Raw genomic sequence first — 72,089 nt, 5'->3', positions numbered from 1 at the left:
AAATAAAAAACCCACAAACATAAACCAAATACAACATAAAAAACATCTCAATCACACACTACAACTCAACAATAACTTCAATAAAATAGATCCTCCACAACAAAAAGAAAACACACACACACTCCCCCTCCCCCCACCTTAACACACTATACAACAAAATAAACCACCTACCCCACCCTGAACCACAGCCACCCACCCACCTACCCAGCCCACCCTAACTAACCACTTTTGGCCTATACATTTTACCCACAGCCCTTAAAAAAACCCGAACAATGCAATAGCCCTCTGGGACACTCTTCCGCCAACAGTACTCATCTAAATGAGACTGAAGGTTGGAAGAGCACCTCTTCCCCCTCCCAAGAACTGACTTAACTGCCCCCCACATCCCCTCAATTGTGTTAGTGCAAGCCCCTGTATCATAATTCTTAAACTCTAAACTGTGGTTCACTACTAAATGATTAAATCCCCTCTCACCCAACCCCCTATAAGAAGAAAAAGCATCGGAAACTACTGTGGACCCCGGCTCTACATACTCAATTAACCCCACTAATTCAGCCTTCGACCTCCCCTCCACAACCCTAAAAACACATTCGGAACCGCCACCCCCCAGAACAACAGCCCCCCACACCCAAAGACCAGCCACAGACTTCCCTGTCCCATACTTCCTTTTCCCAAACTGCAACTCGTCCACCTCCACAACCACCCCATGTCCCCCAACTTACCCCTGTACTTAATAAATTCCGAACACACTTCACGACAAAAGGAATGCCAGTTTAAAACAGTCCTCTCACTCACACCAGTCTCAAACGCGCAAAAACTCTGTGGGGATCTATAACAAAAATAATACGTAACAAGCACAATCTCACGCATGGCCAATCTAGACTTCTCGAACCAGGTACCGCGCCTTATGGAACGCCATACGCCATCTTTCCTGCAGCACCACATGTACCCGTCCCTCGTCCGAGAGGCCAGAACTTTAATCAATTTCATCGCCTCACGGCAAAGAGAGCACTTTACAACTTCGGCAATTAATCCGAATAGCTGTAGAAACTTGATCAGGTCTAATGGTGTCTCGCCCATCATCGCCCTCAACCAAACACTATTCATGCGGTCTTTCATATCCATTCCTGAACAAAAAACCACAACTGAATACACTCAATAACAAACTCACCCGACGTACAGCAATTACCATTACATTAACAATCACACAAAACCGTTAACTCACTAATACAAATTCCGCTTCAAAACCACTGAGCAACAGCAAACTGACCCCAACCACCCAAACAATCGTAAACCATGAACACACCACCAGCGGGCACGACAAACACCCCCACGACATCTACAAACACGCCACAATCACAAACCAAACTCCGCGCCGTAATGACGTCACCCACCACAACACGCTTACGTCACGGGTCAAAGCCGACGAGTAAGATCGGAGGTTTCAGCCTTTATGTGATGGTCCCCCTGTAGACTTTGACCTCCATATTTCCAAATGTTTCTGAAGAGTGAGCCAATTCGGGAAAGATGCCCTACATGGTGTATCATGTCCATCATGCATTGAGATCTTTAGCCCGCTTTCTTGTTGTAACATCTGTCTCTTGGGCGAGGATGCATTACTGGGTGCAGTTTCCACCATCCACTATGCTGTGTCGCTTTCCGCACCGACGACGACCGTGAACTTCCTTGCACCTCATAACCAGCACGGTAGCCAGCCCATTGTGGTAGGGTCGCCATGTACACCATTGGTTTTAGCCCCCTGGCCACACAGGGATTGCTCTGTTGATGACTGTGCCATTAACTCCCAACCTATGCCAAGGAGTAGATGCCCATCACCCTGGGGCTTCAGGATTCCTGGCAATGGCCATCCTGCCAGGTAGCCCTTGCTGTGTCTGGGTGGCACCCATGGGGAGGGCCCTTGGTTGGAGTGGATGACATGCAATGAAGTGTGGCACATCTTCTCTTGTTGGTGGCCAGCTCCAGGGCTCAATTTAATGCAAATGCATACTACCCCAACTAGTTTCCCTCTCTGCCCACACCATGGGAGGAACGAAAGGCTAAGTATGACAGCAAAGCTTATTCACCCACTACCTAGTATGTAAGTGTGCTGATGGGGAATCCTTTGCGTCAATGAAGCCTCAGTTCTTTGTAGAGAATTAGGACAAGTTTGGGGAGGTAGAGGGCTTGTCCAAAATGTGCTCTCAGTAAGTGCCTAGTCACAGGCATTACTCGCTTGTGACAAGTTGGGGGCTGTTTGTTACTGTCACACCCCATGAGTTTAAATATAGTCCAGGGTATTATATCCCTCAGGGACCTTCTTTTGTAGTCCGATTACGAGCTGCACACAAATTTAGAATGGCGAGGTGTTCATTTCGTCCCACGTGTTCATCGGAACCTGAGGGATAATCAGGTTGCCACCGGTGCCTTCATCTTGACCTTAGAGGGTGATGCATAGCCTGAGAAGGTCAAGGTAATTGTCAACTGCTGTGATGCCCCTATATCTCTCCTCTGATGCAGTGCTTTAAGTGCTGGAAGTTTGGCTGCATGTCTTCCCACTATACTTCCAGTCTCACATGTCGAGATTGTGGATGCCCAATACTTCATGGGACCCACCTCCAATCTGTGTCAATTGTGGAGAGCATTATTCACTTTGCTCGCTAGACTGCAGGATTTTACAGAAAGAGCGGAAAATCATGGACCAGCTGAAGTACACTGAGGCTAAGAGGAAGCATGAACAACTCCATCCTGTGTGAATGACTTCCTCTTAGGCTGCCAAAACAACAGTGATAGCCCCATCAGTTCAGCACATTCCAGTTGGCTACCTGATCCATAAGACTACACCTGCCCCTTGACCATGGGGGCAATACCCTCCCAGATGCTCTTGTCACCCATTATGGACGTCTGTCCCCACTTCTGAGCCAGAGAATGTTTCAACTTCACCTCCTCTTGCTCAGAAGGGGTCCCTTGTGTCCCTCCCTACCCAGGTTTCCACCTTGGGTAGGATGATGCCTGACAGTGGTGTAAGTGCCCACAAGCAGCTGGTCATAGGGTTTCACAATCCACAGTCCCAGAGACTGAATCAGTGAAGCCTTCCCAACCAGTGAAACCCAAGGAGCAGTGAAAAAAGTCCAAGGAGACCTCTAAGGTCAAGGAACTTGCGGTGGCGCCAACTCCACCACAACCTAAAAGCTCTGAGGATGGGGTGGAGATTCTGGCATCTGCTGAGGACCTAGATCTCGCCAGACCCTCACACTGTGGAAGTAGATTGCACAGGTACTTCAGTGGCAGCATGTGATCCAGCAATGTAATCTGCCTCCTTGGTCCCTTCACACCTTTTTCAGCTGTGGACAATGTCATCCTCCAGTGGAATTGCAGCAGTTTTTTCCAGCACCTTGCTGAGCTCTGATAGCATCTCAGCCTTCACCCTTTCTTCTGCATTGCTCTCCAGGAGACTTGGTTTCTGGAAAAGCAAACCCCCACCCTATGTGGCTATCGGGCTTATTATAAGAATTGGACAGCTTATGAGAGGGTACCTGGTGAAGTGTGTCTGTCTCTCTCTTTAAAGTGTGTCCCTCTTCAAACACCTTTAGACTGTCGCTGTTCGGGTGTGGAAGCCTTAGGCTGTTACTGTCTGCAGTCTCTATCTTCCACTGGATGTCCCACAGTATTGGCTGCACTGATAGCCCAGTTGCTGCCACCTTTTCTGTTATTGGGCGACTTTAACGCCCGCAATTCTTTATGGGGTGGATTGGTGGCAAACAGGCCGAATCACTGTCATTGAGGAAGTGTTGGCACAGCTTGACCTTTCTCTTTCAAATAATTGTGCCTCCACACATTTCAGTGTGGCACATGGCGCATACTCAGGCATTGACATTTAGGTCTACAGCCCTGGCCTTCTGATGTTTGTCTAATGGAGTGTGCATGATGCTTTGCGGTAGTGACCACTTTCCAATCTTTGTAACTGCCCCAGTGTCACACACCTGGGCGCTTCCCCAGATGGGATTTGAATAAGGCTTACTGGGACTTTTTCGCCTCCATTGCCACTCTTGAGCCTCTTTCTCATGTTGCCATTGATGTGATGGTTCACATGATCACCACTGACATCGTTTCTGCTGCTGAATCTGCAATTCCCTGCTTGTCCAGGTCCACTCAGTGGACGACTGTGCCTTGGTGGTCTCTGGAGATCACTGAGCCGATTAGAGATCGCAGACGGGTGCTCCAGTGTCATAAGTGGCACCCATCATTGGAACACCTCATTACCCTTAAATGTCAGTGTCCAAGCCCAACGTGTTATTTACTGACGGATGCAGGAGTGTTGGGAGTGGTATGTCTCCACCATTGGCACCTGTATTTCTCCATCGCAGGTTCACTGCAAGATTAGGCAACTATGGGTATCGGACACCTGTCACTGTACATGGGCTTTCCCTGAATGGAGTAGTCTGTACTGAACCAGGCACGATTCCAGAACTCTTAGCAGAGCATCATGCTCGGTTCTGCTGCTCCTTGAAATAGTGGTTGGAAAGTCGGAGCCTTTCACTACATACACACCATCACTAATTGTAGAATGTTCCATTCAGTGAGTGGGAGTTTCACAGTGCCCTAGCTGCGTGTCCTGATATGTCTCCCAGGCCAGATCGCATCCACTATCAGATGCTTAAACCCTGTCACTGCCAGCGACACCACCTTGACCTTTTCAACCATATCTGGGTTGAGGGTGAGTTCCCTCTCAATGGTGGGAAAGCATTATCATCCCAGTGTGGAAGCATGGAAAGAATCCCCTGGAGGTGGACAGCTACTGCCCCATTAGCCTCATCAATGTTATGTGCAAATTGCTCGAACGCATAGTGAGCTGGAGGTTGAGTTGGCTACTTGAGTCTTGGGGCCTTATGGCTCTGTCCCAGGGTGGGTTTTGTAAGGGCTGCTCTGCCACTGATAATCTGCTCTGCCCGGAGTATGCCATCCACACAGCATTTGCCTGCCGTCAATATCTGGTTGCTGTTGTTTCTGACATGCATAAGGCGTATGATACACTTGGCGGAGTCACATCCTCACCACGCTTCATGGGTGGTGTCTGAGGCCTGCTCCCTCTTTTTATTCAAAATTTTCTGTCACTTTGTTCCTTCTTGTGTGCAAGTTGTTTCCTCCCATAGTTCCTCTGGAGTTCAAGAGAATGGGGTTCCGCAAAGCTCTGTCTTGAGTGCCTGCCCCTTTTTAGTTGCTATTAATGGGCTAGCTGTAGCTGTGGTAATGTCCATATCAGCTTCTTTGTATGCTGATGACTTTTGCCTGCATTATAGCTCCACTGGCATTGTGGTTGAACTGTGGCTACAGCGCACACTTGGGCCATCACACACAGCTTCCAGTTCTCAGCTTCCAAGACCTGTGTCATGCATTTCTGCCGGCATCACTCTGTTCACCATGAGTCATGGCTTAATCTTGACGGTGAACCTCTTTCTGTTGTGGAGACACATCGGTTTTTGGGCTTGCTTTTTGATGCCTGGTTGACTTGGCTGCCTCATACTTGGCAGCTAAAGCAAACTTGTGGCGCCATCTTAACTCTTAGTTGCTTTAGTCACACCAGCGAGGGTGCCGATCTGTCTACCCTTGTAAGACTGTATCAGGCATTGATTCAGTCCTATCTAGATTATGGGATCCTGGCATCTGGTTCAGCATTGCCTTCTGTGTTGCGGTTGCTTGACCACATACTTCACTGCAGGATCCGACTCGCAACTGGAGCTTTCCGCACAAGCCCTGTAAAGAGCCTACTTGTGGAGGCTGGTGTCCCTCCATTGCGGATCTGCGCCAACGACTACTGGCTGCTTATGCTGCACATCGTTGTAGCTTGCCTGGGCATTCAAATTACTGTCTCCTGTTGTCCAACTCGATCGTCCATCTTCAGAATCGTGGCACCGTTCTTGGCTCATATACTCTGGCACCGTGCGCCACGGAATTTTAATTCCCGCAGAAATCATGGACGTCGAAGACCCCTAGAGGTCTCTGCACCATCGTGCCATAAGCTGTGGTCACGTGTGCGTCCTGGCCCGCATTTAGTGCGAAGGTGCCACAGTGGAACACGTGGTTCCAGCAACCAATAGCGGCGCTCTTGACAGAGTATTTAAGCGCCTGACTCACGCTCAGCCAGCGAGTCTAATCATTTGGTGAGTCTCGACACATCGCCTCGACAACACAGCATGTTTATCATTCTTAGTTTCATTACTAGTCGACGTCTTGGATTCGTTTGGTTGTCTGTCACTCCATTGCTTCTTGCATGTTGTCGTAAGGTCTCTCTCCATCGTATGTCTCGTGTCTGTCATTTCTGTTCGTTTGTTCGTGGGCCGCTCTCCGTTTGGTCCCGCCGCACTTTCTTGGCCACCCTGCAACCGTTCTGGTTGTGGTCACAACAGGTTACAACATATATGTATAGCCTCATGGTGTGCCCCACCCATGCCTTAAGCTGGATTTGTCACAGGGCCCGAAAGACTCGGTCCTTCCTGAGGCCCTCTGCCACCACTTTCTTTAAATTCTTGCCCCATTTCATGGCTCTGACGTGGTCCATACCGACGGTTCGATGGCTGCTGGTCGAGGTGGGAACATTCTGAAAAACACTTATTGCCTGCTGGCTGCAGTGGTTTCACTTCCGAGCTGATCGCCATGTCACGTGCCCTAGAGTATATCTGCTCCTGCTCAGGTGAGTCCTTCATTATCTGTAGTGACTCCCTGATTGGTTTACGAGCTATCGACCAGTGTTCCTCCCCTCTCGCCTGGTGATGACTATCCAGGAGTCCATCCATACTCTTGCCCATTGCGGCTGCTCCATTGTTTTTATGTGGACCCCAGCTCATGTCAGCATCCTGAATAATGAATGTGTTGACATGCTGGCCAAACAGGCTGTAGGTGCACTGGCTTTGGAGATTGGCCTTTCGGCGTGTGATCTCCATTCAGTTTTGCAGTAGGTCCTTCATACCTGGGGTGGTGAATGGTGTATCCTGCCTTCACCCAACAAACTTTGGATCGTCAACGAGACTACCGGTGTGTGGTGCTCCTCCTTGCGGGCCTCTCGCAAGGAATCTGCCGACTGTGGATTGGCCACACTTGCATGATGCACGGTTATTTAGTATGCTGCGAGGACCCACCTCCGTCGCTGTGGTTCAGCATTGACAGTGGTCCACATTTCGTTGGACTGTCTGCTTTTAACTGCATTCAGGTAGATGTTCGTGCTGCCTGATACACTCCCTGCACTTTTATTGGATGATGCTGCCATGGCAGGATTAGTTTGACTTTTATTCATGTGGCAGGATTAGTTTGACTTTTATTCATGTGGCAGGATTAGTTTGACTTTTATTCATACAGGGGGTTTTTATTGCTCGATCTGTTTCTTTTGTGTTGAGTCTGGCCTTTGGACTACGGTTTTAGATTGGGGTTTTTAGTGTCTCTCTTGGTGGATGGCTTTTCCTTTTTTTCCATGGTCGGCCAACCACTGTAACAGTTTTAATTCCTCTTTTCTGGTCTTTGTCTGCCTTTCTTGTTCTGTGTCATCACTTGTTATTTCTGTTGCTTGTTTTTGTTCCTTTTGGGTATTTAATGATCGTGGAAAAAGTGACTGATGGCCTTTGTAGTGTTGTCCCTTCAACCCCCACAAGCCAACCGAGCAACTCAGGTAACCCTTTAAGGAAATCATAAGTGACCCTATTTCTTGAGGATGTTCTTTATTTTGTCTTTAAAAGATTTAAATTGTCATTCCGTTAACCTTGGCAAGATCCTCATTTTTGAATGTGACCGTTTTGTCTGAGGTGCTCTTTGGCTACCTCATTGAAAACTTTCAAAATCAGTGAAGCATGTTGCATTATCTCCCAGTATGTATATTCTAAGTTTGCTATTTGATCGATTTTTGATCGAAAATAGGGAGGCAAAAATTACAGTATCTCAGAAGTAAATCTTTGCAATATTTCATAAATAGGTACATCTGGTTGTGATACCTTGTTTCAGTCGGTCATTTTTAAAATTTTCTTGCTTAAAGCAAAGGGTCCCTCATTAAAAAAAAATAATTATTTTGACTTCAATGATTTTCTGTATGGACTCAGGAGTTGTTGCACAGTGTCAAAGAACGTGCAAAGCATTGGATATGTGGAAGTTTGAGAACCATGGAAGTTAATGTCGTATGACTCACTGTTATTATGGAGGTGATTTTAAAATCGATATTACATTTTGCAATAAGATTTTACCCAGTTTGGGAGGTTTTCTTCAGTGTCTTTCAAATTGAACATTGTAAAAGGTAAGACTTTAGTTCACTCTTGTCATCTATGAAATCTGCAGCGAGAACATAAGAACTGTTATTTACTCAACCAAGCATGAGACGCAAGGTAGACTCCCTTTGCGGTTGCTAAATCATGTTTTATGTGAACAAAGTACTCCGAATACAAGCTGAGAATTAGTTTGACAACGTTTTTCGACTTGGTAAATTAAAATTTGGACAAAGCACATATTTTTCTTAAATTCTGTGTCTTCAACTATGGAGATAGGATGATAGCCTCTACAATTCATTTTTAAATGCTGTGCATCTAATGCCACACTTGTATTTAATGTGCGCTGCTTTATAGTATTAAAACATTTGATTGGTTCTTGTAAAAGAGAAGCTGTTGATGGTGAGGGCAACACAAAAGTAAACAAATCGGGACTTGGTGCAGAACCTGACAGCACTGATGGGCTGGATACAGCTCGACGCCAAGTTTGTCATTCTGAAGGATGCCTTCACCCAAGGTAGAAGCAGACGTCAGTGAGGACAGTTCGTGAGAAATTTTCTCATTTTTTTTCATAGATTGACGGCGATCTTGATTGGCTCGATGACCCACATCGTTCCAGAGGTACTGTAGGATCCTTAGATTTCAATGTCCCTACAGGTCTGGTGATCGCCTCCAGGAAGCCATGGAAATTATCTGCTGACAGTAATGGCATTTCCGTTTTTCTACCAATTTGGTAAAATAGTGCCGTACATCGCTCGAAATTCTTTTAATCGAAGGGAATGTGGTTGACATATTGTTGTGCAACACTGAAAAGTACGCTGGGATAATTAAAATATTTACTGTTAACATGGAGATTTCAAATGGTAGAAGCTTAAAGTGAAACAAATATACCTGCACATTCCACAATCAGAAGTTGGAGGATGTAGGACGTAATGATGTGCAAAACCTAGACCCACAATCTTGAATTTTGTATCATATACGAGAAGGTATGAAAATGTGATTGAGGAACCCGGGGAGACAAGTCTGACAATACGCGGGGATTCACTGCTGAAAGATAAAAATTTTGAATAATGACAAGATATCCGAACTTGAGTCACATGGCGTCTGAACAGGAGGTAGCACGATAATGGTGCGGACAGACTGGAAGAAAGAACTGCAAGGCCTGTCACTGGGGGAGCTGCGAGTCTACCAAATCGGCCACAGATTCTAGTAGTATGTATTGTTACTGTAGAACATGGTTTGCCATCACTTTCAACTAATTTTGAATAACTCCGCCATATACTTCAGAACATAGACGCCAATGTCTTTCTTCTAACGCAAGCGGACATCTGGATCAAGGCAAGCATGCTCTTCAGTCGCGTACGGTCTATCACACGTTCTACGCAACACGTTGCAGGAAATTCCTGCAGCTATGAGAACGTAGTTTCAGAGCAGCTTATTGAGCTCTGAAGGGCAAACATGGCCTGACTATTCACATTCAGTTACAGTTGCCTCTATTAACTTGAGTTTCACCATCCCTGACTGCTAGGCAAGTAAGCAAATTTCGTTTAACTTTATTTCCTTGCAGCAGTCTTCCTGCTCTTCCGATTCTGTAGGTGTGGTGTGCTGCAGAAGGCAAAATGCAGTGCTCGTGTTATCTGCGTTTGCTACTGGCCTGCCGGTTTCGCCGACACGGACATCTCCAAACGAGCAGGGGCACTCAGCACGCGCGTGTGCGGTGTGCAAAGTATCTTCTGTTCCCTGGTGGAGCAAAGCACTCCCTGCGTCTTGAGGTTCCTGAGGAAGGCGGGCTGGACACCAACGGGTCGAAAATGTTCGCCGCTGAACGGACTGGCCTTCTACACGCCCTGTAGCCGCGCGGCTGGCTGCAGTTCATCTGTAACCTGCTTATCTTTCGACATAAGTCTTCTGGGTTTGGTACCGCGTCATAATGTAAAAACTACTGCTGCTATAGAAAAACCGACGTTTCGGCCACGACTGCAGCGGCCTTCTTCTTGGTCTAGTTGTGAGCATCACGTGCTGTGCACGGATAGAGAATGGATGAGTGCTGGACAACAAAAACCAGTAGGTCTAGAAGGCCACTGTAACAGTTGCAGAAACGCTGGCTTCATCGGCGAAACAAACGTCAGAATATGATGCGGACCCACAACCACCAATCTTTCGTGTCAACTGAAGGGCGCGGGAGAAGCTACACGATCGTTTATTAACTAATGTACCTTCACCAAACTATGAACTTTATGCTGGTAACCAATTACCGTTTGTTACACAGGTACGAAAGCGCTGCCAGACAGGTACCGTTCGTTTCTGATTCAAAAGTTCTGAACTTGAACAAATTTAGGACTTGCAGCCGGTCGTCGTTAAATTCATCTCGCCATATTGCTACTGGGCTCTTGCTAGTTACCTTCAGGTGAGCCGTCGGATGCTGACGAAGGGCTGCTCTGTTCCGCGCTGCTAGTATTCAGCGTATGCGTTGAAATGATCACAAACGGACCATATTTCCTGGCGGAATCGCCCTCTGGTAGAATCGCGGAGTTTGTCCTGTTACCGCTTGCCGAGGCCGCTGGCGCACTGTGCCGTCTTATGTTGGAACTATTCGTGGAGGTGAGGGGTTCCACGCACTGCCCAGTGGGTAGCAACTACCACAGTTCAGCAGATTTTCCGCCAGGCGTATTTCCACGGATTCTTTAATAATTGAGATAGAAAAATATGTTGCTATGGTCAGAATCTTCGTTCTCCATTGAAATGGTGTTAGACAATAGTGGGCTGAGAAGTTTCAAACAGAACGAACAAGTCATCTTTCACTGATCCCGAAGGCCTACAGTCTTAACTGATGGACGAAAAATCACTTTCCACTTACATTTAGAGGAGTCCTGCTATTTTAAACGAAATGTTGGGCGCGAAAGGAATTCAAATTTAGCCGGCGTGTTCTTTGTCCACTTCATGGTTATTGGTCTGACAGTGCCCTGTTCAGCTGCTGGGTGGAATATCCATTTCTCCTGAACACTCATTAGGTGGGCGCGCTCTTTGGGCATACTATCACCATCAGAGACTGAGCTAGCTCGGTGTGTGTGTGTTTTAAGCACGCTCATAGTTTGCTACAGGTGATAACTCGACGTTTGTAAATGCGTCAGTATGAGTGGGCTTACAATAAGCTGAATGTCCCAGAGAGCCATCATTCTTTCGTCTAACAGACATCTACGAAAATCGGACAACCATCTTCCTTTACATCCATACTTAACCAAGTATTACGAATGAAGTTCCGATGGTGCTGAAAGTGCATAAATTTTCTGCATGAGGCCACCCTATGAAAGTATCGCCCACATATCTCCAAAATACAGTTGGTTTAAGGGCAACTGATTAAAGCCCTCTCCCTTCAAAATCCTCCATAGAAAGGTTGGCCACAAATGGAGACATAGGGCTGCTCATGGCGACTCCGTCAGTATGGTAAAAATATTCTGGGTCGAGGACAGAGCATGCTGAAACAGAAGTGATGTCCACCTAAAACGTTTCACCTCTTAGTGCCAAGGAACATGCGAGAGGGACCTCTGTAAAATAACAGCATCAAAACCAACCAAACTATGATAACTGCTTAAAGTGCCCCTAGTCTGTTGATAAAATCAGCTGAGTTGCGGATGTGATGTGACCATTCTCCCACAAAAGGTCTCAGCATATGAGATTATGGCTAAATATATTTAGCGGCTCCAATGTTGCTAACTATCAGATGTAATGGAACACTTCGCTTGTTAACTTTGGAGAGGCCATACAGTCTTGGTGGTACACAACCATGTGGCCTTAAGCTTCTGATGACTTGAGATAAGCAGCAATTCAGTAGTGCAGAAATTTACCATTGAACACGTCCTGTAGGATCATAATCAGTTCTATAGGTAGTTACTCAGCACGCCATACACACAAACAGCTGACAAAACGGTTGCATAACATTTACTAGGCTTCAGTACCTCATGAGTACCCCAAACATAGGGGACATCGGTCCCCTTCCCGCTGCCAGAAAAGAAACAGCCACCTCTTGCTCATCTTGTGTGGAATGGGTCCGTTGAGGCCCTCTCCCAAGGTCCCCACTAAAGCCATGGTGGACACTCGCTAGTGGCTCAAGGACCCAAAAGCTGCTGGACAAAGATCTTCAAGGTCTTCATCTATGGCTGAAGCTGCTTTCGAGAAATCTTCCCAGCAAGCCTCTAAAGAGAAGTGTGAGAGCAAGCCCAGTAAGTAGTGTGCTAAGAAACAGGACCTGCTGGTTGCCTCAACACTGCCACTCCCTATCACCCCCTGTGGGTATGGAGGTTACCAGAGGCCTGAGGTATTCCTGCCTTTGCTGCCGCTGGGTGGCGCTCGAAGGGGGGGCCCCTAGTCAGTCGGTGGCATCAGGGTGGATGACGCTCTATGAAGTGTAATGTCATCTCTTACTGGTGGTATGCTGCCAGACAGTCTAGCGTTAATGCTAAGACATATGACTCAGTCGTGTTTCAAATGCTGGAAGTTGGGCTGTGTCTCCCCACTGTATTCCAGCCCCACCTGTCGAGATTGTGGATGTCCACCGCATCCCAATACTCTATCGGTCCCACCTCCCATCTGTGTCAACTGCGGAGAGCATCATTCACCTTGCATGCTGGACTGTATGACTTTACAGAAAGAGTGAAATATTACCCTGGACCATCAGGCCTACACTGAGGCTAAGAGGAAATTTGAGCAACTACATCCAATAGCTATGATCTCCTCATATGCTGCCGCTATGAGAACAGTTATCACCCCATCAGTTCCTCGAATTTCTGTCGCCTCTCAGAATTGGGAGACTACACCTGCCCCCATCCATGGTGGGGCACTTCCTTCCCTGTTGCTTCCGTACCACCTACTTCATGAACAACATCCCCCAACCATTGGGGATTTCAGTCTTCACTTCCGACCAAGAGAAGTGTAAGGCTTGTTCAGCTCCTCTCACTAGGAAGGGGTGTCTTAGGTCACTTCCTTGCCAGGTTTCTGCAAGTGGGAAAGATGAAACCTGCCAGCAGCTGAAGAGCCCAAACGCAGCCAGTCATAGGGCTTCACCAGCATCCTCAGTCCAGGAGACTGTTTCAGTGAAATCCTCCGACCTGGAAACCCAGGGAACAGCGAGAGAAATCGAGAAAGGCCCCCAAGACCAAGGAAGTTGCGGTGGCACCCACACCACAGCCACCTACAAGCTCTGTCCGAGGATGGAGTGGAGATTTTGGCGTCTGCTGAGGACCTGGGTCTCACTGGACCCACAGACACAATGGATATAGACCGCTCAGGTAAAAAGTTGGTGGTAGCAGGTGGCCCTAAGGCATAAACTGCGTCATTGAATGACTGATGCCTTCTCAGTATCATGATTTTCATCCTCCAATGGAATAGCAGCGCTTTTTTTCCACTGTCTGGCTCAGTTACGGCAACTGTTAACCTTTATACTCGATTTCTGCATTGCCCTCCAGGAATTATGGTTCCCAGCAATGTGGACACATGCCCTCTGCGGCTATAAGGAATATTACAGGAACCATAGCGACTATCATAGTGTCAGGTGGAGTTTGTCCTGAACTTGGTCTGTAGCGAACATGTGCCCCTTCAAACCCCTGTGGCTGTCACAATAAGGACGATGTAGGAAATAACTGTCAGCAATGTATATATTCCTCCAGATGGTGCAGTACTCCTGAATGTATTAGCTGCACTAACTGGTAAATTCCCTAAACCTTCCCTACTTAGGGGTGATTTTAGGGCCCTTAACCCCTTGTGTGGTGGCACTGTGCTTACTGGCAGAGGCAGAGATGTCGAAAGTTTTTCAAAATTCGACCTCTGCCTCCTAAGTATTGGGGCAGCCACACATTTTAGTTACTCAGCGATTGGTTTATAAATTTGCAGCCCAGGGCTTACTCCATCCATCCACTGGAGAGCACATGACGACCTGTGGTAGTGACTACTTCCCCATCTTCCTCTCACTGCCCCAGTGTCAGGCCCATGAACACCTGCCCAGAGGAGCTTTAAACTAGGTGGAGTGGGAACTTTCACCCCAAGATGTCACTGTTGACTCTCCCCCACATGGTAACATCGATATGATGGGCGAGCAGGTGACTAACACAATCGTTTCTGCAGCAGAAATTCACCTGCAGGTCTGGGGGCTAGAATAGGCCCGAGGTATTCCCGCCTGTTGTACAAGGCGACTAAAAGGAGTTTCACATCTTCCGGCCTTTCTGTGTTGATCCTCTGTAGGGTTTGACCTCCATTCTTCAAAATTTTTCCGAAGATAGAGCCAATTTGGGAAGGACGCCTTAGAAGGTGCATCTTGTCCATCATGCATTGAGATCTTCTGCCCACTTTCTCATCACATTTTAGTCCTGCCAATTCTCCATCTATTGGGCGAGGACACCTTCCTACGTGTGTCTTCCACCATGCACTATGGCCTGACCTCAGGTAATGAGATCTTCGTTCATCCTGTGGCTGTCTCCAACGCCTTCGGCCGGTTTTTCGCGGAGGTTTCAAGCTCCGCCCATTACCACCCTGCCTTCCTTCCCAGGAAAGAGGCAGAAGAGGCTCGGCGACCTTCCTTCCACTCGCTGAATCTGGAAACTTATAATGCCCCCTTTACTATGTGGGAACTCGAACGTGCGCATGCACTGTCCCGGTCCTCTGCCCCCGGGGCCAGATGCCATTCACGTTCAGATGCTGGCACACCTTTCTCCGGCGGGCAAAAGCTTCCTTCTTCGTACCTACAATTGCGTCTGGACCGAAGGTCAGGTCCCCATGCGTAGGCGTGACGCAGTCGTTGTTCCTATACCCAAACCCAGGAAGGATAGACACCTTCCTTCTAGTTACCGCCCAATTTCTCTTACAAGCTGTATCTGTAAGGTGATGGAGCGCATGGTTAATGCTCGGTTAGTTTGGATTCTTGAATCTCGACGGCTACTTACCAATGTCCAATGCGGCTTTCGTCGCCGCCGCTCCGCTGTTGACCACCTTGTGACCTTGTCGACATCCATCATGAACAACTTTCTGCGAAGGCACCAAACGGTAGCTATGTTCTTCGATTTGGAGAAGGCTTATGATACCTGTTGGAGAGGAGGTATCCTCCGCACTATGCACAGGTGGGGCCTACGCGGTCACCTGCCCCTTTTTATTGATTCCTTTTTAACGGATCGAAAGTTCAGGGTACATGTGGGTTCCGTATTGTCTGTCTTCCTCCAGGAGAACGGAGTGCCTCAGGGCTCCGTCTTGAGAGTAGCCCTTTTTGCCATCGCGATCAATCCAATTATGGATTGCATTCCACCTAATGTCTCAGGCTCTTTGTCGATGACTTCGTGATCTACTGCAGTGCCCAGAGAACATGCCTCCTGGAGCGCTGCCTTCAGCGTTGTCTAGACAGCCTCTACTCATGGAGCGTGGCAAATGGCTTCCGGTTCTCTGAGGAGAGGACGGTTTGTATCAACTTTTGGCGATATAAAGCGTTCCTTCCGCCATCCTTACATCTCGGTCCCGTTGTTCTCCCATTCGTGGAAACAACTAAGTTTCTAGGGCTCACGTTGGACAGGAAACTGTGTTGGTCTCCGCATGTCTCTTATTTGGCGGCCCATTGTACACGTTCCCTTAATGTCCTCAGAGTTCTTAGTGGTTCATCTTGGGGAGCGGATCGCACTGTCCTGCTTCGCTTGTATCGGTCGATAGTCCAATCGAAGCTGGATTATGGGAGCTTTGTCTACTCGTCTGCTCGGCCATCCCTCTTACGCCATCTCAACTCCATCCACCGTCGGGGGTTACGTCTTGCGACTGGAGCCTTCTACACTAGTCCCATCGAGAGTCTTTATGCTGAAGCTGCGGAATTACCATTGACCTACCGGTGCGACGTATTGCTGTGTCGGTATGCCTGCCGGCTGTTGTCTATGGTCTATGCCCGACCACCCCTCTTACCAGTCCGTCTTCGCCAATTTTCTCGAACGTCAGTACGGGTTGTATGTGTCTGCCCTGTTGCCCCCCCCCCCCCCCCCCCCCCCCCCCCCCCCCCCCCCCGTGGAGTCCGCTTCCGTTGCCTGCTTCGACAATTGGATTTTGCCCTCCGTACCCACCTTCAGAGAGGGTGAGAGCCCGACACCACCTTGGCTCCAGGCTCCGGTTCATATTTATCTCGACCTCAGCTCACTCCCGAAGGAGGGTACTCCGGCTGCAGTGTATTGCTCACGGTTTGTCGAACATCGTGCACGACTTGCCGGTCACACCTTTATTTACACCGATGGCTCCAAAACAGCGATGGTGTTGGCTGTGCCTTTGTCGTTGGGGCTGCCACCTTTCAATACCGGCTCCTCGACCAATGTTCCAGTTTTACGGCCGAGCTTTTTGCTCTCCATCAGGCCGTTAAGTATGCCCGCCGCCACCGCCATTCATCGTATGTACTCTGCTCTGACTCACTCAGTGCTCTTCAGGGCCTTGGAGCTCCCTATCCGGTCCATCCCTTAGTTCAACGGATACAGCAGTCCCTCCATTCTTTCGCTGATAATGGTTCTCCTGTCAACTTTCTGTGGGTTCCCAGACATGGAGTGCCTGGGAATGAGGCTGCGGATGCTGCAGCCAAGGCTGCAGTCCTCCTGCCTCGGCCAGCCTCCCATTGTGTCCCATCTGACGTTCATGGGGATGTTTGTAAGAGGCTTGTGTCGTTGTGGTGGGATGCTTGGTCATCCCTCCAAGGAAACAAGCTCCGGGCAGTAAAACTGCTCCCAACTGCTTGGACAACCTCCTCCCGACCATCTCGGCGAGAGGAGGTCCTTCTGACCAGGTTGTGGATTGGGCATTGCTGGTTTAGCCACCGCTACCTGCTCTCCGGTGACCCAGCCCTGCAGTGCCCTTGTGGTCAGGCATTAACAGTGCGCCATGTTTTATTGTCGTGTCCCCGCTTTAGTCAATCTCGTGTTGTCCTGTCCCTGCAATCTACTTTATCGGATATTTTAGCTGATGACGCTCGAGCAGCTGCTCGTGTTCTGCGTTTTATAACTTTGACTGGCTTGTCCAAAGACATCGAACCTTTTTACTTATTTTATATGCATCTTTGTCAGGTCTTTCTGGTGTCCCCCCTCCCCTTGAGTTTTACTAGATTCCATGTGCTCTAACAAGTGACTGGGCGCTAATGACCTCAGTAGTTGAGCGCCCTTAAACCCCGCCAAAAAAAAAAAATCCACCATGCACTACGCATTATCGATTTCTGTGTTGACCATGAACTTCTTTGCACCTGATATCCAGCACAGTAACCAGTCCGTCGTGGTGGGGCCACCATATACCATTGGCTGTAGCCCCCTGACCACACATGGATCTCTGCTGATGCCTGTGCCGTTAACTCCCCATGTATGCCAAGGGTAGATGCCCATACCCTTGGGACGTTGGGACTCCTGGCAATGGCCATCCTGCCAGTCTCTAAGTGATGAAGAGCTCAATTGAATGCACAGAAGTAAGACCCCAAATCGTTCCCCTCCCTGGCCATACCGTGGGAGGGACCTCAGGCTAAGGATGCCAGCAGATCTTATTTGCCCAGGTACCTTGTATGTTAGAGAGCTGATGGGGAATCTTTCATGACAATGAAGCCTCAGTTTTTTGTTGAGCAATTAGAAGTTTGGAGAGGTGGAGGGCTTGTCTAAAATGAGATGTGGGTCAGTATTGATAAAAACAGTACCCTCTGCCCAGTCATGGGAGTTACTCGTTTGTGACTAGCTGGAAGATGTTTCTGTAAGAGCTTAACAATGGTTCAGGGTATTGTATTTCACAGAAACATTCTTTCGCAGTCCGACAATGAGCTGCATGCCAATTTAGTGACGAGGTGTAGGTTTCGTCTGGGGTAACCACCAGGGTCTGAAGGATAATCAGGTTGCCACCGGTGCCTTCATCTGGGCCTTTGATGGTGATATATTGCCTGAGAAGGTAAAGGTGATGGTCTACCGGTGTGATGTAAAGGCCTATATCCCTCCCCCAATGTGGTGCTTTAAGTGCTGGAAGTTTGGCCAGATGTTTTCCCACTGTACTTGCAGCATCAAATGCTGAGATCGCGGATGCCCATCACATCCAAATATTCAATGTGCCCCGCCTCCTATCTGTGTCAACTGCGAAGAGCACTGTTCGCCTTGCTCGCCTTACTGCAGGATTCTCCAGAAAGAAAGGAAAATAATGGAGTACAAGACTCTGTACCAACTGACGTACACTGAGGCTAAGAGAAAATTTAAACACCTGCATCCTGTACGTATGACATCATACGCCGCCACTACAACAGTTCTGGCACCATCTACTCTACCAACCCAGGTCACCTCTCAGAGCTGGAAGACTAAACCTGCCCCCTTGATGGTGGGGGCATTTCCCTCCCTGTTGCTCCTGCACCACCTACTGTGGGAGAAACATGGCCCCCCCCCTCCAACCATTGGGGACGTCAGTTCCCACTTCTAAGTTGGGAAGCATAAGTCTTCTTCAGCTTCTCTCACTAGGAAAGGGTCCCTTGGGTCACTCCCTTCCCAGGTTTCTAGTGGGAAAGATGACACCTGCCAGTGGCTGAAGAGCCCAAAAGCAGCTGGTCGCAGGGCTTCACACTCATCCTCAGTCCCAGAGACTGAGCCAATCTAGTCCTCCCAGCAAGAGAAATCAAAAAAGAAACCCCTAGGGCTAAGGGAATTGCGGTGGCACCCACTCCACCAGAACCTACAAGCTCAGTGGCTGAGGATGGGGTGGAGATCTTGGCATCTGCTGAGGACCTAGATCTCGCCAGACCCTCAGACACAATGGATACAGACTGTTGTGTCGGTAGCTGTGCCGACACCGTGAAGTTAATTGCTGAAAAGGAATGCTAGACTAACGCTGTAGCCGATAGTGCACGCACGGCATAAAGCAGACGGGCGTGAAGTCTGGAACATGAGAACTTATAAATGAATAAGAAGAAAAGTATGTAGATGCTTATTACTTATCTTTTTAATAGTCCTTGGAATACATCTCTCTTGAATACTCGTAAGCTATAGGCACTGATACAAATGGCGCCTTGCTAGTTCGTAGCCATTAACTTAGCTGATGGCTATTCTGTCTCTCGGCTAATGAGAGAGAAAGGCTTCGTACAACTGGGCGGTAGCTAGGTTCTCGTACAACTGGGCGGTAGCTAGGTTCTCGTACAACTGGGCGGTAGCTAGGTTCTCGTACAACTGGGGTGAGTCCACTCTCGTATCACGAGACCTGCCTTGGTGGTGGCGCTAGGTCTGCGATCACAGTGGCGACACGCGGGTCCGACATGTACTACATGGACCGCGGCCGATTTAAGCTACCACCTAGCAAGTGTGGTGTCTGGCGGTGACACCACATTCCTCCCCCGCAAATCGGCGAACGGTCGTGAGATAAGGCTTCCGCCCGCCGTGGGGAGGACCACATGTTGACGTATGCGATGAGGTGGGGAGCCTAACAACAGGCGAGGCTGTGCCACCCGCACCCGGCCATCCGGTCCGAGGGGAGCTAGGAAACGCCTGCAAAACTAGTCCAGGGTGCACGTCAACATGCGGTGTATGCGCCCGTAATAAGACAGGAGGGACCGAAGGGTCGATTTCCATGGCGGCGGGGTAGCCGACGCGCGATGACGTCATGTGGTCCGGAGCGGGCGGGAGTTCCATGGCGGAGGACAGCTGGTCACGGGAAGCGATCGGCGGCGCGTGACCCTGGGAGGCGCTTGGCGGCTGCAGCGAAGCGTCGAATGCGGGCGGCGCCGGCGGGAGAACAAGCGGCGGCGGCGGCGGCTGCTGCTGCTGCGGCGGCGGCGGCGCGTCGCCATGGGGCAAAATGGAAGGCATCGTCGGTAACACCTGGGGATGAGGCGAGCCAGTAGATGGGTCCCCAGGGCGCTGACCGGACGGCACCGTCGCTGAAAGCAGACGGGGAGCGGCAGAACCCGAGCGACGACAGAGGCGCAGCTGATTGAGATGCCGACGCACCTCACCAGAGGCCCCCAAAACCAAATACATCGCGCGGCCGAGGCAGCTAAGAATGCGCCCTGCGAGCCAACGCCGTGAACCGCGATAGTTGCGATAAAATACAACGTCGCCTGGAGCAAAAGCAGGAGTCTGCCGCTGCACAGGAACCTGATGCGGCGGATGCAGCAAAGACATCAAGGTGCGATGAGGACGACCGTGGAGCAACTCAGCTGGCGAGCGACCATCTCGGGGCTGAGAGCGATACGAAGATAAAAAGAGCAACAATGCGTCCTCCCGAGAATGCGACTCTTTCAATTTCAACATCTGTGACTTGAAAGTCCGGACCAATCGTTCAGCGGCACCGTTGGACTGAGGCGAAAACGGCGCGGTAGTCAGATGTTGAATACCATTGGCCTGGCAGAATGACTGAAATTCTGCGGACATGAATTGTGGGCCATTGTCGGAAACAATAGTCTGCGGAAGACCTTCAATGCAAAAGATAGCAGACAACGCTTGGATGGTGGCGGAGGACGTCGTGGAAGACATCCGGACAACAAAAGGAAAATTACTGAAGGCGTCGACCAGAACCAACCATCGAGCATTCCAGAATGGACCAGCAAAATCAATGTGCAAGCGTTGCCAAGGGGAAGTGGCTTTTGGCCATGCAAAGACTTTCCGCGGCGGTGCGGATTGTTGTTCGGCACACGCCGGGCACGAAGAACACATATTCGTAATCGCAGCATCGATTCCGAACCAAGTACAGTGCTGACGAGCAAGTTGTTTCGTTCGCACTATACCCCAATGTCCTTGGTGAAGAAGCCGTAAAACAGAGGACTGTAACGAACGTGGGACCACGACTCTGGACTGATCATTATCAGAACGCAACAACAAAACACCACGTCGAACAAAAAGTCTCTCCTTGTTAGCAAAAAATCGGCGAACCAACGGATCCTCGATCCGAGACTTTGACAAAGGCCATTGCGTAGCAACAAAACGTAAAACAGTAGCAAGGACAGGGTCAGCAGCTGTGGCTGTAGCGACACGACGAAAATCAATCGGAAACGATTCGACCACTTCATCGGTTTCCGAATCAATGAACATGCAAGCAAGTTCGGAAGAATCGAATGCTTTATCCTCAGCAACAGGCAAACGGGACAACGCATCGGCGTTTCCGTGCTTAGCAGTGGACCGATACAAGATATCGTAGCGGTACTGGGAGAGGAAAATAGACCAGCGAATGAATTTCTGCGCTGTACGTGGAGGTACAGGCTTGGTCGGATGAAAAAGCGATGTCAAAGGTTTGTGGTCTGTGATGATGGTAAAGTGACGACCATACAAGAAATCATGGAACTTAGTAACACCAAACACGAGAGCCAAAGCTTCTTTCTCTATCTGTGAATAATTTCTTTGCGCAGACGAGAGCAATTTGGACGCAAAGGCAATAGGGCGATCATGGGAGCCAACTTTGTGCGCAAGCACAGCACCGATCCCGAAATCTGATGCATCTACCATCAACAAAAGGGGTTTCTGGGGATCGAATGGCGTAAGGCAAGTATTAGAAAGCAACGCCGATTTCAACTGGCGAAAGGCGCGTTCACATTCCGTCGTCCAGACGAACGGAACACCTTTACGGCGTAAGCGATGAAGCGGAGCTGAAATGGAAGAGGCATTGCGCACTTATGTATTGTAATAATTAATTAGCAGTCACTAGCTGTGGATTCACTGTGGCCTTGAAGTCCACGCAAAGTCGCAATTTTCCGGAAGGTTTTGGCAAAATGACTAAGGGTGAGGCCCAGAGAGAAGCTTGCACACGTTCAATTACACCCTGTGATTCGAGATCGTGTAACGTTCTTGCGACCTCATCACGCAATGCGTGTGGAACATTGCGCGCCCTGAAAAATTTCGGTTGCGCGTTTACTTTCAGTTCTAAATGTGCTTCATAGTTTTTAGCGCAACCTAAGCCCGGTGCAAAAACGTCTGCAAATTCGTCACACAGCCGAGAAACACTGTCTGTAGGCACAGTCTGATTCACTGATAGGACCTGATTTACAATAGACATGTTAAACAACTGAAATAAATCTAGACCAAACAAGTTCACTGCAGAAGAAGAACGAAGAATGTAAAATGACACAAGTTTTGTTTGTCCCTTGTATGTTGCAAGAAGGCTGCACTGTCCTAACACAGGAATTTTCTGTCCGGAATATGTAGTTAGCTTAACATTTGCGGAACGCAACGGAGGTTTGCCCAGTTGTTTGTACGTGTCGTGATTGAGCAATGAAACTGCAGCTCCGGTATCGAGCTGGAATGGTATCACTTGGCCGTCAAAGGCTAAGTCCACAAAAACTTTATTGTCCTGCTGACGACAAGAGCGACTGTTGTGTGCAATTGGAACAGACACTGGTACAGAATCACTTGCTAATTGACGTGATTTCCGGCGACGTCGACGCACAGTTTTTGTGGGACGAACACAGTTACTGTTAGAGAAAGTGTCACTGGACGAAGTGGAATTAACGACATGAATGTCCATAGGCGAAGGTCCACGAGCCTGATTGTCCTTGGTTCGATTCCGGCGCGAAGCAAAGGGCCTGGAATGATCGTGATTGTCTGATCTGAGCTTTTTCTGGCAAACACTTTGAACATGTCCTTTCTTATTGCAGAAAAAGCAAATAGCTTGGCGTGACGGGCAATGTTCACGCGAATGTCTAGTAGCACACCGCGGGCATGATTTCACTACATTTGTGGGCTGGCGCGGCACACCTGGGTTAGCACGCGGCGGTCGCTGTGTCGACGTGCGCAAGGCCCGGTTACCGGGCCGCGCAGCGCGTCCAGCGGGCCGGTTAATGTTACACACGGCCGGCGAAGTTTCAAAAGATTCCTGAGCACAGTCAAGGGTGTCCTGTCTATCCAATATGTCTATTACTTGTGGAAGGGAGGGATTAACTAGTTTCAAAATTTGTTCCCGTATGCGAACATCAGAAACGTTCTGTGCAATTGCATCACGCACCATTGTATCTGAATAAGAAAGACCACAGTCACATTCAAAGGCACAGTCCCTAGTAAGTCCTTGCAATGTTGCTACCCACTCCCTATTAGTTTGACCGGCCGTACGTTTTGTACGAAAAAACGTATACCGTTTTGCAACCACATTAACTGTTTCTTTGAAATAGGCATCTAATGCAGACAAAATTTCCTCGTATGACAGAGTTGCTACGTCTCGTCGGGGAAACAATTTCACTATCTCACGGTATGTGGACACACCGACACAAGAAAGCAAAAACGGCTGCCGCTCATTACCTTGAATTCTGTAGGCAGCAAGGTGGAAGTTGAACTGGCGAGACCACTCTTGCCACGTCTCATCGGCTGCCACGTATGGTCGAAAGGGAGGTGCAACAGCGTTTAGAGGCAGCGGTAGCGAAGAAGCGGCGGCGGCCGCATCGGTTTGAATGGTACGTTGACCCTGGACGAGCTGTCCAAGGGCATCCAGTAACGCCTGCGTCTGCTGATTCTGCAAGCGATAAAATTCGGACAGTACATCTGGAGAATGTGGCGAAGCCATGACACAATTAAATGTAAGCAATCAGAACACTTTAAATCGTCGCCAATGTTGCAAACGAATTAATACAAACTCTTTTGCTCGTCGCCAATAAATGTTGTGTCGGTAGCTGTGCCGACACCGTGAAGTTAATTGCTGAAAAGGAATGCTAGACTAACGCTGTAGCCGATAGTGCACGCACGGCATAAAGCAGACGGGCGTGAAGTCTGGAACATGAGAACTTATAAATGAATAAGAAGAAAAGTATGTAGATGCTTATTACTTATCTTTTTAATAGTCCTTGGAATACATCTCTCTTGAATACTCGTAAGCTATAGGCACTGATACAAATGGCGCCTTGCTAGTTCGTAGCCATTAACTTAGCTGATGGCTATTCTGTCTCTCGGCTAATGAGAGAGAAAGGCTTCGTACAACTGGGCGGTAGCTAGGTTCTCGTACAACTGGGCGGTAGCTAGGTTCTCGTACAACTGGGCGGTAGCTAGGTTCTCGTACAACTGGGCGGTAGCTAGGTTCTCGTACAACTGGGCGGTAGCTAGGTTCTCGTACAACTGGGCGGTAGCTAGGTTCTCGTACAACTGGGGTGAGTCCACTCTCGTATCACGAGACCTGCCTTGGTGGTGGCGCTAGGTCTGCGATCACAGTGGCGACACGCGGGTCCGACATGTACTACATGGACCGCGGCCGATTTAAGCTACCACCTAGCAAGTGTGGTGTCTGGCGGTGACACCACACAGACTGCTCAGGCAAAACGTTGGTGGCAGCAGGTGACAGAGGCGTAAACTGCCTTGTTGGATGCTCCATGCCTTCCCAATCTCACAATGTCATACTCCAGTGGAATTGCCATGGTTTTTTCCACCACTTTGCTGAGCTGCTGCAAATGTTAAGTTTTAGACCTGCTATCTGCATTGCCCTCCAGGAAAGCTGGTTCCCAGCAATGGGGACTCCTGCCCTCTGCAATTATAAGGGATATTACAGGAACTGTAGCGACTGTAATAGTGTCAGTTGGAGTTCGCGTTTATGTCCTAAACTAGGTCTGTAGTGACCATGTGCCCCTTCAAACCCCTCTTGAAGCTGTGGCTGTCAGAATGACAATGCAGGAAATAACTGTCTGCAATGTATATCTTCCTCCAGATTGTGCAGTACCCCTGAACGTATTGGCTGCAATGATTGATCAACTCGCTAAACCTTTCATACTTCTGGGAGATTTTAATGTCCATATCCCCTTGTGGGGTGGTACCATACTTACTGACAGAGGCAGAGATTTCACAACTTTACTGTCTCAGTTCGACCTCTGCCTCTTAAATACTGGGGCTGCCACACATTTCAGTGTGGCTCATGGTAATTCCTGTGCCATTGGTTTATCAATTTGCAGCCCAGGACTCTCCCATCTCTCCATTGGAGAGCACATGACGACCTGTGTGGTAGTAACCAAAAAATGGTTCAAATGGCTGGCTCTGAGCACTATGGGACTTCACATCTGAGTTCCAGTCCCCTAGAACTTACTACTTAAACCTAAATAACCTAAGAATATCAAACACATCCATGCACAAGGCAAGATTCGAACCTGCGACCATAGCAGTCGCCTGGTTCCAGACTGTAGCGCCTAGAACCGCCCAACCACTCCGGCTGGTGGTAGTAACCACTTCCCCATCTTCCTGTCACCGCCCCAGCGTCAGGCACATGGACGCCTGCCCAGATGAGGGCTTTAAACAATGTGGACTGGGGAACTTTAACCTCTACTGTCACTGCTGTATCTCCCCCTAACAGTAACATCGATGTGACGGTTGAGCAGGTAACTAGCACAGTTTTTTCTGCGGAAGGAAACGCGATCCCTCGCTCTATAGGGTACCTGAGGCATAAGGCAGTCCCTTGGTGGTCGCCGAAAGTCGCTGAGGCAATTGGAGTGTCGGCAAGCTCTACAGCGGCATAAGTGTCACCCTTCCCTGGAGCACCTCATAGCCTTTAAACGGCTCTCTGCCCGTGTTTGCTATCTTATCAAACAACTGAAGGAGTGTTAGGAGAGATGTCTCGACCATTGGATGTCACAAGTTAGCTTCCCAAGTCTGGGGAAAGATCAAACATCTTTTTGGGTAACAGGCCGCAACAGCTGTCTGCAGTGTTACCATAAATTGAGTTATCTACCTACGCAAACGCAAATGCTGAGCACTTTGATCGAGCCTCTGCATCGGAGAATTACCGCCCAGCCTTTTGCACACTCCAATGGCGGCTGGAAGGGAATGTCATCTCATTCACTATGTACTGCAGTTAATCCTATAATGCTCCATTTACAGAATAGGAGCTCCTCAGTACCCTTGCACATTGCCCTAACACAGCTCCTGGGCCTGATCGCATCGACAACCAGATTATTAAACATCTCTCATTTGACTGCAAGCGACATCCTCTCATCAACTGATTATGGTGCGATAGCGTCTTTCCATCGCAATGGCGGGAGAGCACCATCATTCAGGTCCTCAAACCTGGTAAAAGCCTGCTTGATGTGGATAGCTATCGGCCCATCAGCCTCACCAACGTTCTTTGTAAGCTTCTGGAATGTATGGTATGTTGGTGGTTGGGTTGGGTTGGGTCCTGGAGTCATGTGGCTTGCTGGCCCCATGTCAGGGTATCTTGAACCAGGGTCACTCTACCACTGATAACCTTTATGTCCATCGAGTCTGCCATCCGAACAGCCTTTTCCACATGGAAACACCTGATCACCATCTTTTTTGAGTTATGTAAAGCATACAACACGATCTGGCGAAATCATAATCTTGACACATGGTATGAGTGGGGTATCCGGAGCCCACTCCAGATTTTTATCTAAAACTCCGTCTCTTTCTGTGTCAAAGTTGGTGCCTCCCATAGTTCCATCCATACCCAGGAGAATGGAGTCCTGCTGGGCTCTGTATTGTCTCCCTATTTTTAGTGGCCATAAACGGTCTAGCAGCAGCTGTTGGCCCTTCTGTCTCACCTGCCCTCTATACAGACTACTTCTGCATTTCGTACTGCTACTCCAGTACTGGTGTTCCTGAGTGTCACCTACAGAGAGCCATCCACAAAATGCAGCATGGGCTCTAACCCACGGCTTCGTTTTCAGCCACAAAGTCGTGTGTCATCCACTTCTATCGGCGTCTTACCATTCATCCAGCACATTACCTTATTGACGATCCACTCATTGCAGTGGAGACATCGATTTCTAGGACTGGCTTCCGACGCTAGATTGACTTTGCTCCCTCATCTTCGTCAGCTTAAGCAGAAGTGCTGGCAGCACCTCAATGCCATGCATTGCCTGAGCAACACCAATTGTGGTGCAGATAGCTCTACACTGCTGTGGCTCTACAGAGCCCTTGTCCAATCCTGCCTTGACTATGGGAGTGTGGTTTATGGTTCGGCAGCACTTTCAGCATTGCATTTACTGTGCACAACTGCAGGGCCAACTAGTGACAAGAACTTTTAGGATGAGTCCGGTGACCAGTGTACTGGTGGAGGCTGGTGTCCCTGCATTGCAGATAAGACGTGCGCAGGTGCTCGCCAGTTATGCAGCACAGTCGTAGTTCTCCTGTGCATCCGAATTACCATCTCCTTTTCCCTCCTGCAGCAGTCCATCTCCTGCATTTGGGGCCCAGGTCAGGTCTAACGACTGCAGTTCACTTGTGTTCCCTTCTCTCCAAACTGGAGTCCTACCCTTTACCACCTCTACTTGCAGTCTGTTCACATATGCCTCCACGGTGTATGCCTCAGCCACAGCTTTGTCTGTACCTTTCACTTGGCCCTAACGACTCCATTAACACTGCAGCTCTCCGCTGTCACTTCCTCCCAATTCTTGATGTGTTACACCAATCTGAAGTGGTTTACACCGACTGCTCGATGGATGAAGGTCGTGTTGGCTTTGCCTATGTTGATAGTGACCATATTGAACACATTTCTTACCTGATGGCTGCAGTGTATTCACTGCAGATCTGGTGCCCATTTCTCATGCCCTTCAGTATCTCTGTTTATGCCCTGGGGAGTCCTTTCTTTTATGTACTGATTCCTTGAGCATCCTACAAGCTATTGACCAGTGCTACCCTACTCATCCTTTGGTGGCGTCCATCTAGGAGTCTGTCTATGCCCTGGAAGAGTTGGTGGTGGTGGTGGTGGTGGTGGTGGTGGTGGTGGTGGTGGTGGTGGAGATGGAATTGCATAACAGTATACACAATGAACTGTGTGACATTAGGGAGTTGTCCTCTGTTGGCTCCACGTTGGTCGCACTCGGACGACTCACGGTTACCTCCACCGTGAAAGACCCACCCGAGTGTCGGTGCGGAGCCCTCTTGACAGTGGCCCAGATTCTGGTGCACTGTCCCACTTTGACTGCCCTGCAACTAAATCTTCGGTTACTGGACTTGTTGCCACTAATTTTATCTGACAACGCCTCATCCACTGATGTAGTTTTAAGTGTTACTCGTGAGGGTGGGTTTTATCATTCCCTCCAAATTTTAGTGCATGTCCTATGTCCCTCTGTCCTCCACCCCGTGTGTTTTTAGGGTGGAGGTTTTAACGTGTTGCAGAGTTCTCATGGTCAGACAGCCATGGCAATTTGTTTCGTCATTCTAATCTCTTCTACCTGTTTCTTGCGTTTCTGTGGCTTTCTTCTCCCCTTTTTCCATTTAAATGTTTGTTGCCCTTCTGTCGTTCTTGTAGTTTTTCCTCTCTCTCCAATTGTGTTGCCAGTCTTGTTCATTTTATTCTCACACTTGGGGCATTCAAATGTTGCTGCATTTATCAAACCATAGTCTGCGTTACCTCCTTCGCCTTTATAATCGAATTTGGACCGACAGTACTTTTCCCAGATCATGGCGGGAAGCTATCGTCGTTCCTGTTCCGAAACCTGGAAAGGACAAACATCTCCCCTCTAGCTATCGCCCCATCTCTCTCACGAGTAGTGTCCGTAAGGTTTTGGAGAGTATGGTGAATTGCCGTTTAGCTTGGTGGCTGGAGTCCCGCAGTCTTTAAACACCTGCCCAATGCGGGTTCCGAAAGCATCGTTCTGCTGTTGACCATCTTGTTGCTCTCTCCACTTATATCATGAACAATTTTCTCCGGAAACGTCAAACAGTAGCAATATTTTTTGATCTGGAGAGAGCATACGATATCTGTTGGAGGACAGGCATCCTCCGCACACTGTTCTCTTGGGGCTTTCGAGGTCGGCTGCTCCTTTTTCTTCGCGAATTTATGGCAGAGCGCACGTTTATGGTGCGGGTGAACACTACTCTCTCCCGTACTTTCTCCCAAGAAAACGGGGTACCCCAGGGCTCCGTGCTGAGTGTTTTACTGTTTGCCATTGTCATCAATCCAATTATGGATTATGTCTCGGGCTCCTTCTTTGTGGATGATTTTGCGATCTACTACAGCTCTCAACGGACCAGCCTTCTTGTACGACGTCTTCAAGGATGTCTCGATCGCCTCCACTCTTGGAGCATCGAAACCGGCTTCCGTTTTTCTCCCAGTAAGACCGTTTGTGTTAATTTTTGGCGACGTAAGGAATTTCTTCCGCCCTCCTTACATCTACGTCCTGTCAACCTTCCGTTTTCAAACGTCGCTAAATTCTTGGGTCTTATGTTTGACAGAAAACTGTGCTGGTCCTCCCACGTTTCCTATCTTTCGGCTCGCTGTCTGCGATCCCTTAACACCCTCAGTGTCCTGAATGGTACCTCGTGGGGAGCGGACCGAGTGGTCCTTCTCCACCTCTATCGCGCCTTAGTGCGCTCGAAATTGGACTATGGAAGCATAGTCTACTCCTCTGCTCGGCCGTCTATTCTTCGGCGTCTCGACTCTATCCACCACCGTGGATTACGTTTAGTGTCTGGAGCTTTTTACACCAGCCCTGTGGAAAGCCTTTATGCTGAGACTGCTGAACCTCCGCTGTCCAATCGGCGAGCAGTCCTTCTGAGTCGTTATGCTAGCCATCTGTCTTCCATGCCTGCTAATCCAGCCCATGACATTTTTTCGACGCCTCCTTTGATGTAGGGTATGCAGGCCGCCCCTCCTCCCTACTACCACCGGGAGTCCGCTTCCGTTTACTGCTCCATTCTCTTTCCTTCCGCTTTCCTAAAACCTTCTTGACAACTTGGGGTACAGCACCGCCTTGGCTCCGTCCCCGGATCTGCCTGCTCCGTGACCTTTGTCGATTTCCCAAGGATGGTGCCCCTTCACTTGTTTATCGTTGGGCATTTGCTGCTCTATGTGCACAAATGATGGACGCCACATTTATTTACACCGACGGCTCGAAAACGTCGTTGGGTGTAGGGAGTGCCTATATTGTTGGCGACACCCCAAATCACTTTCGGCTTCCCGACCAGTGTTCGGTTTATACTGCGGAGCTTTACGCTGTTCTCCAGGCTGTCCACTACATCCGCCGCCATCAGCGGATACAATACGTTATCTGCTCAGATTCTCTCAGCTCTCTCCTCAGTCTCCAAGCTCTTTATCCTGTGCACCCTCTGGTCCGCCGGATTCAGCACTGTCTGCGCTTGCTCCACATGGGGAGCGTCTCGGTGGCGTTCCTCTGGCTCCCGGGACACGTTGGAATCTGTGGAAATGAGGCAGCCGATATTGCAGCCAAGGCTGCAGTCGCTCTCCCTCGGCCAGCTATTCAATCGATTCCCTTCGCCGATCTACGGAGCGTTCTATGTCGACGTATTGTTCATTTATGGCGCACGCATTGGTCGACACTTACCCATAATAAATTGCGGGACATAAAAGCTCTTCCTTGTGCTTGGACCTCTTCCTCCCGAACGCGTCGTCGGGAGGAGGTAATTTTAACTAGACTCCGGATAAGGCACTGTCTTCTTAGCCATCGACATCTTTTAAGCGGCGATCCTCCCCCACTCTGTCCCCACTGCTCTCAGCTGTGGACGGTGAGACACCTTTTGAGTGCCCCTATTTTAATCTGTTACGCTCCCATCTACAGCTATCGCCTGATATATCGTCGATTTTAGCAGATGACACGCGCTCAGCCGACCGCGTTCTCAAGTTTATTAGTGCCAGTGAAATGACGTCAGTCATTTGAAGCTTTTTTTGGGGACAACCAACCCCTTTCTGTAGTGGATTTTTAAGCCTTCCTTCTGCTTTTAGTTTCTCCAATTTTATGACTTTCGTTCCCATTGCTGCTGGTTTTCAATTTCGGTTTTTTACTGTTTCCTAAGTCACGGACCGGGCGCTAATGACCATAGAAGTTTTGCGCCCTAAAACCAAACCAAACAAACTTGGGGCATTGTTTTATTTGGAACAAGGGACCGATGACCTAACAGTTTGGTCCCTTCCACCTTCTTTTAAACAAACCAACCATATCAGACCTTTCGCCATCGCCAGTAGACGACTTACGTGAAAGGCCGTAATTCACAAAATAAGTTGTCATTGTGGTACGGCGTAGACAATACGGTCCAAACGCACTGCGAAAGAAAGCTACAGTGCAATGAACGCTGCACTCGCATTTTGCAGCCAAGCAAGTCGGAAACATACTTTTGGCACTCCCGTTATTAAAGGCTCCGTGGAAATTAGATGACTCACGTGAAGATTACTAGCAGGAGAAATATGGTGCGATGAATTAACTGACGACCGGCTGCAAGACCGCAATTGGTTCGAACAATCAATTTGCCAGTAAAATTTTAACTCGTGCTTAAATTTTTTTACTGGCGGTGCTTTGATCGGTAGTTGATTTCCGTTGAGATATGTGAACTGAACACTTTGTTCAAACTACAAGAATTTTTCACTTCTTTTTATGTACGCTGCCATGTAATTTTCCGATGGAAAATTGCGATTCTCTTTGTCAGCTATCAGTGACAAAATAGACAAATTCCTTGTCGTAGTGGTATGTCTTATAGTTCGCCAAAATACCTTGTCCACGTACAGTGTTCAGAAAAACGGATATTGCACCCAGCAGTCTACAGTAGTTTAAAGGAAGGAGGTTCTTCAATGATTGGTGAGCAGATTTCTTCTGAAAACAATGGTTCCCATGCAGAAAACAAGAAACGCTTGTAATATTATGAAGCTCTAGATTCCATAAAAAAGTGGTACTCTAATTTCGAGCGAGCTGTTGTTTCGAAACCATCAGGTTCGTCGTCCCTGCCGCATTGTGGCACAGGATGGGAGTGTGCGCTCTCCACTGCGGCTGGAAGTGTTAGCATTTAGTTTGACTGAAACGGTGGTGCATCTGAAGGTGAGACAAAAGGGGGAAGAGTGTTCGGCGGTAATTCGGATGTCCAGTGTTTCACTTGGCAGAATACACACAAACTGTACAGTTCGTTACATTCATTCCACGTTACGTAGTACTTGTGAAACGTTTGTGTAGCTCACAAATACGCACCTACAAGTTTGTTAGATTCAACTTAGTTTGTTGTTGTGGTCTTCAGTCCAGAGACTGGTTTGATGCAGCTCTCCATGCTACTCTATCCTGTGATAGCTTCTTCATCTCCGAGTAACTACTGCAACCTACATCCTTCTGAATCTGTTTAGTGTATTCATGCCTTGGTCTCCCTCTACGATTTTTACCCTCCACGCTGCCCTCCAATACTAAACTGATGATCCCTTGACGCCTCAGAATGTTTCCTACCAACAGATACCTTCTTTTAGTCAAACTGTGCCACAAAGTCCTCTTCTGTCCAGTTCTATTCAGTGCCTCATTCGTTACGTGATCTACCCATCTAATCTTCAGTATTCTTCTGTAGCACCACCTTTTGAAAGCTTCTATTCTCTTCTGGTCTACACTGTTTATCATCCATGTTTCACTTCCATACAAGGCTATACTCCATACAAATACTTTCAGAAAAGACTTCCTGACAGTTAAATCTATACTCTATGTTAACAAATTTCTCTTCTTCAGAAACGCTTTCCTTGTCTTGTCATTGCCAGTCTACATATTATCCTCTCTACTTTGACCATCATCAGTTATTTTGCTCCCCAAATAGCAAAACTCATCTAATTTAAGTGTCTCATTTCCTAATCTAATTCCCTCAGCATCACCTGATTTAATTCGACAACATTCCATTATGCTCATTTTGCTTTTATGTCCATCTTATATCCTCCTTTCAAGACTCTGTCCATTTCGTTCAACTGCTCCTCCACATCCTTTGCTGTGTCTGACAGAATTACAATGTCGTCGGCAAACCTCAAAGTTTTTTTCTTTTCCATGGATTTTCCTACTCTGAATTTTTCTTCTTTTTCTGCTTGCTCAATATAGAGATTGAATAACATTGGGGATAGGCTACAACCCTTTCTCACTCCCTTCCCAACCACTGCTTCCCTTTCATGCCCCTCAATTCTTATAATTGCCACCTGGTTTCTGTAAAAATTGTAATTAGCCTTTCGCTCCCTGTATTTGACCCCTGCCACCTTCAGAATTTGAAAGAGAGTATTCCAGTTAACGTTGTCAAAAGCTTTCTCTAAGTCTACAAATGCTAGAAACGTAGGTTTGCCTTTTCTTAATCTTTCTTCTAAGATAAGTCGTAAGGTTAGTATTGCCTCACGTGTTCCAACATTTCTACGGAATCCAAACTGATCTTCCCCGAGGTCCGCTTCTACCAGTTTTTCCATTCGTCTGTAAAGAATTCACGTTAGTATTCTGCAGCTGTGACTTGTTAAACCGATTGTTCGGAAATTTTCACATCTGTCAACACCTGCTCTCTTTGGGATTGGAATTATTATATTCTTCTTAAAGTCTGTGGGTATTTCACCTGTCTCATACATCTTGCGCACAAGATAGTAGAGTTTTGTCATGACTGGCTATCCCAAGGCCATCAGTAGTTCTAATGGAATGTTGTCTACTCCCGGGGCCTTGTTTTGACTCAAGTCTTTCAGTGCTCTGTGAAACTCTTCACGCAGTATCTTATCTCCCATTTCATCTTCATCCACTTCCATTTCCATAATATTGTCCTCAAGTACATTGCCCTTGTATAAATCCTCTATATACTCCTTCCACCTTTCTGCCTTCCCTTCTTTGCTTGGAACTGGGTTTCCATCTGAGCTCTTGATATTCATACAAGTGGTTCTCTTTTGTCCAAAGGTCTCCTTAATTTTCCTGTAGGCTGTATCTATCTTACCCCTAGTGAGACAAGCCTCTACATCCTTACATTTGTCCTCTAGCCATCCCTGCTTAGCCATTTTGCACTTCCTGTCGATCTCATTTTTGAGACTTTTGTATTCCTTTTTGCCTGCTTCATTTACTGCATTTTTATATTTTCTCCTTTCATCAATTAAATTCAATATTTCTTCTGTTACCCAAGGATTTCTATTAGCCCTCATCTTTTTACCTACTTGATCGTCTGTTGCCTTCACTACTTCATCCCTCAGAGCTACCCATTCTTCTTCTACTGTACTTCTTTCTGCCATTCCTGTCAATTGTTCCCTTATGCTCTCCCTGTAACTCTCTACAACCTCTGGTTCTTTCAGTTTATCCAGGTCTCATCTCCTTAAAGTCCCACCTTTTTGCAGTTTCTTCAATTTCAATCTGCAGTTCATAACCAATAAATTGTGGTCAGAATCCACATCTGCCCCTGGAAATGTCTTAAAATTTAAAACATGGTTCCTAAATCTGTCTTACCATTAAATAATCTATCTGATACCTTTTAGTATCTCCAGGATTCTTCCAGGTATACAACCTTCTTTTATGATTCTTGAACCAAGTGTTAGCTATGATTAAGTTATGCTCTGTGCAAAATTCTACCAGGCGGCTTCCTCTTTCATTTCTTCCCCCCAATCTATATTCACCTATGTTTCCTTCTCTCCCTTTTCCTATTGACGAATTCCAGTCACCCATGACTATTAAATTTTCATCTCCCTTCACTACCTGAATAATTTCTTTTATCTTGTCATACATTTCATCTATTTCTTCATCTGCAGAGCTAGTTGGCATATAAACTTGTACTACTGTAGTAGGCATGGGCTTTGTGTCTATCTTGGCCACAATAATGCGTTCACTATGCTGTTTGTAGTAGCTACTCCTGCATTACCCCTATTTGATTTTGTATTTATAACCCTGTATTCACCTGACCAAAAGTCTTGTTCCTCCTGCCACCGAACTTCACTAATTCCCACTATAACTGTAACCTATCCATTTCCCTTTTTAAATTTTCTAACCTACCTGCCCGATTAAGGGATCTGACATTCCACGCTCCGATCCATAGAACGCCAGTTTTCTTTCTCCTGATAACAACGTCCTCTTGAGTAGTCCCCGCCCGGAGATCCAAATGGGGGACTATTTTACCTCCGGAATATTTTACCCAAGAGGACACCATCATTTAATCATACAGTAAAGCTGCATGCCCTAGGGAAAAATTACGGCTGTAGTTTCCCCTTGCTTTCAGCCGTTCGCAGTACCAGCACAGCAAGGCCGCCCCCCTGCGGGTCCGGGGTAAGAATAGGCCTGAGGTATTCCTGCCTGTCGTAAGAGGCGACTAAAAGGAGTTTCAACCGTTTCGGCCTTCCATGTAATGGTCCCCCTTGGGGTTTGACCTCCATTTTTCAAAATTCTACAGAAGTACGAGCCTTTTGGGCAAGGACACCTTACATGGTGTACCACTGGTCCTAAGTGCACTAAGACCTTGGCACTCAGCATTGCACCGGTGTTGTAACCATACCCACTATTCCTCAAATTGGGCCTAAACGCCTGATGGGTTGTCCAAGTTACGCCCATAGTGCATCTCCATCTGCACCAGCGATCATGATGGACTCTCCGTGGCACCAGAAATGCAGCACGGTAGCCAGCCCGTTGTGGTGGGGTCGTCATGTACCCTCTAGGTTGTAGCCCCCTGACAACACAGGGATCGTACTGCCGATACCTGAGCTGCACCCTCCCCACGTCAGCCAAGGAGTAGATGCCAGTCTCCTTGGGGCATCAGGACTCCCGGCACTGGTCATCCTGCCAGGTGGCCCTTGCTGCGGCTGGGTGGCGCCCGTGGGGAGAGCCCCTGGTCGGAGTGGGTGGTATCGGGGCGGACGTTTCGCAGATGAAACATCAACATGTATCAGGTCGCTCTGCGGCCGAGTCTTTCAAAAGAAAAGGTACCGTTTCTAGTTCTGGTTCTCCTGCCCCTTCCCCCTTGGCCACTCCATGGGAGGAGGGACAGGCCCGCCGGCTTGGGGCGAAGTACTTCCCCGCTATTTGGTCTGTTCTCGAACCGATGGGGGACGTTCGCCACCTCCAAGCCCATGTTCTTTGTTCAGCACTTTGAGGACGTCTTCGGGGAAATCGAGGCTCTCAGCAAGATGCGTTCAGGGTCCGTTCTTATCAAGACCACTTCCGCCACACAGTCGGCGGTGCTCCAGGCGTGCGACCGCCTAGGGGACATCCCAGTATCCATTGTCCCACATCTGGCACTAAATAGGACGCAGGGGGTTATTTTTCATCGTGACCTCCTGCTACAATCTGATGAGAAGCTCAGGGCCAACCTGGAGCGCCGAGGCGTGCATTTCGTCCGGCGAGTCCAGCGCGGCCCCAAAGACCGTCGCATCGACACCGGGGCCTTTATCCTCGCCTTCGAGGAGGACGTTCTCCCGGAGAAGGTAAAGGTGATGTGCTACCGGTGTGACGTGCGACCTTACGTCCCGCCTCCTATGCGCTGTTTTAGGTGTTTGCGCTTTGGGCACATGTCGTCACGGTGTGAGGCTGAACCACTTTGTGGCGATTGTGGACGTCCTCTTCGTGAGGAACATACATGCACCCCACCACCTCGGTGCGTTAATTGTCCTGGCGTCCACTTGCCTAGATCTTCAGACTGCCCCGCATATCAGAAGGAGAAGAAGATACAAGAAATCAAAACTTTGGATCGGCTCTCTTATTCTGAGGCCCGGAAGAAGTACGACCGCCTCCATCCCGTGCCATTGACCACTTCGTTTGCCTCAGTTGTGTCCACTCCTTCCGCGGTATCCGCACCCCTATCCTGTCCCCCCTCCGCCTCCTCCGCCCATCAGGGGGCTCTGCCTCCGCCTCCCAAATCCCTCCCTTCCAAATCCTCCCCCCCCCCGTGGCCCCAACCCCCTCTGCCCCAGGGGCCACCCTTCCTCCTCCTCCTCCTCCTCCTCCCCCCCCATGCCACCTGAGAAGCGATCCTCTTCTCAGGTGTCCATCGGGGAAACGTTCCGGACCCCAGCTTCCGAGGTCCGGCATTCCAAAACGGACCCCACGCGTGAGGACCTTCTTCGGGTCCAGCCCACCATCCTTGTGCCTCCTCGGCCTTCCAAGAAGGCCTCCAAGAAGTCTCTATCTCCCTCTCCACCCCGGCGCGTTTCGTCTGACGCTCCATCCATGAGTCGCTGCTCCCGGCCGTCCTCAGTTTCGCCGGGACGCTCTGCTGCCAGGCGCTCCGCCGGCCTTTCGTCGGCAAATGATGCGGCCCGTCCTACACAACCAGGGACAGCGGCCGCAGCTGGCGATAAGTCGATGGAACCGGATCCGCCTCCCGTCGGTTGTAGCGTAGTTCCCTCACAACCTGGCCCTCCGCAGCCGTCGAGGTGACCAACTCTTCCCCTGTCTCGTTCCCCCAACCTTTTGACTAGCGATGGCGTTGTTTCATTGGAACATAAGAGGTATTCGATCTAATCAGGAGGAATTACAACTGCTCATCCGCCTGCACTGTCCACTCGTCCTTGGTCTCCAGGAAACCAAGTTGCGCCCGACTGACCGTATTGCCTTTACCCACTATACCTCGGAGCGGTATGACCTCACCCCTGTGGACGGTATCCCAGCTCATGGTGGGGTCATGTTGCTCGTTCGGGACGTTTACCATCCCATCCCATTGACCACCCCACTCCAAGCAAAAGCTGTTGCATTACTCTTTCTGCTTTTACTTTTTCAGTTTGTACCATCTACACTCCACCGTCATCTGCTGTTAGTTGGGCTGACGTGATGCACCTGATCGTTCAGCTTCCCCCGCCATTTTTATTGTTCGGCGACTTCAATGCCCATCATCCCCTTTGGGGCTCTCCTGCGTCCTGTCCAAGAGGCTCACTGTTGGCGGATGTCTTCAACCATCTCAATCTTGTCTGCCTCAATACCGGCACTCCGACTTTCCTCTCGGACTCTACTCACACCTACTCCCACTTGGACCTCTCCATCTGTTGTACCACTCTTGCCCGTCGGTTTGAGTGGTATGTCCTTTGACACCTATTCGAGCGACCACTTCCCCTGTGTCGTTCATCTCCTGCACCACACCCCATCCCCACGTCCTTCGAGCTGGAACTTATTGAAAGCTGACTGGGGACTTTACTCCTCCCTGGCGACCTTTCCGGACCACGATTTTCCCAGTTGTGACAGTCAGGTCGAATACCTCACGGCTGTTATCAATGCTGCCGAATGTTCCATTCCTCGTACTACTTCCTCTTCACGTCCCGTTTCCGTCCCCTGGTGGAACGAGGCTTGTAGGGACGCTATCCGTGCTCGACGACGTGCTTTACACACCTTTCGCCGCCATCCTACGTTGGCGAATTGTATTGAATACAAAAGACTCCGAGCGCAATGCCGTAGAATCATCAAAGACAGCAAAAAAGCTTGTTGGGCCTCTTTCACCGGCTCCTTTAACAGTTTTACTCCCTCTTCCGTCGTTTGGGGTCGCCTGCGCCGGCTGTCGGGCATTAAGGCCCACTCCTCGGTACCTGGCCTGACCTCAGGTAATGAGGTCCTTGTTGATCCTGTGGCTGTCTCCAACGCCTTTGGCCGCTTTTTCGCGGAGGTTTCAAGCTCCGCCCATTACCACCCTGCCTTCCTTCCCAGGAAAGAGGCAGAAGAGGCTCGGCGATCTTCCTTCCACTCGCTGAATCTGGAAACTTATAATGCCCCCTTTACTATGCGGGAACTCGAACGTGCGCTTGCACTGTCCCGATCCTCTGATCCGGGGCCAGATGCCATTCACGTTCAGATGCTGGCACACCTTTCTCTGGCGGCCAAAAGCTTCCTTCTTCGTACCTACAATCGCGTCTGGACCGAAGGTCAAGTCCCCAGGTGTTGGCGTGACGCCGTTGTTGTTCCTATACCCAAACCCGGGAAGGATGGACACCTTCCTTCTAGTTACCGCCCCATTTCTCTTACCAGCTGTGTCTGTAAGGTGATGGAGCGCATGGTTGGTTTGGATTCTTGAATCTCGACGACTACTTACTAATGTCCAATGCGGCTTTCGTCGCCGCCGCTCCGCTGTTGACCACCTTGTGACCTTGTCGACATTCATCATGAACAACTTTTTGTGAAGGCGCCAAACGGTAGCCGTGTTCTTCGACTTGGAGAAGGCTTATGATACCTGTTGGAGAGGAGGTATCCTCCGCACTATGCACAGGTGGGGCCTACGCGGTCGCCTGCCCCTTTTTATTGATTCCTTTTTAACGGATCGGAAGTTTAGGGTACGTGTGGGTTCCGTATTGTCCGACGTCTTCCTCCAGGAGAACGGAGTGCCTCAGGGCTCCGTCTTGAGCGTAGCCCTTTTTGCCATCGCGATCAATCCAATTATGGATTGCATTCCACCTAATGTCTCAGGCTCTCTCTTTGTCGAGGACTTCGCGATCAACTGCAGTGCCCAGAGAACATGCCTCCTGGAGCGCTGCCTTCAGCGTTGTCTAGACAGCCTCTACTCATGGAGCGTGGCAAATGGCTTCCGGTTCTCTGAAGAGAAGACAGTTTGTATCAACTTTTGGCGATATAAAGCGTTCCTTCCGCCATCCTTACATCTCGGTCCCATTGTTCTCCCCTTCGTGGAAACAACTAAGTTTCTAGGGCTCATGTTGGACAGGAAACTGTGTTGGTCTCCACATGTCTCTTATTTGGCGGCCCGTTGTACACGTTCCCTTAATGTCCTAAGAGTTCTTAGCGGTTCATCTTGGGGAGCAGATCGCACTGTCCTGCTTCGCTTGTATTGGTCCATAGTCCGGCCGAAGCTGGATTATGGGAGCTTCGTCTACTCGTCCGCTCGGCCATCCCTCTTACGCCGGCTCAACTCCATCCACCATCGGGGGATACGTCTTGCGACCGGAGCATTCTACACTAGTCCTGTGGAGTCTTTATGCTGAAGCTGCCGAATTACCATTGACCTACCGGCGCGACGTACTGCTTTGTCGGTATGCCTGCCGGCTGTTGTCTATGCCCGACCACCCCTCTTACAAGTCCTTCTTCGCCGATTCTCTCGACCGTCAGTACGGGTTGTATGTGTCTGCCCTGCTGCCCCCTGGAGTCCGCTTCCGTCGCCTGCTTCGACAATTGGATTTTGCCCTCCCTACCACATTCAGAGAGGGTGAGAACCTGACACTGCCTTGGCTCGAGGCTCCGGTTCATGTTTCTCTCGACCTCAGCTCACTCCCGAAGGAGGGTACTCCGGCTGCAGTGTATTGCTCACAGTTTGTCGAACTTCGTGCTCGCCTTGCCGGTCACACCTTTATTTACACCGATGGCTCCAAAACTGACGATGGTGTCGGCTGTGCCTTTGTCGTCGGGGCCGCCACCTTTAAATACCGGCTCCTCGACCAATGTTCGAGCTTTACGGCCGAGCATTTTGCTCTCCATCAGGCCGTTCAGTATGCCCGCCGCCACTGCCATTCATCGTACGTACTCTGCTCTGACTCACTCAGTGGTCTTCAGGGCCTTGGAGCTCCCTATCCGGTCCATCCCTTGATTCAACGGATACAGCAGTCCCTCCATTCTTTCGCTGATAATGGTGGTTCTGTCAGCTTTCTGTGGGTTCCCGGACATGTAGGAGTGCCTGGGAATGAGGCTGCGGATGCTGCAGCCAAGGCTGCAGTCCTCCTGCCTCGGCCAGCCTCCCACTGTGTCCCGTCATCTGACGTTCGTGGGGATGTATGTAAGAGGCTTGTGTCGTTGTGGTGGGATGCTTGGTTATCCCTCCAAGGAAACAAGCTCCGGGCAGTAAAACCGCTCCCAACTGCTTGGACAACATCCTCCCGACCATCTCGGCACGAGGTGGTCCTTCTGACCAGGTTGTGGATTGGGCATTGCTGGTTTAGCCACCGCTACCTGCTCTCCGGTGACCCAGCCCCGCAGTGCCCTTGTGGTCAGGCATTAACAGTGCGCCATGTTTTATTGTAGTGTCCCCGTTTTAGTCAATTTCGTTTTATCCTGTCCCTGTCATCTACTTTACCGGATATTTTAGCTGATGACACTCGAGCAGTTGCTCGTGTTCTGCGTTTTATAACTTTGACTGGCTTGTCCAGACATCTAACCTTTTTACTGATTTTATCTGCATCTTTGTCAGGTCCTTATGTCCCCCCATCCCCTTGAGTTTTAGCAGATTCCATGTGCTCTAACACCAGTGACTGGGCGCTAATGACCTCAGCAGTTGAGCGCCCTTAAACCCTACCCCAAAAAAAAAAATTTCCCCTGCTGTAGCAGGACAATTAACTCAAATGAAAAGAAATGTATTTGTTAGTAAAATTTAGATAGTTCACTGATCTGAAAATGAAATAAACAATACTGATTCTACACCTCAGACCGGATTTTACGTAAAAATTTTGCCTGTTCTTCAGCACTAAAAAATAGTTATCCCAGATGATACTGGGGCCACTTCACAGCATATTTCTCCGTGGTGTGTCACTTTATCAGAGTTCCGCTCTAGACCGAATTTTACGTGCGTATATTATGTGTAAAAATAGGGTAACATCGAAGCTTCGTGTTTCTGAATTAAATTATTAAAAAATTACACACGCTGAGCATACACGTCTTAGAATACTCTGCCGGGATTTGGGTTACTGCTGAGAATAAAAACATGTCTTAGGCTTTCCGACGAACCGCCCAAGAACTAATGGTGCCACCATGGGTCCAATAAAGTCCACAGCAGACATCAAATGCGAAAAGTACGGATTTGCTTCTTTCCCCTAAGCAGGAGGGAGAGTGTAATATCCATACTATGACCCTGTTTCAGTAGGAGAGTGAAACTAACATCCTTCTGTTCGTTATGCAAATGGTCCTTAGCCAAGGGCTATCCAAAACACTTGACACTACCTTTTTATCACCAACAGAACCCAAAGTTTGAGCACTGGATTATCCAGTTTATACACGCGGCGTTTTGGAATGTATCAGGTACGCACACCCTCATGCATACTGCTAATTTCCATCAGGAAAGCACAATAAAGAAATGACCAGTTTAATTTCTGGAACAAACTAAAATATGCTTCCTATTAATCGCACAACATATTAAGCGGATTTGTCTGCACACGATTATTTCACGCACTTACCTGAGGTTTGACTCTGTACCTGGAGACAGTCGGTTTGGTAACGAAGTGTGAATTTGCCCTTGAGCTTACCAGGTGTACTATTATTATTATTATTATTATTATTATTATTATTATTATTATTATTATTATTATTATTATTATTATTATTATTATTATAGCCGTGCAGAATATCAACCGTTCCACGATACATGTTCTAGTGTAGTCCATAAAGCATTCAGGTGGAGAAATGCTTCACTTGCCCATAATGACGGCAAATATGCCATATCGCCACTTTCGCGTTTCAGTTGCTCCTTGTTGCTTTCAGTTTAAAAGGGGATCCAGCATCTGTCACAATGTGAGGTTTATGTGCATACTTCTGCGTCAGTATGACAAAATCCTTAATGGAAGATATTGGCTGAAAACAGTGCATGGCATTCTGAGAGTAAGTTCGCTTTCCTAGAAATGCTATCAAAGACTTGATGTAAAGCCGGAAGTAAAGCGTCGTCGACCTCGCTGTACTGCTACTGTTTCATCCGCTAGCACAGATTTTGTCGCACTGCACAACTGGGCTGACAACAGCTCCTAAGCCAGCCTCTGTTCTTCAGTAAACGGGCCAAACTAAGTACCTGCCAGTCTGGTTGTTGGTGGAAGCTTTAGTGTCGTGGAGGTATGGCCATATTTCTCATTACCCTGTTTTCACTAAAATATGGGGACATGGTGCTCCTTAAGGAACTTCACTATTTCCTTCGATACATCGAGCACTTTTCCAGTGTTCTCAGTAACGTTGCATTTAATACACTACTAAAAAACATGTGTAATACAGATACGTGGACGGTGTTCCTGTTTTCCACGCAGTTAGCATATTTCGTGAGTTTTATGACCACTGCTACGAACCTCTCTGTACATGAACTTCAGTTGGTTGAGAAATAGGCTATGCAGTGTACTTCCATTAACAGGTCGTCTAATTAGGTAGAATATTGGCTGAGGTGATGTCATGATAAAGTTCACGACATTGTTCGCTGATAAATCAGTTCATCCTTCCGAAATGAATGCAAAGATAGTGGAACAATCTGACTTCTTTGTGACAGATTACTTCACGGCAGGAAGCAAAGATGTGCCAAGCAGGTTGCGACTAGAGCGCTCGTAAGTGCTTTTCGCAAATATTTCGAATACATCGTAGACAGCAGAACAGATGGTGGGTGTGTGTGTGTGTGTGTGTGTGTGTGTGTGTGTGTGTGTGTGTGTGTGTGTGTGTGTGTGTGTGTGTGTGTGTGGCCCTAGCAACGGTCTCGTAGTTTTCGCTGTCAGTTGCATCAAAGGTATCTTAACCAAATAAAGTGGGTTGTGGTGCGTCTTCCACAAGTTGTTCACTGAAAGGAATCTGAAGGTGTTGATAGCTTAGATGGACAGGCCATCTTTGATACAATATTCTGCAACCCGTAATTTGTTGCCATGTTTCTTCCTCTCAACTTCAGATGCATCATCCGAAGCTACCTGTTTAACAGAACGAGGGCCAATATCACATCTGATTCGATGTTCTAATCGTGAGACCAGGGTGTTACGATATTTAGTTTCACGAGATTGACACATTGCCTCTTATGACCAGCTTACCTTAAATAGGAGATCCTACTCCATTCGTAGAGGGCATAATCCACTAAAGATCGGGTTAGGTTGTGCACGATCGCTCTGTGACGAAGACTGAGGCATATCAGCACTGACAGGCTGTGGCCCTAGTTCTCCACTAGCTGTTAAGGACCCATTCTGTTCATTCCAGTATTATGATCCTTTGTACATACACAGTACGTGGTGCTGTATGGTAGAGCAAGATGCAACTATCCAATCCTACAGTTCTTAGAGGGATTTAAACGGTTTAAAACGTTTAGCAATTAGATTTTTAAATCTCTGGTCCCAAGAATTTCTTGGGGCGCACCCAAAGCTACTTAAAGCTGTCGATTACTCTCCATACAATACGGCACGCTGCAGCCTTTCTACCAAGACGTCCTCAGCCCAAACATTTCACGTCAAACGATCGTGCTTTGGGTAAGTCTTAGTTGTGCACAAAGTTGAAATCTTCTCAGAAGCTGTAGTAACACAGTGTCTTCATATGAGAATACGATGACTCTTGAATATTTAGACACAGTTGATAGTGATACGTATTAACCTTGTAGCTTACTGTTCATGGCAAGTACCGGACAAAACTGTAGACTAACTATAAGATCTGTAAGTGCCACAACTGCTGTTTTGAGGAAATCTCAAAAACTTCCAGAAATAATTCCTTTTTATAACTTTATTTTTTATTGCCTAAACAAATGAAGACAGTTAATCTACATTTTTAGAGTAATGGTACTGTAAAACGTTTAACAAAAAAATGCTAACAAAACAAGAACAGAGGAATATACCAACCCCTCTAACGTAAAAACCAGGATAAGTCTACCACTTCTATTTGTAAAGAGGTGTGGGAAGGATAATAATTTTACTATTATAGAACTGTCAACTACTGTTCAGTTTTTCTATAATTATTATGAAAACTCAGTCCTACAGAAGTCCTGTGTTAGCAAACAAACTAGTTAAAGAACAGATAAAATCAAGCTCATTACGGTGTTCTTACATGTTTTATTCCCTAATAAATGCCTTACCCTAAGTTTAAAAAGCGACCTTTTGTATTAATTTACCACTGTTTTATAAACAAAATATTACAATGTTAGTCTATAAACAGCTCCTGTTTACTCAGATTTTGGTAAAAGTTTTCCTTGTTTGACAACTGAGGATGACTTAAAAACAATAACTTACTTCAGTCTAGCTGTTTGAGCTGGGGTAGATCTAAGCCTTTTATGGTTTCCATATTCACATTTTTCTTGAATACAAACATTTGTGTCCATGTTTGCACTTCATTGAATGTTTACAAAAAACTTTTCCTGGCTTGGTTTTAGAAACTTTGATCCAAATGGCCTTGGAAATTTCTAACTTTTTGTGATGTGTTCTTTAGCTACTTCGGAGAAGTCATAAAAATCATCTTTCATCATAGTGGTTAGAAAAGTTTTGCTATTGGCATTACACAGCTCTCAAGTTTCAAAGGAACTTCATTTTTCTACTCTTTTTTTTTTTTCCAATTAGAGCAGTCTTCGCCAGAGGAATCATTGCAGATGAAGTATATCCATTTCATTATACCATTTCATTTTTGTTTTGGCCCCAACTGTTGTCAGACCACACTATTAACTTTTTCTGGGTAATTTTACTTTCTATACCCCTTCACACACACAGCTCGCTATTTTGTTGCCCCCCTTCCCCCCCTGCCACTCATGCTGTTGTGCAAAAGGAACATAAAACCTTTATTATTACCTGCCATACGCAATCCCATATTGTAACAAAGTTGATGTAAATAAAACATTTGACAGAATGACAATGTTGGCAAAGAGAGAACCTGTTGCACGTCTATGGATACTGTTCACGTATCACTAGAATATACATGATCATGCTTCATCTCTTCTCTAGCTTTTTCAGTGTGTCTATGATGAAATACTAGTGAAGTATAGCCGGCCGGTGTGGCCGTGCGGTTCTAGGCACTTCAGTATGGAACCGCGTGACCGCTACGGTCGCAGGTTCGAATCCTGCCTCGGGCATGGATATGTGTGGTGTCCTTAGGTTAGTTAAGTTAGGTTAGGTTTAAGTAGTTCTAAGTTCTAGGGGACTGATGACCACAGATGTTAAGTCCCATAGTGCTCAGAGCCATTTGAACTAGTGAAGTATGATGTACAGCTATATTGGCAGAGCCATTCAACATTTTACTTTGAAGTTTAAATCTTGGCTTAAAAAAATAGGGAGTCTTTAGCCCTTGTGTAATGGCTTTTGTCCTTAGGACAACTCTTGATGTGTTCAACAAAGTGTTTTACATCAGCAGCTGTATACTTGCTTCCTTCATTTTTATTTCCTCTATGTTCAATGTAGATAACATAACCACTCTTTTTTGCTTTTACCCAGGTTTCCACTCCGTCCAGTAATTTTATTTCCAGAAAGGTTTTTTCAAAGTTGAAAATGTCAGACTTCATCAGGAACTGTATAAACACTAGCCTGCCTGCGACTCTCCTTGGGTTCTTCATAATAACCAAGACACCTTCTAACATTGTGCACCCATAAGTTTCCCATCAAATGAGTTTTGCTTAACATTCACCTAGTTCGTAGAACTGATTGTTAGTGTTCCAATGCAGTGTGTCTACATTTAGTGGCACTGGCATGAAACCTACAACAAACAGGAGAATTAGAGGCATTAAATTTGTGACTGCCACAAATAACCTGTTAGTTTGCTACTCTACACATAGTAGGTATACTAGATTCCAGGAATAAAGTCAAATATAAACTACTGTGGTCTGCATAATCTAAACATAGGTTAGCTTAAAACACCAGAGAAAAATCGTAAAGAAGTTCTTCGAAAAACCTTTGTCATAAGGTGTTAAAGGGAAATACGGAAGCATCCAATCCCACCCATCTGCTTTGAACCATGACATCACAAATACGAGGGAAACGACCATAAACAACGAATCCAATATGGTGCATATAAAGTTGTTACATACACATTAAGAGGACGAAAATACATCACACACACACACACACACACACACACACACACACACACACACACACACACACACACACACACACACGAAAAATACTCAACCAAAAGAGACTCAACCCACCCACACCTCACCCCCGTCCAACCCACCCAACCTCCCCCCTCACCCCAAAATAAAAAACAAACAAAAACCAAATACAACTTACAAAAATCTCAATCACACAATACAACTCACCAAAAACTTCAACAAAATAGATCCTCCACAACTAAAACACAAACCAACACACTCCCCCCCCCCCATCCCCACAAACACTCTAACACAAAATAAACCACCCACCCCACCCTGAGCCGCGGCCACCAACCTACCTACCCAGACCACTCTAACCACTTTTGGCCTTTACATTTTACTGACAGCCCTTAAGAAAACCCAAAAAACACAATAGCCCTCAGGGACACTCTTCCGCCAACATACTCATCTGAATGAGACTGAAGGTTGGAAGAGTGCCTCTTCCCCCTCCCAAGAACTGACTTAACAGCCTGCCCCACATCCCCTCTATTGTAGTGGTGCAAGCCCCGTCTCATAATTGTTGAACTCTAAGCTATGGTTAACTACTAAATGATGGAATCCCCTCACGCAACCCCCTATACAAAAAATGCATCTGAAACTACTGTGGACCCCGGTTCTATGTACTCCTCAACTAACTCCACTAATTTGACCTTAGACCTCCCTTCCACAACCCTAAAAACACATTCAGAACCCCCCCCCCCCCCCCCTGGAACAACAGCCCCCCCACACCCAGAGACCAACCACAGACTTACCCTTCCCATACTTCCTTTTCCCAAACTGAAACTTGTCCACCTCCACAACCACCCCATATCCCCCCCCCCCACTCAGCTTACCCTTGCAGTTAATGAACTCTGAACACACTTCACGGCAAAAAGAAAACCAATCAAGCACAATCCTCTCACACACCAGTCTCATGCGCACAAAAACTGTGTGGGGATCTATAACAAAAGTAATTAGTCACCAGTACAATCTCGCGCATGCCCAACCTAGACTTCTCGAACCAGGTACTGTGCCGTATGGAATGCCAAATGTCGTGTTTCCGACAGTGCCATATATAACCGTCCCTGGTTAGAGATGCTGGAACTTTAGCCAACTTCATTTCTTTGCCACAAATACAGCATTTGACAACCTTGGCAATTAAATTGAAAAGCTGCAAAAACTTAATCAGTTCCAAAGAAGTGTTCCCCATCATAGCCCTCAAATGCGCACTGTTAATTTTGTCTGTTATATCCATCCCTGAACAAAAACAACCGATTAAATTCAATAAAAATACCACATGACGTACAGCGAACAACACTAAATTAACTTTCACACAAAATCGTTAACTCACTGAAATGAATTCCACTACACACTCGAACAATACTGGATAATGAGCTACATCAAACTGAGCCCATTACACCACACAAACAAAAACCCTGAACATACCACCAGAGGGCACAACAAACTGCAACACGATGACATCTACAAACACGCCACACTCACAAACCAAACTCTGTGCTGTCATGACGTCCGTCTCTCTCTCTCTCTCTCTCTCTCTCTCTCTCTCTCTAGATTATTTTATGGAGTCACTTACGTTGTTCATTTTGCCATTATTGATGGTCAGTAAACACACAGTTCTGGCATTAAAGTAATGAACTGTCTGCAAATAATATTTACATAATCAGTAACTTACAACTTAACAGTTGATACAAATAAAATGAAGTCACAAGTAGTGTTTGCTGTCTCACTAAACTAGTGTACTTCTACAAGCAATTTTCAGTCACTGATCACTGTAGGAAGTGCTGTCTTTAAAATATACATTGCTGAATGTGTGATCAGAACTGTTGACATTAATACACTATAGACATGGATCCTTGTACATACATACACAAGTAATACTGAAATTTACCGGTTACATTACTTGTTAGGAATGCTTACATTAATTGGAGTGAATGGAACCCTTACTGGGGCACTTCCTGTTTGTCTGTTAAAAACTTTCTCAGGAATGGGTGGATGTAGCAGGTTGAAAGTATGCCACATACTAATTGTAAACACTAGGCCCTTGTTAGTGTAAAGCTTATCAGTAAAAACAAAAGATGCAGCTGTTAATGCCATGTATTCCGATATTTGTAAACACTCATCACAACCAGTAGGGCACTTCCCTTTGGCCTGAATAGTACAATTTGGCAAGAAGCCATGTTTCACGGTACAGCTAAAGGAAAAAACCCAAAAACTGTTCATCTGTAACTGCCTAACACAATTCTCATCATTAGACTTCAAACTACTTTAAGTACTAAGTAGACAACCATATTACATCAAGGGGAAATGTTAAACTGATTGTTGGGGACTGCACCAGATGAGGATTTAAATTATTTTGGTTGTTAAACTAGAAAATGAGTATGACTTGCTAATTACAGCAACTGTGTATACACAAAAGGGTATTTTAACTCCCCATTTAATCACATTCCAGCAGCTAAATATTGGAAACTGATATTTGAGACAAATCATTCCTAATAGAACTTGCAGGTACCATAGTTACCAGCTGCCTACAATAATTGACCTCTATGTACTCACTGTTTGTAATATCATAAACCTTGTATTAAAATTTTGTATTAAGGAAACGCACTTGTCTAAAACAGAAATATTTCACTTCCTTTTGAAGTAGATGCTAAGAAACAGTAACTTGTTATACTCGTATTGCCCAAGGCAAGGAAATGTTAATTCTTGATGCCAAACTACAATACACAAAATTAAGTATCATTAAGTAATTATCATTTAAAAATCAGTGTAGCATATACAAGCAAATGCTTCTTTTTCCTGCACGTCTCCACGAGATAAATTCCTAGAATTTGAAATTTATTGCTAGTCCAATCTTCCCTCTGTAGATATTATATGCCTTGCTGATCTCTAAAAAATTATAAAATGAGAGCCCATTAGCTTTTGTCCAAAGTATGTCATGGGTGGATCCACTAAAAGGGAGGGTGGTGGCTGAATAATATTTGTAAGAGATGGCATTCAGTCCTGTGAAATAAATAAAACATATCATGTAAATGTAGAAAAACAATGTTTCAGTTAAAGTACACAGTATTCATTCATTATTTGCAGCTACAGATCAGATAGAAACATGGCTCACTTTCTACCAAATCTGTAATCTGCAACTAATTATTACATTTCAAAAAGGAAAAAGGTTGTCGTATACTTCGATTTTAATGTAAATTTAACAGTGGCTACATATCAAGCCAGTGATTTGAGAAATGAGCTAGCAACTTTCTCAATGGAAAATGTTGTAAAAGAACCTACTAGAATAGCTCCAACTACTTTTATTGACACCATCATTGTAAACCCTCTTCTACCCCAGTAATAAAACTTGAGAAATTGTCAAATGGTCTCTGATGATAAAGGGCTCCTGTTAGATGTAAGCCCACAATAAAGGAAATCACATATCCACCTCACCTAAAATAATTCACAGGAGGTGCTTTAATGATCCTGACAATAATTTAAAGATTTGTTAAAACAGTCTTTGAAAAATGGTTACTTGGAAGACACTAATAAAAGGCTAAGAATTTCGTTGACACTCTGAGCCACTGTTATAATATTGCCTTTCCTATTAAGAATGATATAATTAGTATCCCCAAGAAACCTGAAAACAGAGTGGATAACAAAAGGAGTATTCAGCTCCTGTATAACTAAGCAAAGACTGTACAAGGAAAGAAAAAGTAACAGAAACCATAATTTTCTTAATTATTTCAAAAAAATACAAGAAAGTTGTTCAGAAAGTGATATTGAAGACAAAAAAGCTTTCAACCAGTACATTAAAAATGCAAGCAACATTAGTAAAACTGTGTGGAAAGACGTCAGTAGAACTACAGGAACAAAGCCCACACAACCAGTGCCTCATTTTCTAAAGGAGAATGGGAAAAAATATCAGTTCCTAAGTAATCAAATTTTTTAATGCATGTACCACAAATAACAAGCATTCCTACTTCAGGAATGACCAAACAACAAAAATTTTGAAATAATGCTAAAAATCACAGGCCAGTCTTCTCAACACCAACATCAGCTTCAGAGTGTATAATCAGAGAAAAATGTCATACTTTCGTGGTACTGATTGTATGTCTGACGATTTAATAAAAAATTTGCCACAGAAATTGTTGGATCCCTTTCTGATGTAATAAACAGTTCATTAAGCAGTGATTGCGTTCTGGGACTCTTTAAAACCACAATTTATTCCAGTTCTAAAAAATTGTGACCCACATGATGTAAAAATTTTCTTTCCTTTCAATTGTGGAGAATTCTCCTTTCAGTTGTTAATTGATGTAACTAAAGCATTTGATTTGGTTAATCACCAGATAAAGTTTCAGAAATTAAGCACATATGGCATATGTTTAGTACAATTAAAACCATTGATTACACACTCCTTAAAGAGGATTAAAGGGGTTGAAGTCCCTACCATTAACAGAGAAAGAACTTGCTCTGACAAAGCCCTCATTACTTGTGATGTGCCACAGGGCTCTGTTCTTGGTCCTCTTCTCTTTCCGCTTTTTATTAGACTTCTCTTGAACCTTCCTAAAATTTCTCCTGTGCTACTGGCTGATATAAATCTGTTGTCCAATAGCACATAAGTGCAACAAATAAGTGACCAAATATCAGATAAAACAAGTAGACTGCTGCCCTGGATTCACTGAAAGAAACGGTTGCTGAATGGAAATAAAACAGCCAACATGCTCTTCCAGTCCTTAAAAAAGACAATACTCAAATTAAACCAGTATTAATAGAACACCATGAAATTATGTAGCAGCAATAACATTTTTGGGACTATGGGTAGATAGCACTTTGATTGAGGATTTTAAATGCGTAAGAGGCTGCTCAGCTTATTCAGTACCCCATGCGTGTGCACATTCCACTTCAAACATGCAACACAGATAAATTACAAACAGTGTACATTGGATTACTCCATTCCATTTTAACATACAGCATCCCCTTCTTGTGGTCATAAAAACTTTTATGATGCAGAAAAGGCTTATTAAGTAGTGAAGCAGCACTACCCTACATCATTAGCAACACCAGTTTTCAAATGTCAAAAACAGACAAGAGATGAAAAGGAGAGATAAAGTGGTTTTAAAAGACATGCATGTATGAATATTGTAGTCACAATAAGCCTTTACATATAACTGTACCATAGACAGGTAGAGTGTGTTATTCTTGAGAAGAGAATGATAAATGTTTGTAAATTTATGTATTGAAAATGATTGTGTGAATATCAGTGTAAAGAATTACATTCATGTTAAAGAGAAAAGATGAATTCATTATGCATACTGGTAAATTTATGATAAGAGATTTATGGTTACTTGAAAGAAATGAATTAGAGGGGTCCAAAAAAAATGTATCCACTGTTTATCCCATTTGAGTCAATTGATGTTTCAAAGTACTGCACTGAAAAGGTGTTTGAATGTTGTGCAGGTGTGGTTAAATTTAGTGGAGCTAAACTTCTTACTGTTGTTATTTATAGATCCCCAGATTCCGATTTCACAACATTTTTGCTAAAGCTAGAGGTGGTTCTTGGTTCACTTTATAGGAAATACAAAAAGTTAGTTATATGTGGTGACTTCAATATTAATTGTATAAGTGATTGTGCAAGGAAAAGGATGCTGGTAGACCTCCTTAATTCATATAATCTTATGCAAACCGTATTCTTTTCAACGAGAGTGCAAGGGAACAGTAGAACAACCATAGACAATATTTTTGTTCATTCGTCATTATTAGAAGGGCATTCTGTTAGCAAAAAGGTGAATGGCCTTTCAGATCATGATGCACAAATTTTAAGTCTAAAAGATTTTTGTGCTTCAACACATGTTAAATATAGTTACCAACTTTTTAGGAAAGCTGATCCAGTTGCTGTAGACTTTTGTAAACCTTATCAAGGAACAAGATTGGCAAGATGTTTATAGTGCTGATACAGTAGACGATAAATATAATGCTTTCCTCAAGACTTTTCTCGTGCTCTTTGAAAGTTGCTTTCCGTTAGAACGTTTAAAACAGGGTACTAGCACAAACAGGCAGCCTGGGTGGCTGACTAAAGGGATAAGAATATCTTGTAGAACAAAGTGGCAATTATATCAAAACGTTAGAAACAGTCAAAATCTAAATGCAGCAGCCCATTACAAACAGTATTGTAAGGTGCTTAAAAAAGTTATTAGGAAGGCAAAAAGTATGTGGTATGCAGATAGAATAGCTAAGTCTCAGGATAAAATTAAAACCATATGGTCAGTCGTAAAGGAAGTGGCTGATCTGCAGAGACAGGTCGAGGATATAGAATCAGTGCGTAGTGGGGATGTCCGTGTTGCTGATAAGTCGCATATATGTACAGTACTTAATAATCACTTTCTGAATATAGCAGGTGAACTAAATAGAAACCTAGTCCCAACAGGGAATCATATAGCGCTCTTAGAAAAAAGTGTTCCGAGACTGTTACCTGAAATGCTCCTCCATGATACTGACAAGAGGGAGATTGAGTTAATAATTAAATCACTAAAGACCAAGAACTCTCATGGATATGACGGGGTATCTAGCAGAATACTGAAGTATTGTTCCACGTATATTAGCTCAGTACTTAGCCATATCTGTAACTTTTCCTTTAGCAGTGGTCGGTTTCCTGACCGATTAAAGTACTCGGTAGTGAAGCCACTTTATAAAAAGGGAGACAGGGATAATGTTGACAATTATAGACCTATTTCTATGCCATCGGTGTTTGCTAAAGTTATCGAGAGGCTTGTATATACAAGGTTACTGCAGCATTTAAATTCACATAATTTGCTGTCAAATGTACAGTTTGGTTTTAGAAATGGCTTAACAACTGAAAATGCTATATTCTCTTTTCTCTGTGAGGTTTTGGACGGATTAAATAAAAGGTTGAGAACGTTAGGTGTTTTCTTTGATTTAACGAAGGCTTTTGACTGTGTTGACCACAAAATATTACTGCAGAAGTTGGAACATTATGGAGTAAGGGGAGTAGCTTACAATTGGTTCGCCTCCTACTTTAAGAACAGAAAGCAGAAGGTAATCCTCCGCAATATTGAGAGTGGTAATGATGTTCAGTCCCAATGGGGCACTGTTAAATGGGGCGTTCCCCAAGGGTCGGTGCTGGGGCCACTGCTGTTCCTTATTTATGTAAATGATATGCCTTCTAGTATTACAGGTGATTCAAAAATATTTCTGTTTGCTGATGACACCACCTTGGTAGTGAAGGATCTTGTGTGTAATATTGAAACATTATCAAATAATGTAGTTGATGAAGTAAGTTCGTGGCTTGTGGAAAATAATTTGATGCTAAATCACAGTAAGACTCAGTTTTTACAGTTTCTAACCCACAATTCAACAAGAACTGACATTTTAATCAGACAGAATGGGCATGTTATAAGCGAGACGGAACAGTTCAAGTTCCTAGGCGTACGGATAGATAGTAAGCTGTTGTGGAAAGCCCATGTTCAGGATCTTGTTCAGAAACTAAATGCCGCTTTATTTACCATTAGAACAGTATCTGAAATAAGTGACATTTCAACACGAAAAGTAGTATACTTCGCATATTTTCATACGCTTATGTCATATGGTATTATTTTTTGGGGTAATTCTTCTGATTCAAAAAGGGTATTTTTGGCTCAAAAACGGGCTGTTCGAGCTATGTATGGTGTAAGTTCGAAAACCTCTTGTCGACCCCTATTCAATAGTCTGGGAATTTTGACATTGCCCTCACAGTATGTATTTTCTTTAATGTCGTTTGTTGTTAGCAATATTAGCTTATTCCCAAGAGTTAGCAGCTTTCACTCAGTTAATACTAGGCAGAAATCAAATCTGCATGTGGAATGCACTTCCTTGACTCTTGTGCAGAAAGGAGTGCAGTATTCTGCTGCATCCATTTTCAATAAGCTACCACAAGAACTCAAAAATCTTAGCAGTAGCCCAAACACTTTTAAGTCTAAACTGAAGAGTTTCCTCATGGCTCACTCCTTCTATTCTGTCGAGGAGCTCCTGGAAGAGATAAAAAATTAAGCAAATTCCAGTGTTACATTCTTGATTTTTCTTTATTTAAACTAACGACTTGTTTCATTTTGTGTGTTTCTACAATCGTGTTATAATTTCATGTATTGACTCGTTCCATGACCATGGAGACATTCTCCTAAATGTGGTCCCACGGAACAATAAATAAATAAATAAATAAAAAATAAAAAGTGCATAACTGGCAAACTAATTGATAGTTGTCTCATCTTTGGTAGTGTAATAGTTTGTCGTTCCGGTAATCACCACACAAGCATTGTATTGCATTGTTTTGTTTTGTCATGTGAGTTGCAGATCTTGTTTTGTTCTTAGTTGCACCTAGTTACTCAAGTAAACATGGCTGGAGCAAGGCTTACATTCGATGAAAGGAAGTCAGTTTTGGAATGGTATTTTAAGTATGAAAACATTAATGAGGTTCAACGGCAATGGCAAAATGAGTATCAGAGCCACACACACATTTAATGATTCGTTGCATTCGAGACAAATTTGAAGCTGAAGGCTGTGCTAAATGTACACAAATAATGATCTGGATGACCTGTAATAGTAACAAGTCCAGCTAACTCCCATTGTGTGTTACAATAATTCACTTGCTCACCACAGAAGTCTGAGACAGTGTGCCCATGAAATTGGAGTGAGTCGCTCAAGTGTAAAGCGAATTTTGAAGACAGCAAAGTGGAAGTGCTACATACCACAATGGCTACATGCAATAAACGAGGATGACCCAGATTGTAGAATGGAGTATTGTGAGTGATTTACTAACATGATGCGCAATGAAGTGTTTGCAGAGATGATTGTGTGGTCTGGTGAGGCACAGTTCAAACTCAATGGTGCAGTAAATTGCCACAACTGAATCTACTGGGCCACCGAAAATCCGAACATCCATGTAGACAAAGCCGTGAATTTGCCAGGAGTAAATGTGTGGTATGGGTTGTCTTACTGGGGCTTGATTGGGCCATTCTCCTTTGATGGCACAGTTACCAGAGACATGTACCTTCAGAAGCTTCAGACATCTGTTTTAGCTGCCATCCAAGACTTGTATGGAGATGGAAGAGTTTACTTTCAGCAAGCTGGTGCCCCAGCCCACTACCAAAATTGTGTTAGGGCGGATCTCGATGAAAATCTACCAGGAAGATGGATAGGCCGTAGAGGTGCTGAGGAGTATGCACCACGTTCCCCAGACCTAATTCCTAGATTTCTACCTGTGGGAACACTGAAGGACATCATTTATCAACAAAAGCCATGCACATTGGATGAAATTTGAGAATCCATCATACATTCATGTGCAAATATCCAACTGAACACGTTGCAGTCAGTAGTTTGTGCTGCAGTTTGGTGACATTTGTGGTGACGTTAGTGGTGACCTTTCTGAACACTGTCATATCTTTAAGTTTGTCTTTAAGCTACACTTCCACCATAAATGAGAACTTCATCAATTAGTTTGCAAGTTACGGACTTCTAAACAGTGGATACATTTTTTGGACTCCTCTGTATGTGGAGGGGTTCATCTCTATATTGAATGATTTATTGAGAAATTTAAAATTAAATAAAGAAAAATGTATGTGTGTGAAGAAAACTGAATGAAGAAAATAAACTCGAACATAATTGCATGAAACTGACAAATTATCCTTTTTTTAGTCCTAGGTCAGACTAAAAGGTTTTCCCTCAAGGGGAAGTATTGCAAATGATTCACATTAGTTACCTTGAGTAGTTTCGAAGAATAATATTGCTTAATGTGTACATGCAAAAAGTGAACTTTTTCAACCAGGATACTGAGAAACTTCTTTTGCCAGGGACGTATGAGTGCATGGAAAGAAACAATGAAGCCAGGATGGAAAGAGCCCAGGTAATATGGGTAGCACATATAGCATGGGTGTCACATCAGAGAGCTGATATAAACTGTGCAACAGACCTTGTAAGGTATTCCAATTACAGCTTACCTCACACTTGGACTGCTGTACTCTTAGTCTCATCCTCTTCAACCTCTGCTCAATATATGTGGCAGTATGCTCACCTGCACAAAGAACATTATTTATAAGAACAGATGTATGTGAGAGATATGAACAGAAACAGACAAATATTGCTGAAAGACATTTATTGGCGGTTGGCTTACTTCCTTACATGACTTCGCTGCACAGGGTAGACATAGGATTGTAAAATGTCAAAGATGTTGAAGCAATTGTTTTTTTTTGGTAATAACACCAAAGCATGTTGTGATCACCAACCTTTAAGCTAAGAAAGCTTGATTGCAAATTACTGCATGCGAGACTGGTTCAGTTCAAGAATACGATTTTGAAATAGTTTATGTAAAGGGAGGGATAGAAGATGTAACTTGGGATCTGAGGGACAAAGTACTAAATATAAAGTCTTAATGACACAAGATAACATTTATCATCTGCATTAAATATCTGCAGTTATGTGTATCATCTCAGACAGAGACCACAGGTGGAGAGAAATCTGAATACAATTTACACTTAATCCACCTGAGGCACTATTTAGATACTGTGTGCTCCACAATAATGTATTACTTTACTGCCGTTTCACACAGTGTGATTACTGGTGCAACTGAATTCCATACAGCACCTGGGAGAACCTAACCTTGGACACCCATAGAGCACTGGGGATCCTGGAGGGGCTAAATGTGCAGGGAAAATCAATGACTATTGCTATTTTCCTTTCCTCTAAAGGAGATTATAATGGATTATCCATAAATTCCTAGTCTGTCAAAATGTTAAACCTTCAAACCATGGCTTCAAAGGTGAGCTACACTTAATCATTGCCAAGAAAGCACTGCAAACCCTTGCCATTGACTTTAGGTAGGCCCCTTCCCTGGGGCTGTGCAGGTGTTAAACACATTGTTGCAATATGATTTACTTTCAAAATGTCAATTTACATATCTTGGAAAGTGCCACTAGTGAAGTGACAACATGACAGACTATTAAAAATTACACTCCACATGTTGGCAATCAAGAAGCAATCATTTCTGATAATGCACAAAACTTTACTAGTGTAAAATGGAAACAGTACTGGCATGTCTGATATTGAACAGATACTAAAATCAAGGTACAAGCCTGAAAGTAATCCCAGAGAAAGAGAGCTTAGAGAGTTGGACAGATTAATGAGAACTTCTGCTTCAAACAACAAATTTTGTGGCCAAATTAGTTTAGAATATTTTAATAATCTACTTCATACCTATATAGTATGTTCTCCTACTCTTCGTCTCATCCTCTTCAACCTCTGCTCAATATATGTGGCAGTATTCTCACCTGCACAAAGAACATGATGTATAAGAACAGATGTATGTGAGAAAGAGATATGAACAGAGACAAATATTGTTGAAAGACATTTATTGGCAGAAATGACTTTTGCTTGGGAAGTTCAGTTAGCAGAGCACATTCACAGAAAGGCAAAGGGCCCCAGTTAGTCTGAGTCCTCCACAGAGTTCTAATCTGTGACCAATTTTCATTTTGGAGCACACTCCACTGAAGAGTGAAATATTTACTATGAGGACATTTACTACAGCTTCAAAAGCCACAGGTATTTAACACTTACCCCAAGTCAACAAAAATTTGAATCTGAGGAATAATGTTTGTAGAAACTGTAACGTAACTCTGAATATCTATCATTAAGTTGTTTATGATCAACAAAGAGATGTAAATGAGTATAATGTTACTACCTAGCCAATGTTTCATACACCGTGTCAGCTGACGACCACTTCTGCTTGTTTTAATGCCAGCTTCTTTTAGTGTTTCTTGGTCCAAGATGCTGCTGGTATTTGCTACAATACAAAAACACATTCTGTGTAATGGTACTTTTTAGCAGTGTACTGTTTCTTATTTCTGATTTTGTGATAAAAATAAAAAATCTCACTTATTTCATATTTATAACAAATAATTCTAAAAAATAAAAGTAGTGCACCAGTAATGCAGCTGACAGATTAAAAATCAAATATGCAACTGAAGTTTGACTCAAATGTAATCACATTTTAAATAATAAAATCTTAGAAGAACATTGGAGATAAAGAACATATTGTGACACAATATGCCACTGTTGGTGGTTTTAATTTTAAAAAGTTCTTGTCTTAATAATAACATTCTGTTCAACTGTGGGCTTTTATGTGGCCAATGAGGGGTGAATAAGAGGAAAAGGAAAATCAACTGTCAGACTTCAGTTACAACAGACATGCCTATAGACCTTTAAACGGTCATCCCTCCTCAGTTGATCAAGAAGAGACCAAAAGCACCAGCTTCAAATATTTTCTGATTCAGCAGCTCACAATCAAATAAAACAGAAGAGGAAAAAAAAAATCCTGAGTAGTCCACTATGCCTCACTAATGAACTTCTGTAAAACATGCCCTGCAGGAAGAGTATCTTGTGGATATACAGAAAACGGCCAGCAGTCATCAGGAAAAAGATAGAACAAGATACCAAAGGGGGAGCCAATAATTATAATACAGAATGAGAATTTGCCAGACATCAAATATGGTAAAGTGGAATGTGGGAGGTGTTTGAAGGATGTCACGCAGTGGGAATCTCATGGAAGTGGAGGAAACCAAGGAGGATTTACGTAACAGATCTCGTGCTGTATAGAGTTTTTTACAATTGTGGTTCTTAGATGTTGTACACATTCAGATCGCCCACTACATGCACCAGCCACTCATTTTAATCTGAGGTTTAGTGGTCACTGTGCATCCACAGAAAGCTGAACATCAGTTGTAAGTCAGCTGGAGTGAGATATTAGATACCAGATCCATTTGAAGGACAAAAATAGGCATTGGGTATGCCTGGTGAAATGAAAAGATTAGCAAAGAAAAGTTATTTTCGTGTCCAGACATTAATAGACAGGATGAGCCTACCTTCAGATAGTATCTGACTTGGTCATGAAGTTATCTTGAATAACTTTGATGCGTAGTTCACTCCTCAGTATCTTCCATATAAAATGATTTTCTTCCATGGTTCATTTGATTCTCTTCTTGTGTATAGTAAAAGATGTATTATGGTATAGGGGTGTAAGAGATACAGGAAATACACAGTACATAATAAAGCTGGGAATTCCAGAGCTAGTTACATTGAACTGTGACAGACAGGCAAGCATGGTCTATTCCCTACAGTCTTCATTAATGTACTTTATTTAACATGTGGATCACATAAGGAATCACAATTCAGATCATAAGTATGACATCCATGTAAGCTTATAATCAAACCTGCAGCCCAGTAATACCATGGATTCTAAATATTTAGAACATCCAACTGCAAGTCCAAGACATCAAAGTGCATGACACAAAATAAATAAATAAAAAATGGCTCCATTTGCAAAGTCCAATTTGGCACATAAGTCTCCTCTTTCTGCTGAATGCAAATGTGGCAAATTAGATAAAGGTCTAAGGAAAAAGCTTGGCAATTGTTTTGTCTGGAGTGTGGCACTATATGGGGCAGAAACATGGACACTGACGAGAGGATGAAAAAGGTAAGAAGCATTTGAGATGTGGACGTGGAGGAGAATGGAGAGAATAAGCTGGATGGAAAGAGTCAGTGATGGAGTATTGGAAAAGGTTGTTCAGAGAAAATGTCTGCTGAAGGCTGTAAGAAAAAGGAAATAGAATTGGTTGGGACATTCATTAAGAAAGGAGTGCTTGCTAGCAGATGCTTTGGATGGATTGGTTTGTGTGAGCAGACTGAGAGGAAGGAGGAGATAAAAGATGATAGATGGCAGATGATATAAAGGGAAGAGGAAATTACGCAGACCTGAAGAGGATAACAGAAGACTGGAGAGCCTGGAGAACTAACATGTGAAAACATGCCTTTTGGCAGAAAACTGATGATGATGATTTGCAAAGTGAAGGTAGGTAAAAGTAATGATACTTTAACTCCTTAGAAAACAGAGACATTCATGTAAATCTTCTGTTTTCCATATGGGACTAGTTAGACACTAGGTTAATCACATAAATGAGGAAAAGATGTGAAGAATACTTTTAACACACAGAAGCATATACTGTAAACTGTTGGCCAGACTGAGAGCAACTTTAGAATATGATAGTACTGCATAAAGGCTACCGAAGTCAGTCTAGTTTAAGATACCCATCTCACAGGCCTTTACCACAATACTGGAGGCCTGCAGAATATTTTGCAGAGCTTTCTAATCTGTACAATTTAAGTCAGCAGATGTTTGAAGTGATCATTGTATTGCAAATCTACAGATGCCAGTCATTGAATACTGGTCCCTATTCTTATTGGACCAGAGGTGGGAATAGGGCCTGAAGATGACATAATGTATCACCAAAACTGTTTTCTCAATAAAGGAACAATCTGGAAATTTAGATGGAAAAAAAGGTATTCAGTTTGCATTCTTCACATGAAAAGAGAAGTTACTAAGAATTTGTGCAGATGCCACACTGCAGTTGTAATGGTTGAAAGGCACATAATGGGAATGTTTTGGATCGGAGTGAGAGAGGACTGGAGCTTAGCCACAATGCTATTAAGTCTGTACATTGAACAAGAAGTTTAAAAAATAAGTTGAAAGGAAAACATTGAGGTTTATGAATGAATTTTAATTCTGTGAGATATGGAAGATCACTTGGAAGAGCAGTTAGAGTGGATAGCATCTTTAAGAGATAAGACAAATAACAAAAGAGAAATGTCTAATTAAATAAAGTGATTGAGTGAATTATGTCATGGAATGAGACAAATGAAGCAGGACATTACTGCATAATAGGATGCCACAAAAATATGTGGTGGACTCCCTTGATTGTCCCCCTGCGGGTCCGGGGTAAGAATAGGCCCGAGGTATTCCTGCCTGTTGTAAGAGGCGACTAAAAGGAGTTTCAACCGTTTCGGCCTTCCATGTGATGCTCCCCCTTCGGGTTTGACCTCCATTTTTCAGAATTCTGCAGAAGTATGAGCCTTTTGGGGAAGGACGCCTTACGTGGTGTATCACTGGTCCTCAGTGCACTAAGACCTTGGCACTCAGCATTGTAACAGCATTGTAACCACACCCACTATTCCTCAAATTGGGCCTAAACGCCTGATGGGTTGTAAAAGTTATGCCCATAGTGCGTCCCCATCTGCACCTACGATCATGATGGACTCTCCGTGGCACCTGAAATCCAGCAGGGTAGCCAGCCCGTTGTGATGGGGTCGTCATGTACCCTCTAGGTTGTAGCCCCCTGACAATACAGGGATCGTACTGCCGATACCTGAGCTGTACCCTCCCCACGTCGGCCAAGGAGTACATGCCCATCTCCTTGGGGCATCAGGACTCCCGGCAATGGTCCACCTGCCAGGTGGCCCTTGCTGAGGTTGGGTGGCGCCCGTGGGGAGAGCCCCTGGTCGGAGTGGGTGGTATTGGGGCGGACGTTTCACAGATGAAACGTCAACATGTATCAGGCCGCTCTGCGGCCGAGTCTTTTAAAAAGAAAGGTACTGTCTCTGGTTCTCCTGCCCTTTCCCCCTTGGCCACTCCGTGGGAGGAAGGACAGGCCCGCCAGCTTGGGGCGAAGTACTTCCCCCGCTATTTGGTCTGTTCCCGAACCGATGGGGGATGTTCGCCACCTCCAAGCCCATGTTCTTTGTTCAGCATATCGAGGACATCTTCGGGGAAATCGAGACTCTCAGTAAAATGCGTTCGGGGTCCATTCTTATAAAGACCACCTCCGCCACACAGTCAGCGGCGCTCCAGGCATGCGACCGACTAGGGGACATCCCAGTGTCCATTGTCCCGCATCTGGCACTGAATAGGATGCAGGGGTTATTTTTCATCGGGACCTCCTGCTGCAATCTGATGAAAAGCTCAGGGCCAACCTGGAGCGCTGAGGCGTGCATTTCATCCGGCGAGTCCAGCGCGGCCCCAAAGACCGTCGTGTCGACAACGGGGCCTTCATCCTTGCCTTCGAGGGGGACCTTCTCCCGGAGAAGGTAAAGGTGATGTGCTACTGGTGTGACGTGCGACCTTACATCCCGCCTCCTATGCGCTGCTTTCGGTGTTTGCGCTTTAGGCACATATCACGGTGTGAGGCTGAGCCCCTTTGTGGCGATTGTGGACGTCCTCTTCATGAGGAACATACATGCACCCCACCACCTCGGTGCGTCAATTGTCCTGGCATCCACTCGCCTAGATGTTTAGACTGCCCCGCATATCAGATGGAGAAGAAGATTCAAGAATTAAAAACTTTGGATCGTCTCTCTTATTCTGAGGCCAGGAAGAAGTATGACAGTCTCCATCCCGTGACGTTGAAAACTTCGTTTGCCTCAGTCGTGTCCACTCCTTGCGCAGTATCCTCACCCCTATCCTGTCCCCCCCACCTCCTCACCCCATCCTAGGTCTATGCCTCCACCTCCAAAATCCCTCCCTTCCAAATCCTCCTCCCGCACGGCCCCTGCCCCCTCTGCCCCAGGGGCCACCCTTCCTCCTCCTCCTCCCCCTCCGCTGCCTGAGAAGCGATCTTCTCAGGCGTCCATCGTGGAAATGATCTGGACCCGGCTTCAGAGGTCCGGCGTTCCAAAACGGACCCTGCGCATGAGGACCTTCTTCGGGTCCAGCCCATCATCCCCGTGCCTCATCGGACTTCCAAGAAGGCCTCCAAGAAGAAGTCTTTATCCCTCTCTCCACCCCGGCATGTTTCGTCTGATGCTCCATCCGATAGTCGCTGTTCCTGGCTGTCCTCAGTTTTGCCGGGATGCTCTGCTGCCAGGCTCTCAGCTGGCCTCTCGTCGGCGAATGATGCTGCCCCTCCTACGCAACCCGGGAAAGCGGCTGCAGCTGGCGACGACTCAATGGAACAGGATCCGCCTCCTGCCGGATGTAGTGTTGTTCCCTCGAAACCTGGCCCTCCGCGGCTGCCTAGGTGACCAGCTCTTCACCCGTTTCGTTCCCTTTTTTCTGACTAGCGATGGCTTTGTTACATTGGAACGTAAGAGGTATTTGATCTAATAGGGAGGAATTACAACTGCTCCTCTGCCTGCACTGTCCGCTTGTTCTTCGTCTCCAGGAAACAAAGTTGTGCCCAACTGACCGTATTGCTTTCACCCACTATACCTCGGAGCGGTGTGACCTCACCCCTGCGGACGGTATTCCAGCTCATGGTGGAGTCATGTTCGGGACGATGTCTATTACCATCCCATTCCATTAACCACCCCACTCCAAGCAATAGCTGTCCGTATTACTCTTTCTGCCTTTACTTTTTCTGTTTGTACCATCTACACTCCATAGTCATCCGCAGTTAGTCGGGCTGACTTGATGCACCTGATTGTTCAGCTTCCTCCGCCGTTTTTATTGTTTGGCGACTTCAATGCCCATCGTCCCCTTTGGGGCTCTCCTGCATCCTGTCAGAGAGGCTCCCTCTTGGCGGATGTCTTCAACCATCTCAATCTTGTCTGCCTCAATACTGGTGCCCTGACTTTCCTCTCGGACTCTACTCGTACCTACTCCCACTTGGACCTCACGATCTGTTCTACCACTCTTGCCCGTCGGTTCGAGTGGTATGTCCTTCATGACACATATTCGAGCAACCACTTCCCCTGTGTCGTTCGTCTCCTGCACCACACCTCATCCCCACGTCCTTCGAGCTGGAACATACCGAAAGCTGACTGGGGACTTTACTCCTCCCTGGCGACCTTTCTGGACCACGATTTTCTCAGTTGTGACAGTCAGGTCGAATACCTGACGGCTGTTACCATCAATGCTGCTGAACATTCCATTCCTCTTACTACCTCTTCTTCACGTCGCGTTTCCATCCCCTGGTGGAATGAGGCTTGTAGAGATGCTATCCTTGCTTGACGACGTGCTTTACGCACCTTTCGCCACCACCCTACATTGGCGAATTGTATTGGATACAAACGACTCCGAGCGCAATGCCGTAGAGTCATCAAAGACAGCAAAAAAGCTTATTGGGCATCTTTCACCAGCTCCTTTAACAGTTTTACTCCCTCTTCTGTCGTCTGGGGTGGCCTTCACTGGCTGTCGGGCATTAAGGCCCACTCCTTGGTACCTGGCCTGACTTCAAGTAATGAGGTCCTTGTTGATCCTGTGGATGTCTCAAACGCCTTCGGCTGCTTTTTCGTGGAGGTTTCAAGCTCCGCCCATTACCACTGTGCCTTCCTTCCCAGGAAAGAGGCAGAAAAAGGCTCGGTGACCTTCCTTCCACTCGCTGAATCTGGAAAATTATAATGCCCCCTTTACTACGCGGGAACTCGAACGTACACTTGCACTTTCCCGGTCCTCTGCTCCAGGGCCAGATGCCATTCATGTTCAGATGCTGGTACACCTTTCTCCGGCAGGCAAAAGCTTCCTTCCTCATACCTACAATCACATCTGGACTGAAGGTAAAGTCCCCATGCGTTAGCGTGACACGTCGTTGTTCCTATACCCAAACCCGGGAAGGATAGACACCTTCCTTCTAGTTACCGCCCAATTTCTTTTACAAGCTGTGTCTGTAAGGTGATGGAGTGCATGGTTAACGCTCGGTTAGTTTGGATTCTTGAATCTTGATGGCTACTTACCAATGTTCAATGCGGCTTTTGTTGCCGCCACTCCGCTGTTGATTACCTTGTGACCTTGTCGACATTCATCATGAACAACTTTTTGTGAAAGCGCCAAACGGTAGCAGTGTTCTTAGATTTGGAGAAGGCTTATGATACCTGTTGGAGAGGAGGTATCCTCCGCACTATGCACAGGTGGGGCCTACGCGGTCGCCTGCAACTTTTTATTGATTCCTTTTTAACAGATCGAAAGTTTAGGGTACGTGTGGGTTCCGTATTGTCAGACATCTTCCTCCATGAGAACGGAGTGCCTCAGGGCTCCATCTTGAGCGTAGCCCTTTTTGCCATAGGGATCAATCCAATTATGGATTGCATTCCACCTAATGTCTCGGGCTCTCTTATTGTCGATGACTTCGCGATCTACTGCAGTGCCCAGAGAACATGCCTCCTGGAGCGCTGCCTTCAGCGTTGTCTAGACAGCTTCTACTCATGGAGCGTGGCAAATGGCTTCCGGTTCTCTGAAGAGAAGATGGTTTGCATCAACTTTTGGCGATATAAAGCATTCCTTCCGCCATCCTTACATCTCGGTCCCATTGTTCTCCCCTTCGTGGAAACAACTAAGTTTCTAGGGCTCATGTTGGACAGGAAACTGTGTTGGTCTCCACATGTCTCTTATTTGGCGGCCCGTTGTACACGTTCCCTTAATGTCCTAAGAGTTCTTAGCGGTTCATCTTGGGGAGCAGATCGCACTGTCCTGCTTCGCTTGTATTGGTCCATAGTCCGGTCGAAGCTGGATTATGGGAGCTTCGTCTACTCGTCCGCTCGGCCATCCCTCTTACGCCGGCTCAACTCCATCCACCATCGGGGGATACGTGTTGCGACCGGAGCATTCTACACTAGTCCTGTGGAGTCTTTATGCTGAAGCTGCCGAATTACCATTGACCTACCGGCGTGACGTACTGCTTTGTCGGTATGCCTGCCGGCTGTTGTCAATGCCCGACCACCCCTCTTACCAGTCCTCCTTCGCCGATTCTCTCGACCGTCAGTTTGGGTTGTATGTGTCTGCCCTGCCGCCCCCTGGAGTCCACTTTCGTCGCCTGCTTTGACAATTGGATTTTGCCCTCCCTACCACCTTCAGAGGGTGAGAGCCCGACACCACTTTGGCTCCTCCAGGCTCCGGTTCATATTTATCTCGACCTCAGCTCGCTCCCGAAGGAGGGTACTCCGGGCTGCAGTGTATTGCTCATGGTTTGTCAAACTTCGTGCGCGACTTGCCAGTCACACCTTTATTTACACTGATGGCTCCAAAACTGACGATGGTGTTGGCTGTGCCTTTGTCGTCGGGGCAGTGGCCTTTAAATACCGGCTCCTCGACCAATGTTCCAGCTTTACGGCCGAGCTTTTTGCTCTCCATCAGGCCGTTCAGTATGCCCGCCGCCACCGCCATTCATCGTATGTACTCTGCTCTAACTCAGTGCTCTTCAGAGCCTTGGAGCTCCATATCCGGTCCATCCCTTGGTGCAATGGATCCAGCAGTCCCTCCATTCTTTTGCTGCAGATAGCTCTCCTGTCAGCTTTCTGTGGGTTCCCGGCCATGTAAGAGTGCCTGGGAATGAGGCTGCTGATGCTGCAGCCAAGGCTGCAGTCCTCCTGTCTGTCAGCCTCCCATTGTGTCCTGTCATCTGACGTTAGTAGGGTTGTTTGTAAGAGGCTTGTGTCGTTGTGGTGGGATGCTTGGTCATCACTTCAAGGAAACAAGCTCCGGGCAGTAAAACCGTTCCCAACTGCTTGGGCAACCTCCTCCCGACCATCTCGGCGAGAGGAGGTCCTTCTGACCAGGTTGTGGCTTGGGCATTGCCGGTTTAGCCACTGCTACCTGCTCTCCAGTGACCCAGCCCCACAGTGCCCTTGTGGTCATGCATTAACAGTGCACCATGTTTTATTGTCGTGTCCCCGTTTTAGTCAATCTCGTGTTGTCCTGTCTCTGCCGTCTACTTTACAGGATACTTTAGCTGATGACGCTCGAGCAGCTGCTTGTGTTCTTCATTTCATTACTTTGACTGGCTTGTCCAAAGACATCTCTTTCACTTATTTTATCTGCGTCTTTGTAAGAACTTTCTGGTGTCTCCCCCCCCCCCCCCCCCCACCCCCCTTGAGTTTTACTAGATTCTATGTGCTCTAACAATTGTGACTGGGTGCTAATGACCTCAGTAGAGTGCCCTAAACTCCTCCCCCTCCCCCCCCCCCCCCCCCCCCCCCGAAATATCCCTTGATTGTATTTTGGACAACTGACCAAAGTGTTAGGCATTTTATCTACAGATTTACAGTACAAGTTCTCTTATCAAATTTGCTGAATATGATCCAGAAGAGTTCATAGGGAGTACGGATATTTTTATCAGTCTTCTGGCTGGTTAGATGTGGCCCACTGTGAACTCCTCTCCTATCCCAGCTACTTCACCTCACACTATAGCACACTTAATTATTTTCTGGACATATTCCAAACTCCGCCATCTCCTGAAACTATTAACTCTCTAGATCCCTAAAGTATGATGGAAGTTACTTGATGCCCTCTTAACACATGCCCTTTCATTTTTTCCGTTCTTGTCACTGTTTTTGTGGTGAAGCTCTAAATTTTCTTACCATATCAGTCCACTGAATTCATCATTCCTCTGTAAAACCAGAGGCCAAACACGTAAATTCTCTTTTCTGGTTTACCGCAATATGTAATTCACTTCTACATAATTGTTCCGGAAGTGATTCCCCTCCCCTCCCATCCTGCTTCCCCCCTAACTCCTCCACTGGTGGTTTTAGGACTTCGGACATTACTTTGTATGCCTCCAGCATTATCTGATTGCAGGTCTCCAAATACTTTTTTAAACTCCTAATCTTCATTGCATCACCTATATCTTGTATTTCTTCAGTAATGTCATCAAATCCTACCAGACATGAAAGTCTTAATGTAATCTTTCCACCTGTCAGCTCATTCCTGTGAGTTCAACAGTGGAATTACTTTTGCACTCTCAATGTTTGTTCCTTTGCTTTAATTTGCACCAAAGGTTGCTTTGACTTTCTTACATGCTGAATAGCCCAACCAATGACCATTTCATGTTTGATTTCTTCAAATTTTTTCTGCAGTCATTTCAGTTCAGCTTCTCTGCTTTCCTGTTCATTTCACTCATAAGTGACTTAAATTAATGTATTTCTGTCCCTTACTGCACATTTTTGTACTTACTTACTTCATGAATCAGTTTCGTTATTTCTTCTGTAAAATTTATTCAGTTACCTCATGCATACTTCAATTTGTCTTTCCAACTCTTGATTGCCCTTTTCAAATAAATCCATTGCTCAACTGATCTGCTTGTTGCAGTATTCATTACCACAATGTTTATTACTTCAGAGAACTTCAAACTCATTCCATTCTTCAAAGGACCCCATTTCCTCCACCACTAATAGTTCTGGACAGGTCTATTAGACCTTAGCCTATTGCTCATAATAACTAAATTGTGATAAGAATCTCTACCTGCTCCTGGGTGCACCGTGCAATCCAGTATCAGATTTTACAAAATGTCTGAAAGTGATCTAATCCAGCTAGAATCTTCTAATTGTCTTGGACTACTTCCAAATACACTTTTTCCTCTAGTAATTTCAAATAGCATATTCATAATTAACTGAAACTTACAGAACAATTGAATTTGTTTTTATTTCATCACTCCTATTGCCAAGCTCACTCCAACTGTCTTCTATTACATTGCTTACTATAGCATTCCAGTCACTCATGATTATTAGATTTCCATTCTCTGTACATATGCATTTTGTAATACTTTCAATCTCTCATTATCACATTTACATTGGCAGATAAACCTGAACCATAACCATTAGTTTTTTTACTGTCAATTCTGATGAGAATAATCTTAACACTGAATTGTCTGCTGTACTGACCTGCACAGATCCACACCCAAAATCTTTTTAAGCAGTTGTACTGTGCACCACGCAAGTCAGATGCAGCTGGAAGTTAAATGATCAGAGGTTGCCACTTGTGGATGCACACACCCTCTCATCCATGCACTCCACTGGCCAGTTGACATGTTTAGAGATAGGACCAGCCACCTCTAACTCAGTCATGTTCACCTTGACATAAGTGTTACCTCACTGTTATTGCACACCTCTGGCTAGTGTACCTGGTATAAGAAGTTGTTTTTCAGACTTAGTTTGTTCTGTCCATGATATAGTGTTCTGTTGTGAGATTAGAGCATTCAGTGACTTAGCCTCTGTCCCACATTTCTGCTCATGACAAATTCATCTTAACAGAAATGATTTTCTTCCTAATCGTTTCACTGACTGCAACTACATCCAGATTGAACATTCAAATTAGTTCTTCAGATTTTCTAGCTTCCTTACCACACTGAATTTCTACAATTTGTGAGTCAAAGCATTGAATGTCCATAGTCACTGGATATTCATATCTTGCAAGTTCATTTTATCTGGGGATCTTTGGGATTATCCAACTGCCTGTGCTTCCTGGCTTTAGATCTTTGTCCATATTTGTGGAACAAGTTGTAATTCATGGCAATGAAACTATTTGACAACATATTAGTTGGAAAGAAATTTGCTATAACTAAAAGGAATGGCAGTATCTGAACAGAAGTATTGCATAATGGCTTAGCACACAGATCAGTCCTCAATTCTGTCTAGTTTAATTTAAATGTAGGTGATATTTATCTAATACAACCCACATACGTTGGCTGTGCAGATGATTGGTCAATATCTATACAGCACAGAAGTTTGCAAAGACTTCTTATTGAGACATCTTCACCCAATACTTCCATAAAGGGTGGTTACTAAAACTGAAATTGCATGTTTTGATTTGTCAAACAGACTGGCACACAGAGCTGTTCATGTCCATTTTAAGGGAGAAGTTCTCATAACATGCATCTGGAATAGTTTGGGATGTGACACTTCCTTTGCAGTGACACTTAATGCCAACACCTGGAAAGCTGAAAAGCACAAAAAGTATTCTGCCCAAGCTCTGTGGTCTAGTTGGGCAGCATCAGCACACACTTCACTCAATAGCAGAGTGCATCTACTTCGTGCCCATCTAGCTGAATAGTCCATATATGAAAAAGATGGGGAACTTAACCAATTGATGTCCACCATCAGGGTGTACAATCCATTTCCACACATTGGTTACCTATCCTGTCACATTCCACCTCCTTATGGAAGATAGAAAAGTACACTATTACACATATACCAGATGACTGTTGATAACATGAACTTTCAAATATTGTATGACACATTCCCTGTGAATCAAAACCATTATCAAGGCATTTCATTCATACCATGGCCATGTTTCTTACTGAAAATGAATTCAATGCCACTGATAAATGGAAATGTTGCTGACAACAAAAGTGTTCTCTACCATGTCTGAAACTGTCGTGCATCCAGGAAAAAACCCATGGACATGACAAGCCTTGGGCAATTTATAGATTTGAATGGTGCATGGAATGTGTGTTCACACATTACACAAGTGAGGCAAATCTTCATTACCATCTTGGGACTGTGTTGTGTGATGGCAGATAGTTGGTCATGTGTTACAACATGTCCTACAAGGGCCTGCAATGGTCACTTTGAAGAATTCCTGACAGTGGTGATACATGTGATGAAATGTGTAATGGAGCTCTATATTCCCTTTCACCTGCCACCGTTTGTGTGATATTACTGTACATTTCCGTGTTGTGTTGTAATGTTGATATGTAGTATAGTAATCTTTTTATATGTATCATTTGATTGAAAATCTGTGAATGTATGCCTTACAATAGAATGGCTATTCCATCTTTCTCTCATAGTTACCTTACCTTTGGTAGGTTGAAACAACGGACTAATCCAGAATGCTTTGCCAACACAGAGTTCATTATGAACTGTAAATAAATTAGCTTCAGCGAAAACAACAAATGAATTTAAGTACCTTCATTCTTTCTCCACTCTGAAAAATCGCCTCTTTATCTCATCGGGCACTCCTGAAAATTTAGAGACGTACCGATAATTATCAACACTCAGGTCTTATGTAGACTGTAAATAGAAGTTTTGCTTTACAGCACAGAGAAAAATGAACAAAAGGTGACAAATGCTTCATAGTGTTCCCTCCATTTAGAAAAAGTTGTTGCAGACGAGATCATGCACGAATTAAGTCAACCAGAACTCCTTGCTAGTCAACCCATTCACCAGTTAAAAATATTAAACAGTAGCAAAAGTGAGAGTAATCCACATGGAATAAATGAAGTAGTAATACGTGAACTGGAGTCAAATCTTTTCATTTAAAAAGTCACCCTCCATGGCCACTTCTGTCATGAAACAACAAAACAGTAGTCACATGAGGCAAATGGGGAATGCAGCTCAATCCTAGACACCATTGACACTAAGAGGGCAGTCATGAACCCAACTTTTATATTAGCACCACTATAATCCAGTTTATAACGCTGACATTCTTTTGTATCCACTTTTTGCTCTTCTGCTTAAATTTTCTTAATTCTTTGGTTTTAATAAAGATCATGGTTTCATTATGTTAGCTAGCATGTACACTTCATTTTGAAATTAAACTTCCCACCTACATTCATCAATGTTTTGTTTTTGCTAATGGAAGACAAAATTCAGTGGACATTTAAGAAGAAATCGGAACACCCACTTACGCTGTCTCGATACTATCACAATCGTACTGTCCGTTTGGTCACTGGTGCCTTTTACACTAGGCCGATAGTTGGCAGACAGAAGTTGCCAAACTACCTGTGTTTTAAGGCTGCGACTTCCTCCTGAGCAAATACACATGCCGTGTCTTAGCCATGCCTGGCCACCCATCCTAGACTGCCTCCTCCTGTCACTCCTCTATTAGTCAGCATGTTACTTCCTGGAATTTGCTTTCTTTTGCTCTAGCAGTTTAATTTCATGCTACCTGCCACTTCTCCAATGAATGTGAGGCCTTCACCACCTTGGCTTCATGCAGGGACCCATGTTCATCTTGGACTTAATTTGCATCCAAAAGACACTACTCCAGACTGAC

This window comes from Schistocerca piceifrons, chromosome 4 (assembly GCF_021461385.2).
Source record: "Schistocerca piceifrons isolate TAMUIC-IGC-003096 chromosome 4, iqSchPice1.1, whole genome shotgun sequence".
Classification (NCBI taxonomy): Eukaryota; Metazoa; Arthropoda; class Insecta; order Orthoptera; family Acrididae; genus Schistocerca; species Schistocerca piceifrons.
Note: the sequence above shows the minus strand (reverse complement) of the source record.